At 37.1% G+C, this 72,089-nt stretch overlaps 1 protein-coding gene across 1 annotated transcript; it reads left to right on the forward strand.

The window, feature by feature from the left end:
- Positions 1 to 17,852: 17,852 nt before the first annotated feature.
- On the forward strand, positions 17,853 to 53,120 carry mecom.L (MDS1 and EVI1 complex locus L homeolog; the record flags this gene model as incomplete). The annotated part of the gene is given in 15 exon segments (NM_001095670.1): positions 17,853 to 17,989; positions 30,593 to 30,695; positions 31,076 to 31,292; positions 32,479 to 32,626; positions 33,260 to 33,416; positions 36,670 to 38,026; positions 38,345 to 38,432; positions 39,798 to 39,824; positions 44,879 to 45,045; positions 45,686 to 45,763; positions 47,480 to 47,649; positions 48,552 to 48,696; positions 50,608 to 50,829; positions 51,661 to 51,868; positions 52,190 to 53,120. Coding segments are annotated over 14 exon segments (3,168 nt in total). The 3' UTR covers positions 52,325 to 53,120.
- Between the last annotated feature and the right edge of the window lie 18,969 nt (positions 53,121 to 72,089).

A 72,089-nucleotide genomic window follows, 5' to 3' on the forward strand; every position in this document is an offset into this window, starting at 1 on the left:
ACTTCCTTATATATTACATTATACATTTCTAAAATCTATTGTAGATTGGAATGTTATGATTGTTGGTATTATTATTACATTATATAATGAAACTATACAATACATTCAAATTTCCTTTCTTAGTTGTTCTGATGTGAAATCAATCAGTATTGGTAATTATGGTATTTTTTTCTACAGATTATTATTATTGTTTTCATAGTGTCATCTCCCACAGCCAGCACTTTACATAGTTAAGGGATACGAAGGCATTACAGTTTACATATAGAAACAATGACATCTTACTGAATCAGATACACATTGCAGTATTTGCATAGTGCTAAGACTGTAAGGGAAGGTCCCTGTTCAAAAGAGATCGCAGTTAAACATATGAGGAAGTATAATCATTAAACTCATTTACATTTTTAAAATTACAAGAGAAAAAAGCACATTAAATTATTTAATATTGTTACTTAGACATGTATTATATATGTATATATTTAGACTGATATGGTAGGAATATTTATATACTTTGTAAAATATGACAGTCCTCCTACGGCAGCTAGAGAGTCAGCAGATGTTCAAAATTGATAGACTTGTAGTCACTCTCCAGCAGTTTTTACTTTGGTAGGCATTTATGTGGAGCCTCTTAATTAAACATGCCACAAATTGTCTCTTCTAGCCAGCATTGTAACCAGGCTTGAATCACAGCATTGCACACAGTGTGATCCCTTAATTGGCCTGTAATGAAAGCAATATGTATGCACCAGGGGGTTCATTTAACCATGTTTTTTTGTTATTGGATGCTTCACAGTTGGCCTAAATGTAGATGTTACCCCACTGAGGAAGTGCTTTCCCTGTATCCAAACAAGTATAAATGCATGTCTTCTTTCAAGGTGCATTTGCTCTATTTAGAATCCATGCGAATTGTACTGACCACAAAGTTTTGTATTTTGTTGTGTTGGTTTTGTTACTATATTGCCTATGAATAAGAGTAATGCCATTAATGTAGTAATTATAAGGAAAAAGAAATGCTGCACTGTATATGTAATGCATATTCCCAAACCTTCCTATTTATCCTAAACTATGCCAAAATTAATATGTAAACTCTTCTACATTTCATACAAGAAGGAACCAACTAGAATGTGCAGAATAGATGCACATGGCTAAGCAGGGAGGACCATTGAGACCCTTGTTTTTTCATGTCTGTACACTCCTCTGGAGCAACTATGAGCTCACCCTGGCTAAAACTACAGTAAAAGTTATAGCAACTTAGTACTGTAGGTACATCTTCAGCACTGCACAATAGTCTGGTGCCATCAGCATTTATAAACAACCAGTGCAAAAAACAATCAATGTACAAACAAGGATTACAGAATAAATAGTAGGAGAGAAAGCTCTTAAACGTCTAAATCCAGGTTGCAGTGGAATGATGGGTAAATCAGGAGAAGGGCATGGTTCCTGTATAAATAACAAACATGCAAGTAATCAGGAGCAACTATGTCAAGTAAAAGGTCAGGATTTACATATACATGTAATTTTATGTATCACTGACTAAGGATCATATACATATGCAGATGTATGACATAATCCATTCTGGTTTTGAAGTAAGGGAATTCATAATTGATTGCATTTGTAGGGACAGAGAAATGGAATGAGTGAGTGTAGTCAGAACTGATACCCTAGGTAAAATGCACCTGTAAATCAAGCAGCCATTAAGTGCTACATTATAAGTAATTAGTAATATATATATATGTGTGTGTGTGTGTGTGTATATATCAAGCAGCACATACATGATGAAACTTAACTACATCCCTTGAGCATGACAGCCAGTGTCTGGAAGTTCTGTGTGTGGGACTGTGTGCACAAGCGTGTGCATGAGTGTCTGAGTGTGTGTAATCAGTTAATTCTGATTCATGCCCTTTCACAGAACAACAATTTGTTTTCAGAAATGTCTGCCCCTTTACCAGACTGCCTGGGATGTGCTTCTGCTTGCTGTAGTCAGCATATGTCATCGCCTGTCAGTGTGTTATCTTCATTTGCCTTTTCATCATCCCTGATCTGCGGTGTTATTTCTCCACTCGCCAGATTTACAAGAGGACCACAGAATGATAAATGTTTTCTCTTTTCAAGATTCCACAACCATGCTACATCACATTACCATTTCTACATATATGTGCCTGACAGTTTTAGGCTTTTTTGTTTATTTTCAGAAATTTTAAGAGAATATTTTAAATTCTCAGTTGCACATGCAAAACACTTTGTATGACATCATCGGAATCTGTCCCAGCAAGACATGGTAAATCAAATAATCAACACATTACACAGAAAAAGTCACACCATGCTCACTCAAATTTAAAGTGATACTGACATACGTAGGTAAAGTTGCTAAATATATTCCTCTTGTAAAATAAACTCAAGATTGTGCAATTTGTTAGAAAAACTTGCGAGAAAACCTTCTGGATATGTTTCTCTCTCTATGGGCAATAATGTGATGGGCTTAGTTGCCATCAATTTCTTAATTCCCTCCTTCATCTCTGGATATTGAGATATTACCTGATATTGGTTATATACCCTGTGGTCTGTCTCTGCTTCAATAAATGTATTGAACAGCCACTGAGCACCCTAGCTTGTGACAAGTGTAGGCTAATGGGGTTGTTTTGGTGGAACAGCATCCCAGAGGTAAATATTATCCTATTCAGATGCTTTCCCTCTGTCACAAAGGTCCAGTTTATAGTGCAGGGTGAATATCTGTGTTGCAGCCCTAGGCCAACTGTATTGTGATGCCATAAGCCTTCTACTTCAATGATGATTCAATGGTGCCCACCCACTTTGATGATGCAATTTTGTACCCATTGGAAAGCATAGCAGTTGTGCTTTGAAGTTGGCATCATCACCATAAATTAAAATGTATGTTTTCCTTATTCAAAGCCATTCCTTCTTTGTATAATCACTATACAGAATGACTATGTCAGGATGTCAGAAAAGTAGTTCTGCAACTGAGTTGCAATTGGGTTGTATTTCTGATAGCTGGGTGTTGTTTGGAGGGAAGCTACTACAAACTGATTTTAATTCTCTGTGCCTTAGCAATACATCTCTTGCAGTGTGTATGAGCATAGTTTATGTTTCTTCAAATTTGTTCAAAAGAAAGAAACCTTAGACAGAACCTAAACATAAACCTTTTCGGCAGGTATGGATTTGCGGCGAAATAACGCACTTCGCCATCTGCAAATTATTTTGCAAAACTGCAACAGCTGCCAAAACAAAATTGATGTCGAAAAACAAAAAAATAGTCACAATAAAAAAATGGCCATTGACTATAATGCATTTGGAGTAAGAAAAAATTGTTGTGCATAAAAACAAATTTGCCCCCTATTGCCTTCAATATATTTTGCTAAATATTTTGCCATTCGCAAATTTTTTAGCAGTTTCGTGACTTTTTCAGTGAAGCAAAACAGATTCGCTCATCACTAATTGTATGGCATTTAATGTTTCTTAATTATCCTTAATACTGCACTTAGCAGTGCACGCTGCTCCGTGTGGTTTCCCAGCGCTGACTGTAAAGAAGAGCCATGCTGTCTGAAATACAAGCAATATATTTAATCCATATAACCAGTCACACATGACTAGCCAGGACATCTGCTGTTAGCAGAGATTCGTAGCTGCGGGTATAATAATGGGGTGATAATTCTGAAAAATACACAAAGTCGCCCCAAAAAGACACTGATATTTGTAGGAAATCAACCCTGCAGCAGTCTCTGGTGAGCCAGGCTGACCTCAGCAAATGAAAATAATCAAAAGTAATTAGAAGCGTGCTGGACTTCTCCTCAGAGATCTGCACAGGAGAATAAACATGCCTGCGCCCTTAGAACCATGGCAAAGACCCTATGTCTGAGATGTGAGAGGTGCCCTGACCTTGTCCACATAAAGATGTGATTTATGAAGTGCAGGGCACAGCAGCAGGCTTCTGTCTTCTCCAGAAGAACCAAATTACTGAGGTGGAGATTAACATGCTTTCAGCTGGGCTCGCTTCCAGACCAAGGGAAATTTTGTATTTACATTTTTGTTCTTGCATTTAATTTCCTTCTTTCTTTTTAACAGATTTTTGACTTTAAAAAAAAAAACTTGTTTCTATAAAGTGCAGTGATAAAAAAAAAAGTCTCACAATGAAATGAACAATATTAATCAGAATGAAGTCACTTGGTGACTCACAACATATTGCAGGCCTTGTTCTACCTCTAATAATGATGGCTTTATTCATACGCTGCATGCAGGCTGTTCTGGGCACTTTGATCCCGGTCCCCCAGAGCTTACATTCTAATTTTTGCTACCAGATGTATATATGTATATAACAAAATGAGCTTGCAAAGTAACTGACGTAAATGGTATCTTGCCATGTGACCATTTGTTGGACTCTTTATATTAAAGGGAAGTACCTCTGACAAATGTGCAAACAATTTCTCTTTTCATTTTAATATAGTTTTGCAAACCCACAAAAATATTTAATAGCAGTGGAAAATCGGTATATGTAATTAGGCTTCTTATTGAAAACGTTTATTTTTTGCACTATAAAAATGCCATATTTAAAGGGGTAGTTCACAAACTTTTAGTGTGATTTAGACTGATAGTCTGAGGCACTTTGCAATTGGTTTGAATTTTTTGAATTTTTCTGAATTATTTAGCTTTTTGTTAAGCAGCTCTCCAGTTTCAACGGTTCTAGTTTACCCTAGCAACAAGGCAGTGGTATGAATGACTGAATAATGATTAGAAAGAGAAGGAATAAAAAAATAAAACTGTAGCCATTTTTGGTCATGGGGAGTCTGTGAACCCCCAGCATTTTAAATTACAAGCTGGAAAGGAAAAAAGGAAATATAAATAATAAAAAATTAAAACCATTTGCAAAACTGCTAAGACTAGGCCATTCTATAACTTACTATAAAAGTACATGAACTGCTCTGGCCATATTAACTGCCTAATTAAATATATTACATTGCACAATGCTAATTTTTATTTTTGTATTTGCACACTTTTTTTCCAATTTGCAACTTTGAATTTCCCCATTAGTATGTTATAGACATAATTTCACTTTTTTCTAATAAGTATCTACCATTCTTCTACGTGCCATTCCAGCAACATCATGGCTGTTAGGGTCTCAGTCCCTAGCAACTATAAACCGTTTTTAATGGCAACCTTTAAATCACACATTTTCCTGTTGCCTCTTCCTTTTTATCTCCAAAGTCAAACCAATATTAGGCTGGTAAAATTTTGTAACAAAACAAATGTAAAAACTAAACAAAAAAAACCCCTAAAAGTCACTTTTAGGATATCAGAAACATTAGATATCTATTAGGTGAACTAAAACCATTTTCTGTAAATATTTCAGATCAGCTTACCCTTTGCTTGTTTTACAGACTATTGGCTATTACTCTCGCTCTTTTATAGATGTTCTGCTGTGTCCAGAGCCATTCTCCAGCATGTTGTACACTAGCAGCCCTTTTATACACAGCTTTATTCCAGACTCAGCTTCTTGAATTTCAAGTAGCCCATGTGTACTTTATTAAGGGTAAGGCTAAACAGGGATTATGAGAGGAAGGTTGAACTTAATAGACAGGTTCCTGTTTCAGCCTCTAAAACTTGCTAAATAATCAATATTGATGGCCACAATTACAAAATGCCAGTTTTCTACCTGTTTAGTTAATTAGCTTTGTTTCTCAAAAATGTTGTAGTGATGATAAGCATTTATTTCAGCATTTTTACATCAAGCAGTACATACAGTATTTGAAACCTATGCTCTTGTATAAACTGGCAGCTGTTTGATATTCTGCTGTGTTTAAGCTTTAACACAGGACACAAGAAGCAGCTTCCTGTTCTGATCATTAGGACTATGCATGTAATTTTCTATCTCTCTGTCAGATATACAGTAAGCATATTAGATACTATTTTGTTGGCTAGTGTTTCTTTAGTAACTTTGCAACCTAATGATTAGTTCAGAACCACATTTTATTAACAATTTATCACTATGGGAAGAAAACAGTATTCTTTGAGACTTAACCTAAACAGAATGGGGACCCATTTTTGTGTCCTGATTAATAAGTTAATACTCCCTTTAATAAGCAGTTTGAGGGGGACAAAGAAACATACATCATTCTTTGCCATATGCTAAGGCACAATTGAGAGCATGCAAACTAACTTTCTAGTCCTCCCAATTCTGTACTACTCTCCGTGAAATTTGCATTTTGCGATGTAATATTTTTTCAATATTGCATTGTGAGTTTAAACAACTTTAATTACATACCTCCCATTGAGTGAAAACAATATTGCATTTTGAAAGGTGATATGTTGTCCTTTAAAGACTGCATAGACATCCCTATGTATAATATAGAGTGTAAACCGCTACCATTTGCACTTTACATACAGGTATTGCCATACGGAAAGATTGCCTTATTTGTCTTTTAAACAGGGGGATTAAAAAGCCACAAATATCATCTCCAGTAACAATGCCACCCCCACTAACCTTGTTCAAGAGCAGGTAGACATAGGAGAGGTGTTGGCTTTCTACTACTTCAGGAGGTAAAGTGCTCCTGTCTGCCCCTATGCACAGAGTTTTAGGGTAGGGGCACACTTGGCAATTCGGTGAGATTTAGTCGCCGGAGCTTAAGCACACGCCATGATTCGTTTTCTGAAGTTGCCTCAGTTTAGCCAGCGCAAGAGTGAGGGAAGGCGTTCGGGGAGATTGTTCGCCACAAAGATGAGCCGATTAGTCGACAGGCGACTAAATCTCCCGAATCGCCCAGTGTGCCCCTACCCTTAGTAGTAAAGGTGGCGATAAATGCTACAATTATGATCTTTCCCATGACCATTGGTTGTACGAAAGATCTTTTGTCCACTCTACTAACAATAAGAGCTGAATTCTCAAATATGCAGGTAAAAACAAAAACAATTCTTTAGCTCTAGCTGACGATTCAGCATTAACGTTACGATGCTCAGACACCTTCAAAGGGATTCAGCCCTGCCCAATCAATGATACAATTGATATACAGATATGGGACCTGTTATCCAGAATGCTCGGGACCTCATTTTTAAAAATTTGGATTATTTGGATAAAATGGAGTCTATGGGAGACAGCCATTACATAATTCGGAGCTTTCTGGATATCAGGTTTCCGGATAAGGAATCCTATACCTGTACAAGGCTTTTTACCGATATCTGTCACCTTGTCTCCCACCACACATGCACAGATTATCGTACAAATATCTTTCGTACAATAAATATTGGTGCGTGTATGGATACCTTAAGTGTCTGAGTTGCTGTTTTGGCTAGAAAAGATTTCGCTCTGATCCAGACCTGGGAAGTTTCAACTTTGTTAGGATTCCATTTGCAAACTCTATCCCACACTTGGCTTGTAGGACTTTCTAAAAGTTAAAAGCTTAAAAGGGGCATCAATTTACAGCCTTGTGGGAATAGCTAGTGGATTGCATTACTAACTCCTCACCGACTTCACTAATATATTGACATATTTAAATAAACAAACCTGAATCCACTCCTTCTCTTCTCTTGAGTGCTCTGCAGAAGTCTGGAGAGATGCATTATCTACACATGTGTAGGACTTCAGGCACTTCCATGAGATTCTCTATTTCTTAAGGGGTTTGCATTCCTTTAGCCAGTAGATCTTGTTAACTAACTGAATCAAATGATAAAGCTTTTTATTGAAGAGAAGTGAAAAAGTAGGAATTCTAACAATCAGCACAATTTCCAGTTGACACACAATGTATGTAATGTGTATATTTGTACAATGTTATTTTGGCCCAAAGGTCAATAAAGAGATGGAAGGACTGACATTGTGTTATCGTTGCTCTCAGTACTCAGGATCATTCTTGTTACCAGAATTATTTGTTAGTAACAAGACTGGGTTTACAGTAGGTTACAGAGCATTTGCTATGAACTCCCAGCACCATAGAGGAGCAATAATGGTTAATACTAGGTAATTTTCGATTATTCAGCAATTATTACATATCTTAAGTATATAAATAAAAAATAACCTACCTATGGACTTTTGTTTGTTGTTTTTTTAACTAAAGCTTGCAGTATCCCACGGACAGCCAAGGGATTGAATCAATCACAACCTTGATGCCATTACCAGCATCACTAACACTACATATACGTAGCAAAATTCTGCTCACAGTCAGAAGAATTGTATGTTTTGTTCAGGCAAATCCCAATTCTGCAAACTGTCAATTCCAACTGCAGAAGATGACAGATTAGTGAGGGCTATGAGCCAAGTGGCAACTTTCACAATGGCAGCTTCCATGCCTATTAATAAATGCAAATATGCAGATAAATAACACTCTTTGTTCAGAATAACCTAAGGCCATTTCTTCTACAGAACACGTACAGGAGAATAATGTGAAAGTAACCCCTACATATTAATGGGGTGTATTTCCCTTTTAAGTCACCGTTGTAGTTGAGAGCAAGTGCCCTGTGCCTTGGGCAATAAAATAGATCCCAAAGGAAAGGATTCTTCCTGTGTCTGCAATATAAAATTAGTAGCATCAGGTCCAGACTGGCAATCTACAAATAATGGCACATGCCAGAGGGGCTGCTGTAAGATGCCATAGACCATTTTTGGGCCTGTGGGGTGCTTGATAAAGGTAATAATAATGATCTTTCATACATTGCATAGGTAGCATTCTTTGTAGGTCTGCAGGCATAGTTCCAAAGAAGCAGAGAGGGGCATACATGTATGGGTTCAAAAAGAGATTAGAATTGGGAGTTTGGAATTTTAAAGGGATTGATAGTTAAAAGATATATATATATATATATATATATATATATATATATATATATATATATATATATATATATATATATATATATATATATATATATATATATATATATCTTTTAACTATCAACCCCCCTCATATATATGAGGGGATTTCACAAACATCACTAAGGCTAAAGGCTTCATAGTCCCTTTGTATTCAACATTCTGCAAGCATCAATGTATTGATCTGAGTGCATATATATCCTTATCTACAGTGGAAATCAGCAGTTAACTGTGTGGCCTGGTATACAATGAAACATCATTTAGAACATGTCTCAACCCACCCACTAATAAGACTAGAAGACTAGAAAATATCACCTGTAGCTAGCAGGGTTCTGAGTATGCCTATTACATACCAAAAAGTAACACAATCTGCAATCAGTTAATCACTTCTGCATTTGTGGCCAACTGAAGATAAATTGCAGTATAGTTATATTTATCAGAACAAGCTGCATTGTGGTCGCACAATGACAGACTTTTCTGATATCTGACCAATCTTCAAGCAGGGTGCATGTGTGCAGAGTTGATTCAGCTAAATAGATCATTACCTGGGCCAGTGCAGTTCGACATACGCCACTGACACGATAGATTTGCTGTTTCAATTCATTGATCAGCCCACTTTTTAGTTTTAAACTGTTTACAAATTGTGTGAGCTAAACTGCCGGGTGCCAGAAATACTTTAGGCTGGGTGACCCAGGGAGTTCAGGTTATCTGATTGATAGATTGGATTTACGGCATGCGCAGGTATAGCACAGAGATCATGCACCCATAACAAGCCATCTACTCACAACTGAATCCTATATCTATAGTTTAGTATATGCTCATACCTGCATTATGGGTCTCCAACAGGTTCCTTTGGATTCCTGTCCCCAAACTCAGTTATCAACAGTGGCATAAAATGTAGTGGAGTCTGTTATCTGGAAACCCATTATCCAGAAAGCTAAAAATTATAGGAAGACCGTTTCCCATATTCTCAATTTTAATTAAATAATTAAAAAAATTTAAAATAATTTACTTTTTCTCTGTGATAATAAAATAGTATCTTGTACGTGTCCCAACTAAGATATAATTAATCCTTATTGGAGGCAAAACAAGGCTATTGGGTTTATTTAATGCTTAAATGATTTTCTAGTAGACTTAAGGTACGAAGATCCAAATTATCCAGAAAACCCCAGGTCACAAGCACTCTGGATAACAGGTCCCATACCAGTAGCTTGTAACAACCAGACAGTACTACGTATGTAGCTTCTTTTGAATTTGTCACAGTGACAAAAGAAAATGTCCCATTGCCATTAACAACTACTGTGGAATTATGCTCATTTTCTACTTGTGTTAGTAAATGAGGTCCATTGGGTTAGTTGATTTGATGTGTACTTTTAGGGAAAGTTGTAAACAAATCTGTTGAGGTTGTGGTGGCTGCTGCCACATGCAATAAATGAAGCCAGAGGTGCACAATCCAATATGTAATAATATATGAACAGAAGATCAGCACTCTCTGTAGTTTAGTGAAACTGTGTTGATTTATTTCACAAAATATCACATCTTATCCGACGTTTTGGTCCCACATGGGGATCTTTCTCAAAGCACTAAACTACAGAGAGTGCTGATCTTCTGTTTACATATATATATATATATATATATATATATATATATATATATATATAGCAATCTGTGGGTTCTGGCAAATGCCAGAGGGGCTGCTGTAAGATACCATAGAAAGTGACTATTAAGTGAGCTGGTGGGGGGCTATTTGGCCCTCTCTGTACTAGGAATGCCTGGGCCTATTTTAAATCCCAGTCCTGTATATATACAGGGGCGCTCCACCAATGAGGCGAGTTGAGGCACTCGCCTCAGGCAGCAGCGCCCCCCTGGTTGCCAGGGGCGGCAAAAATGACGCTCCTGGTAACTAAGAGCCAAATTTCCGGTTTTAAACCCGGAAATTTGGCTCTTCTAGTGCAGAGAGCATAATTGCGCTCTCTGCACTAGCGACGCGGAAAAAACAATGGCTGCCTCGGGCGGCAAATTGGGTAGGATCGCCCCTATATATATATATATATATATATATATATATATATATATATATATATATATATATATATATATATATATATATATATATATATATATATAGCAAATTTGAGTACACTGCACACGGATAACCGAAAAAAGCAATGCTTGTGTGCTGGTTACATGTGTCAATAGTCATAGGCAAAAGAGAAAAACCGCACCAACAGGTCTTTATACAAAAGTAGAAACCTTTAATTCAACGTTTCGGCTCGACCGCTGGAGCCGTCTTCAGGACAATTTTTTTGTTCCTGAAGACGGCTCCAGCGGTCGAGCCGAAACGTTGAATTAAAGGTTTTCTACTTTTGTATAAAGACCTGTTGGTGCGGTTTTTGGTAAAGACCAGTGCTGTCTTGCATTAGATTTAAGATAACAGTTCTTTATAGTGTCACAAGTGGTATGTAAATAAAAACAATGTGCTGTTTAAAATCCGATGCAAGAGGGTGCTGGTCCTTACCAAAAGTATGCATTTTTAATTGACTGCCACTTCGACAGATTGTCTAAGGGTCAGGGCACAAGCTCAGATTCGGGGAGATTAGTCGCCCAGTGACAAATCTCCTCTTCTTCGGGGTGACTAATCTCCCTGAACCAGGCCCGGACTGGCAATTTGTGGGTTCTGGCAAATGCCAGAGGGACTGCTATAAGGTGCCATAGAAAGTCAGTATTTAGTGGGCTGGTGGGGGCTGTTTGGGCCTCTGTGTGGGCTGATTGGGCCTCTATGTACCTGAAATGGCAGGGCCTATTTTAATTCTCAGTCCGGACCTGCCCTGAACTGCTCCCCGCCGGCTAGAATGTAAATTCCCGAGGGACGGCACTCGGAGCGCCTTGTTTTCCGAAGTCGCCCAAAGTTTCCTCATGAGTCAATTTACATTCTAGCCGGCGGAAGGCAGTTTGAGGAGATTAGTTGTCCCAAAGAAGAGGAGATTTGTCACTGGGCGACTAATCTCCCGAATCTGAGTGTGTGCCCTGACCCTTAAGGTGAGTGTGGGCACATTTCATTTAATATTTACTGTATATATAAATATACACTAAAAATCATGTTTGCTGTAGCCTTCCAGAAGTTGTTGAACCACAATTTTTTAAGACTCATGATCCATGAGCAATAGCCTGTGGCTCTCAGTGAGGGCTCAGGGATGTAGGTGGAGGAGCACAGGCTTGGTAGTCTTTCTTACATTAGTTCTAAGCTCTGTATAGTTAGGGTGTCCCTCTCCTTGTGAATAGTGGGTTATATTGATTTAAGGGCCTGTTTGTGCTCCATGTACACCCCATAAGGCCCCCTTCTTGGGTATATGTTGTATATTTTCTTATATTTATTTTGCTGTGAGGACAACATGGCTCATTGTCAGCAGCTGCAGTGCTTTTTACCCTGAGTGAAAAGGTAGAACCAAAGAGGGAAACGTGAGGGAGTGCTGTAAGTGGTGGTGGCAAAAGTGACCATTATTAGAGGCGAAGTGTCACATCCCTCGGTGGTCACATGATGTGACGGTGCTATTTGCGCGCACTTGTGTCACACACGTATACATCATCACCTACAATAGAAATATAGAGCGCACATTCCATCAGCCTCTCAGCTCTAAAACAAACTCTCCAGGAACCCGATACGTGTTTGCAGCAGTAGCTGTGTGAGAATTTGCTGTGGGGAGAGGGGCTTGTGATGGACAGTGACCCTTCATATTCCCAAGGGATGAAGTGAAATTATCACCGGGGCTGGGCCTCATTAACTGGCTCCAAGTTTCCTAAAAGCTCCTTCCTTTTCCTTTTCTCCTCCGGGCATAGGGCACAGGGATCCCTTTCGGTTCATTCGGGGCATCCAAATCCAGGGAGAAAATGATGGACAAGCAAAAGGGGGTGAGGAAGCGGGAGGCTTTAACCCGTTGCTGTGGGAAAGTTTTATGTGAGCAGCAATAGGGAAAGTAAATGACAATCCTCCCTGAATGACGCAGCACGGGAAGGGTTACTATAGACTGATCTATCATATTTTGCTTTAAAACATAATCAACGCACCGAAAAAAAAATCCCAAATTTTCTTTTTAATCCATGAAGCAGCGGCACCTACTGGCGGCACAGGGAATTCCTCTCCTCCTCCTCCCACAGCTGCGGCCCATTTGTACATGAGGCGGGAGAGAGAGAAAAGCTGCCGCTCTGTGGGGATGCCACTTTCTCCAGGGCCTCTCATACCAATGGGGCTTTTGTTTGGCCTATCGGAATCAGTGATCATGGAGTCGGCCATTCCTTGTCTTTACTCCACACAATGTCCCATAAAACAAAAACCCTCATCCTGACAGGAAAAACTCGGCGCAGCTCCGACTCACGAACGGCCCAGATTTATGGCTAAATGAAAGAAAAAAAACCTCTCAGCGGCGTGTAACAATGAGCGAGTGAGGGCAAGGCAGGAAACCAATGGCCAGCGAACCGGGACCTGTCCGAGGTTCTCAAGCAGCCATGTCTCTGGGAATCTCTGGGCAGTTTTAAGGTTATTTACAAAGGATTTTTCCTGTCCTACCGACTAGCACCGCCGGGCCGTTCCGCAGAACAATGGCCATTATCTAGAGCAGCGGTTCAATGTCACAGATAACAGTCTGCTGAGACCTATTCATCACCATTGCCTGTCATGCGCGCTGCCCCCTCCTCTTAAATAAATAGCACTCTATGCGCCGCAGCCCTACACTTTATTAAGAGGGGGAAAAATGAAAAGTATGCTGTGTTACCAACGTGATAATAAGCAAGGGTGTGCCAAGCATAATATCCCTGCATCAGATAAGCGAGCTGGATAATAACCGTTTGATCCCCCCCCCCCTACAAGGCAAAGTGGTACTTGCTCATTCAGTGGTATTTGCTCATTCAGTGGTACTGGCTCATTCATAAGAAGGGGGTGCCCCGAAACCTTCAACTTTCCATTCATTCCTCCACAACTGTCAAATGCAGGGTAGAAGGCTGTAGCTAATAAAAATAATAATAATATAATAATAATAATAATACAGTTTGGCTCTTCTATTCTGCATGCCAGTGCCCATTTGAGCAAGTGGAAAGGAATTAATCGGCTTCCCCGCAGATTATCTTTGTCCCGAGTGGCTGCGTGGGAATGTCGCGGGGTAGAAAGGATCAAAGTGCCTTAAAAGTTGTTGTTTTTTTTTATTAATTAAAACGATAACATAAAAGTAATATGCATGAAAGAAGTGAGGGGATTGTGTGGGGAAGTTTAGTGTGTGGGGAAGGTTAGTGTGTGGGGAAGGTTAGTGTGTGGGGAAGTTTGGGGCAGCAGCAGCAGGCGCAGGAGCAGCAAGTACAGGCAGAGTAAATGAGAAGTAAGGAGATGAGGTTTTCCAGAAAGAAAGACATCCACCCACCCCACATCTCCCTATTGGCTGCACATTGCATGGATGGAATGGACATGTTTAAGGGGATGGGGCATCTATAATCAGTCTGTCCTATAGGGCTCACCAACGACCTTTTAGTGACCTCGTCTACCAGAGGAGGCTGCTGTCACTTTAAAACTGTCCTGAGAGAGGAGCCCGTGTCCTTACAGAGAGGCAGAGAGAGGCGCACAGCCCTGAGCCCCGATCCTCCTCTTTCTGCATGGCCGATCTGATGCTCTTTAAAGAGACACTTCATGACACAAGGACCCGCACAGTTTGTTTTGAAGACTTGGGGAAGGGACGGTCCCGGGAGGACTTGAGCTCAAGTTAAACGTTGCAGGAAGGATTAATGATATAAACGGGAGAGCAGCCGGGATCCGAAGCCCATTATCCCGCCCCGGGTTACTGACACTGGGGAGAGAGATTCCCAAGGCACATCCAGACGTCTAAGCGGCCAATGTCCTGTCCTGGCACTGACTCATCCAAACAACCGGGATCAGCGCACACAGACTGACATACCGGGACAGCACGGGACAGCACGGGACAGCACGGGCTCTGAAAGCCTCACATACCTGCCCTGCAAGTCTGACATACCGGGACTGCCTGGGGGACACACTCAATGGTCAGCAGCCAAACTTCACAGGACAAACCCTGAGAGCTGCCAACCTGACATCTCTTCCTGGACCAGTCCCGTTAATTTGCAAAGTTGTCACCCCCAATATAAAGCAAAGGATTGGCAGCCTGACAGCCCCAACATTCGGGGGGTTTAGCACAGTGAGCCTGAAACCCCCGCAGTTACAGTAGAAACAATCCAGGTAAATTGCCGGTAAAGAGTGGGCTCTGCCGCCTGACTCAGACTAAGTAGGGCTCTGCACTTTGTCTCCAACACAGAAAGGGACAGAGGAGGCCGAATAGCCGGCCATAAATGGGACGATCTGAATTCTGAGGACAGAAAGGAATAGCCCACAGGCAGCCAAGGTCTGTCAGGGAGCAATACTAGTGGCCCCACTCGCCCTATCCCTCCCCGCGGAACCAAACAGCAGGGCATCTCCCTCCAGAGACAGCTGAGCGTTGAGGTGTCACCCAGCTGACTGATAAGAGCAGGCAACGAGAGGCAATCACTTTGCAGACACTTTCAGTTTCTCTGGGTGAGCTGTGCAGATACTGGGAACAACAGAGATCCGGAATCAGGACTGCTTCTCTCAACCGGAACCCCTGTCGGACTGAGTTTTTTTCCTGAAGTCGCTCTGCCCAGGTAAGTGCGCCCATTTACTTGGCAGCAGTGTGTGAGCTCAGCTCTTGGCTCCTGCGGGTTTGTGGTTACACTTGGACTTTCCCTGCTGCACATTTAACCCTCCCTCAGGCGCTGTTTGGGTGTCTGTGTGTGTCTCCCTGGCACTGCTTGGGTGTCTGTGTCTCCCTGGCACTGGGTGTCTGTGTGTGTCTCCCTGGGGTGCATGTGTAGCATATACCAGTGTGCCACTTGTTATTATACCATGGCGTGTTGGGGTGCTGTGCCAGGCCAGTCCAGTGGCCTTTGTGTGCCCACCTGCTCCAACTCATGACACAGGGTAAACAGAAATTGCCTGTACCTCCAGCCAATGGCAGCCTGAGCGCTTCCTTGCCAGAGCATGACTTGGGTGCCACGGGAGATCATTCCACAGGAGGGCGATCACATGGGGTGACTTTAATCAGCACCTATTCCCGTTGGTCTCTTTAGGGACGCTGGGCCCTTTTTATTTGCCTATTTATATCAGTCCTTTTTATATAGTTTGGTTATCTAATAATAAACAAAGTCACATCCACTCCGTTTAGTATATATATAACCTGTGTTTATAGGGAAACCATCTGCACAATTATCTCGTCCGACTAAATGGCATATCGCATGCGCCCTGCCCAAGGCTTGTCTCAGTCTTACCAACCTGAATATCAGGAATGTTATTTTATTATTCGTTACTAAAACAAGCAACCAGATGCCAATACCCAGAGACTAATGACAGCACTGAACTCGATTGTTATTTTTATTTGTTTGCGCCCTATCGCGTTGACTACTGAGTTGCGATTTTTTTTTCTCTGCGCAAAATACTCAAGACAATTCGTACAATATCGTGATTTTATATTTTTAAGAAAAACGAAGCGCAGCAAATGCGAGATCCTTCACATCCAGGTAGCCAGAAATAAACGAAAATCGGACGAACGAAACGCAAACGAATATATAATATTTATTGCTATTTTACTTGTAATGATGCCATGTTCCACAGTGGCCTTTCGGTTTAAATACAAGTAAAATGTATAAATTGAGTGAACGTTTTATATCGCAGAATTTAAAGCCTACGGGAATCACCTATGACTGTAGAGTTGGAATAAGAGAACGATTTTTGGGTGATAGAAGCACAGAATCGTTATAGTGGGAAATCTGACACTATTGTTACTTTTTCCCCCGAAATGGCAGAAATAATGGTGTGTATTTTCTGAAACAAATATCATTTGGAAACAACGTGACAAAGTTTTTTTTTCTTAGATACATTTAATAGTACATCTTTTTATAGTCTTTAAATTTTTTAAAAAAAAGATGAAATATTTTTCAAAAGGGGCTAAATCGTTAATCCTGTGTCTCTGGTTACTACAGCTCACAACATAGGGTTACTGGGAGTTATAGTTCAACTAGAAGGGACGGTCATAGGTCCACGGTGGTATTTACATATAATGGGATGTGCAGTCCATCTCTTGCCCTTGGTCAATTCGGCCCTGTCCCCTTTAACCTATTGGTTAGTTAGCTATTACTTACGGGTCAGTGCAAAAATTACGCTTTTCTTGCTGGCAGTTAGCACAGCGCGTTATGACACCGTCACCTGGCGGCCCTGGGCGCTGTATTGCGCTTGGACCGATTTATCTGTTAGTAAATTTTAATCAAAAACAAACTGATGAAGAAAAACACAATTGTCAATCATATTAAATCACAGACGAATCTGTTGCAATTTCCCCGTAGCGATGAAACATTGTGTATTGTGTCTGTTTATCGGTGTGCCACCCAGCTGGGCAATAAAGGGCACAGAAGTTAGGAGATAATAATAATGCGATTTAATTGCAGCAGATAAGGCAGCGGGTAGTAAATGTCGCGGATGATAAAAAAAAAAAAAAACAAGTGCGCAGGATTGTAAATATGAAATGTTAGCGCTGATCTCAGCAGGACTTTGTTAACCCTTCAGACCCCAGCCTAGGCCAAACAGCGGAGTATAGGCGCTTGGCATGCAAAGGAGCCTGGGATTTTGTTACTGGCAGTAGTTTATAGCGTGTTAAAGGGCTGCTGGAGTAAAGATTTACCGTGTATTTACAACGTTGGGCCCTCGTCTTACATTGGTGCGTCTGCTCAGCCCTTCCATTCCTACACACAATAAAATGCCAGCAGATGTCTGTCACATGCAGACCATAGGAATAAACTCACTATGGGATTAGATTTCACTCCTCAGCCTGCAAATGTTGCTGTTAACTTCACCCTCAGGTGCCTGGCAGCTCAACATAGTTGTTTGGGGCAAATAGGAAAATAGGAAAAAGTTGCTGTATCCTGGCATCGATGCAATTAGTAGTAATTACTGCTGCAGCCAAACTGAATGCAAATGTGCTTTCTCTGTAGGTCCTGGATGAGCATGGGAATGTGAAATTCTGCATCGATGCCAGCCAGCCAGATGTGGGCAATTGGCTCAAATTTATAAAGTTTGCTGGGTACTGCAATCAAGCCAATCTGGTCGCCTGCCAGCTAAATGACCAGGTAAGTCACATGGCTATAAACACAAACTTCAATCATCTATTGTGTGTGTATATATATATATATATATATATATATATATATATATATATATATATATATATATATATATATATATATATATATATATATATATATATATATATAATTTTTTTTATTATATTAATATTTATAAATAAATCTGCTTCCTAGATAAGTGCCATTGTTTTCCTTTGCACATAATATTAAAGAGCAGATTGTATTGGTTTACTTAACCCCTGCTAAAATTTAGAATTTGTATTTTATTGGGTTACTCTTTGCTTTGATTATAAACAAGCACAAATCCTGTGTATTTCCTTATATCACTATAAAGTCACCTATATAAAATCTACTAAATGGGTAGAGACATGGTTCTACAGCTTGCAATGTTGCAGTTAACAGTGCCAGTTTAAATGAAACCATTTCTTCTAGACCAAATAGTTTTCAACATAAATTGTATTTTTTCTTTTAAATTTTAGGCAAGACTTTCAACCTGTTATATAGCATGGAAAATATATAATTTGTTTTATATTCAGTGAGGAAATGTGCATATTTTACCTACTGAATGGAAACTGAGACTGGAAGTCTAGAGGTGCAGTTTCTGATGATGTGTAAATGTAACTGCAGAACAGTTTCACTGCTTTTCTAAAAACATTTTAAAAAAATCGATGAATATTGTAATAGACCCTTTTATTGCTACAAACTAAAATTGTATATTCTGCCTCATGTTACGGCTATTTGAGGCATATCATTATATGAGCATTTCTGACTTTGTTAATTCTTCTTCCTTTGAGACCACAAAATAATTTTATTGTTTTGTTGTATTCAAAATTTGTTTTATTAACAGTGAATATGTTAATGAATCCCCAAGGCTCCTGGCTTTGTTTAGAAGGGACAATGTCCTTACCATTTGGCCCTTCTATATCCTTCTCGAGGAATGGGGAGGTTAAGAGGGGTTGGCCTATGCAGCTATGAGAAAACTGTTCTTAAGGGAAGGATGAAAGGGTTCTCTTAAGAGATACTCCAGGTCTGTTTAATTCTCCCTTTTTGTGAACACTGAGAACTGCCAACTGAAGCAACAGCAGTCCTCTACTTAATAAACCCTTCCACTGCAGTGGGGCCAGATTTGCACTGTTGCACACATACAAACACTTGATCAGCAGTTATTGTTAACCCCCAAACTTGTTCACCTGTGGAACCCCAGGCCATTGTTGTTTTGTCCTATTGCTGTATTGGCAGGCAGTACATAGACTGGATGGACAGTGCTGAAGCTCAGGACAGACTGAGTTGTGAGCTTAGCTAACACATTAAATAGAACTCTGTCTCGAAAATGTTTTCGGAAGTAGAAAATCTGGACAGAGGAGAGGCATCTTAATTAACCTCTAACCCCAAATAACAGTAGTCTATTTTGTGGCACAGTATTAAGGGTTCAAAAATATTATACATGCTTATTCTCATTTGTGTTGTGCAACCGCCTACTGTTACTTCCCAACTGATATCTTAGTACATCAAGCCAAACAATCAGACAAGATGTAGCTAATGTTATTTTCCATTAAATACAACAAATTATATAAATGTTAATGATCAGTGTAATTTTTGGTTCACATGTTTTTCGCTGATTTTTAGCAGTGATTGGCACAGAACTGGTTTAGTCTGAATGTTATGTTCAGTTAAATTTTACCTGTGGGCAATACACAGAGGTTTTGATATTTAAATAGTTGTTGGTCTGACTTTAAGGAAATATATCTCTATATATAGCTAGGGATACTTTAACCTCTTACTTTTTAGGTGTCTTAAGATTCTAAATGATTCTAAATGAGCAAAAATAATTTGTCTCCTACCTTGAGTCCGTGCCAAATCAGCTTGTAAATTGTAACCACAATCTGGATAAATCTGTTCAAACACCAGCGCATTAAACTCTTTGCAGTTTATCCACTATGTTAATTGGTATTATTTTTTTGGAACTGGTCCCTTTTTTTCAAGGTATTTTTTATTCACATTTCTAGAACAAATTGTTTGAGTCAAAACTTCAATGCGGTTCCTATGAACTGATTCAATGGCCCTTATGGGCATTTTACGGGTTTAATTACATCGCCTTATGAATAGAACCACCAGTTTAGTTATCTAAGGTCCTGATTAGATGAATTTAAAGCACAGGGGTGCCATAAAATGCCTGATATGTTACCAATTAAATACACAAGACATAAAGTATATGTTGAGATATAGATATTGCCTTGCTGCAGGATTCTTTTCTTATTACCTAACACAGTCTCTATAATCTCAAAATGAATAATTTATATAAAGTTCAAGCCTCTTATCATGTGTAATTTTGTGCTACTGTTATATGATGCTGGAAATCTCATGAACTGCTAGAAGTAACTGGAATATTTGACATCAATATGTATTAGAACATATTCTAGTTAGTTACCATGTCTCTAACTAAATGTAACTAACTTTTATATACAGTTACCATTATCATTAATAAAAAGAAGGTTGTGCCATATTTCCGTCAGATTGTAAATGTGGAACCACCCATTGGCTTGCTCTGATTTGATCATATAACACTCACATCTTTAGTTATGTGACAAGTAAAATCTAAACCTCTTTCTGTCACTGGGTCCAGCAACTCATTATTTTGAATAGAGTTATTGTCCCTTCGGTGCTGTTATACAGAAACATTGTTTGTACTGATGTGTTAGCTACATAGAACACTCCGCATATTCGGGTACCTTAGTAACAATTTTTTTTCACTGGATTTCTAGAAATTATTTAGTCTCCTAGACTGGGGCTTAATTAAATTTGCAAATAGATTTTGACCTATCCAAATTCTGTTTGGGTGTAAATTACAGGGTTATCAATAACAACTTTAGTAAAGGATTCATGAAAAAATCTGTATTCAGTTGTGTGCAACATGATCTACAGTATATATTTTAAGCATCCCTTATGAAAGGGAGTTTTTGTAAACCTTAGTTAAAATTGGGGAACAGGAGGTGTTGAAACACCAAGTAGAATATGGTTGCCCCTAAACAGTTTGACCCCTTTTTAGCCAAATCCGATAATATGCATGCAATAGGATATCTAATGAATAATTGAATTATCATTGGGTGTTTAACAGCTTATGCCACTCCTCCCTTGTTAGCAAGTCACTTTCAACTGAGAAACATCCTGTGTGTTCTGTTACTGTGCTATTTCTGTTTTTAAAATGTAAAGCATAAATCTAATCATTATATATAGCAGGCAGCACATTATATGTAAAGCATGAGAATAACCATTATATATAGCAGGCACCATATTATATGTAAAACATGAATGTAACCATTATAAATAGCAGGCAGCACATTATATACAAAATATGAATGTAACAATTATATGTAACCGGTAGCATATTAAATGCAGGGCAAAGATTTAGGGGCAGATTTATCAATGGTCGAATTTCAAGGGTTAAAAAACCCTTGAATTCGACCCTCGAAGTTAAATCCTTCGAATTCGAATATCAAATTCGAAGGATTTACCGCAAATACTTCGATCGAACGATTGAATAAAAATCCTTCGATCAAGGATTTTTATTCGACCACAAAAAACTTAGAAAAGTGCTGGGGAAGGTCCACATAGGCTAACATTGAACCTCGGTAGGTTTAAAGTGGTGAAGTATGAAGTCAAAGTATTTTTTAAAGAGACAGTACTTCGACTATCGATTGGTCGAATAGTCGAACGATTTTTACTTCGAATCATTGGAATCATTCGATTCGATCGAATTAGATAGAATTTGACCAATTCGATGGTTGAAGTACACAAAATAATACTTCGAAATTCGAATTTTTTTTCAATTCGAATTATTCCCTCGAGTTTAGTAAATCTGCCCCTAAATCATTATAGCAGGTGGCATAATTCATGTAAAGCATAAATGTAGGGATTATATATAGCAGACAGCATATTACATGTAAAGCATAAATGTAGGAATTACATATAGCAGGCCACATATTACATGTAAAGCATAAATGTAGGAATTACATATAGCAGGCCGCATATTACATGTAAAGCGTAAATGTAGGGATTATGTATAGCAGGCAGCATATTACATGTAAAGCATAAATGTAGGAATTACATATAGCAGGCAGTCTATTACATGTTAAGCATTAATGTAGGAATTACATATAGCAGGCAGTATATTACATGTAAAGCATAAATGTAGGAATTACATATAGCAGGCAGCATATTACATGTAAAGCATTAATGTAGGAATTACATATAGCAGGCAGTATATTACATGTAAAGCATTAATGTAGGAATTACATATAGCAGGCAGTATATTACATGTAAAGCATTAATGTAGGAATTACATATAGCAGGCAGTATATTACATGTAAATCATAATGATAGGGATTATATATAGCAAATGGCATATTACATGTAAAGCATAATTCATAGGGATTATATACAGCAGGCAACATATTACATGTAAAGCATAATTGTAGGGATCTTATATAGCAGGCTGCATATTACATGTAAAACATTATTGTAGGGATTATATATAGCGGGCAGCATATTACATGTAAAGCATAATTGTAGGGATCACATATAGCAGGCAGCATATTGCAAATGAGTGCTATCTCTGTCCCAGCTGTAGATGGGTAAAACAGTTTTTTATGGTTTAAAATTTGTCTAATATTTAGGACATTTTTTTAGAACTGTTTGGGTAGCAATTTTGAGAACTGTTTGGACTACAGGTTTGAAACTGGAAACAGCAATGACGTGGCTGTAACCACAAGCAGCAGAGCCTTTCTGGTTGGTTTTGTGAGGCTCCATCTCTTCCAATTCAGGTTGCATCATGTCCGGTTTTCCCTGGGCAAGTACTTTGCTGCAATATGGTAGACTCAACCACAAAATAGAATTTCTTTTTTGTGAAGTTAAAATGAGTTAGTTAACTGTCTGTAGTGACGTTGGGTTATAATTTGTAGCCCTGTCTCTGATGCTTACATGAGATTACAGCCAGGAAACCATGACTGGTTATCTTTGACTCACCATTTGTTCATTGATATCTATTATTGTATAATAACTCATTTCATTTCTGAGCATTCCTATGGTTCTGCTAACCATATTATGGTGATAGAAACATTAAACCAGTAAAAAAACCTGATTTAATAGAAGGCAAAAAAGAAGAAGGCCGATGTGCTAATAAGTAATGATGTTACTGTATAAAGATAAAAGCATTCATATAAAATGTGGTTTAAATAAATGTTGTTTTTGAGAAACATCTGGGTGCAGATATTTTGTGGGAGTATCTAACACATCTCCATGGGCATGATTCTTTTAAAGGAGTCTTTATTAGGAGCTACATTTATAGCACTTAAAGACATAAACCTTTCAGTAGTGGTCAGCCCAGGCTCATACTGCACAGCAATACACTCTAAATGCCGTAGGAGGTGGAGAAGTCTGTCGGTAAATGTGATGTAGTTATGGAGGCTTAACAGTTGCCTAAATTCCCAACAGGACTAGGAGATCTTATCTACATAGAAAGTGATATTAAATGCAACATACATAATTAAAGAAAAATACTAGAATCTAGACTTATGGTTTTCATCAGGCTAGAGCAACAGATTTTATTTGTGTTTTTTTATTTTATCAATGTCTGTTTTTTTTCTAATTTTAGTTTTTAGTCAAAGGCATTAAACTGGGAGGGCATAGGAGGTTGATGAATTTTTCCATGTCAATTAATTAAGTATCTCTCCTGATACTACCTGAACATGGCTTCTGATGAAGTTGTAGTCACGAAACGCTATGAGCCATGCACTCCCCTGCTCTGCTCATTTGGATTTTTGTGTGCTTTTAAAGAATATTTAATAAAAGAAGATTTTTATACAATTGTTCGATACAAATCTTTCTATCCTAACCAGCACCAGACTCATGCGCCTTCATTTTGCAGTACTGGCTTTACCCACGTGACCAGAGTGGGCTGTTTGGATGTTTTGGATAGAGCTATCACCTAGCCCCACGAATGGACTTTGTTTGCATGCACTCTCAAAACTGTATTCATCTGACTGAGCTGGAATAGTCTTCTTTTGCAGTGGTCACTTAAAGCTGTTGTAAAACCAAATATACTATTTTTTACAGCAGAAGCAAAAGTTATTCCAAGCTACTTTCCAATATAGATTTCATTATAAATTTTGAATGAATTTTAAAGTTATAAAAAAAAAATGTTGCAGAAGCCAGGTAAGATTCTAATACCCACAATGCCTTGCATGTTTGTGATGAACAAACATGTAAAGAAGGCAAATCACAGAAAGTGTGCAAGACATTGTGGGGATTGTAGTCTTGGCTGGATTTCAGTGGTACATGTAGTCAGAACCAGCAGGGCAGGGAAAAGCAAAGGACAAACAGATGCTGCTTTCATTAGCAATTGCATTTACAAATCACTTAACTGTAAAACTGGTGACAATGTGTAATTATTAATTGGTGTCATATCATGTAGCTTAGCATTTTCATTATGCAAACTTTTATATCTGGGTTTACAACCCCTTTAATGATCCACTGTTGTGTTCTACTGCTAGAAGCAGCTTCTTCAAGGCTATCTATCTATCTATCTATCTATCTATCTATCTATCTATCTATCTATCTATCTATCTATCTATCTATCTATCTATCTATCTATCTATCTATCTGTCTTTCTAAAGGAGCAACCAGCATTTTGACTGAAGTTCCCCTTTATGTTTAAAAATACATGACAAATGTAGATAGCATATATCTTTAAAAGGTATTTAAACCCAAGTTTTTTTTTTGCCTGACAGACATGTACAATTTCATGTTTGCCTTGCCAAAGTTAATAATATAATAGAGGCTTTATAACAACTGCAGTTTGTCCCTCTCAGTCTGTTTTACTGTGCACTCCTAGCCTTGCGTATTTAATGGTTCATAAATAAACCCGTATTGCACTATACTTTTCAGTCAAGCATGCAAAAAATCAACATTTCTCTTCAAAGCAAAATGCTGGCGGCCATATGAAGAACTGTAAGTGCAACACGGAAAGGAGCATTTTCCCTCTATCAGTGCAGTTATTAGAGCTTCCTCCATATGGCAAAGGCCATTCATAATTCACACTTCTCTAATTTCTAGAATTGCCAAATGAAGCATATTAATCCAAATGAAATGACCCGTGTGCGACGAATTAGTGAAGATTTAGCACTCTGAACTTCAGGGCCTGCTTTAGCCATTCCATAGTGAATCGTTTGGCACTTCTGGAGTGGGGTGTAATTAATGATTTTCTTTCTCATTTCATATGTGGGCATGCATGCAATTATACCAGATGGGTCAAAGTGAAAATTATTTAGACAGTAAATTTCAGATAGTGTATTTTGGAAAGCAATCAAAATCAAAATACGAAATGTGAAGTTGTAGTTTCCTGCTGCCAGTCAGTGAGAGATTTGTCTGCTGGAGTTCCCATTGGCAGTGAGAAGGTTATTTTACCGACGCTGAATAATAAATTATGCTTTGCATAACCGGGCAGCGGTTGGCTGTATAAAATGCATTTATGTTAACATAATTTATGACCCATGAAGCTCAGCACTCATGTTCTGATGCTTTTTAAATACTTTTGCTCTTTGGTTGGTGGCCTCCTTGCTGGGCAAACGCAGAACAGAAGTTCATTTGTGTCTGGCAGTGTCTTACTTACTTTAAATGGAAATGTCAATTAAAAGCACACTTAAATCTTTAAGAGAGAATTCTCCTTTCTGAATAAGCTTGTTGCGATGTTCACAGCTAAGTTTGCAAAATTTACAGACATTGTCAGGGATATCTGAATCATGGTTTCTAGTATTTGGGAGGTACAAAACCCATAGTTCTGAAGTTTGACATTACTCTTATACAAGAAGTCATTGTTCAGATTTTAACATGATTGTAGGGGTCAGGAATAATACAGGAATTTCCAGACAGGTAAATTAAGAGTCTTAGGGTGGCCTGTGTTATATTCCTATGTTGAGTTTGGAGCTGAACCCTTATTTCCTTGGGTAAGTGTATCTTTGCCCATAGAGCTTAACTTTGACAGAACGTCCCCATGAGAAGCCATGTTGGACTGGGACACCAGGGTCCCACCCAAAAACCATAGACCAGGGGCCCACCAAAAACACTTTCTCTTTTCTTTACATACTATAATCTATTATTCCATCTAATTAGCCTCTTTGTTCTCATAGAAATAGAGAATGGCCATGAAATAGCAGCACTGACACCTGGGCCCACCTAGAGTTTTCCTGGTATCCTGGTGGGCCAGCCCTACACTTATGAGCAGGACTACAAATAGTTTAGTTAATGGTTCTGTGTAAGGACAGACATAACATAGTGGACTAATTTTCCCAAGTCAAAGATACCATTTCACAAAATGAATACATACAGGTAGGTGGATCCACTGTGGTTAGACCTTTTGTAACAGCCTTATAGCATCATGTGCAGCCCTTATGTCTGGAAATCTGAAAACTCCTATATTTTCACCCCTCATTCTGCTACATGTGCTGTGCTGCTAGGTATCCTGTATTGGAATGCAGCTTGCGCTTAGTAACATGCCTACCATAATAGTGCTTTTTGAGTGTCAAGTCATTTTTTTAAGTGAGCTAAAATTTCCTTTTGGGTTTCAACCACTCCCAACCACAAACCCACATTATTGCATACTCTGTATCCATTTCAGCACAATGCACCCCAGACACTCTTGGTCCTATTTTCAGAGGTCAAATGACAATGCTCAGGATTTATTGAAATGCTTAGTTTAAAAACGAGTCATTTAGAAAGTACAGTTCATCTTGTTCCTAAATTGAGAACATGATCATATACATACAAACATCCTTTGAACTGCATTGTCCCTTAAAGTAGTCTTAGGCAAACCTAAAAATAATCAAAGTAAACTGGAGTATGTATGTATGTATATACAGACTCTAGTGCACTTTGATTATTTTTAGGTTTGTCTAAGACTACTTTAAGCAGTGCATTTAGACTTTGTAGAAAACTCAGCAATGTAGAAAACTCAGAAAACGACTACGGTATGTCCCTCACATTCATCGGCTCATAGCTGGTGTGTTGATTTCTGATAAAAATAATAACCACGGAATATTATAAAGAGTATTTCATGGCATCCCTCCACCACCAGAGCAAGAAATCCAATCCAAATAGGCCCAAATAAGGTTAATATCAAATACATGCATGTTCAATCTCAGAGCTTTTAATTTCTTATTATTTTACATTTTTCATTAGAAAACTATTTCAAAATGCCTTATATTTTTTTTTCTTACAAAAAATATTTTTTTATACCATTGGAATCTGCATAAACCGTGTAGCCTGTTAACTGTGGTTGTATTAGCTTAGCTCTAGTCTATAAGGAAAAAAATCATTCTCTATGTTTATTAAATATGCCCTTGTGTTCATGCATTTTTTAAGCTAGTAGTTCTGTATATTGTACATAAGGTAAAAGCCTTCTGTTTATTGAAATAACCGCCATCAAAGTTTTCAGCCTGAGACGAAAGTATTTCTTTAATAGCCGTGTAAAAGTACTTGAGACAGTCATGTTTACAATCACAGTAAAAAAGGGAGTATTTCATAATGTAACTGTCTTGGGGAGTATTGTCTTCTCAACCTGTCGGTTTCCGAGAAGTCAATGCAAAGTTCTAATATGTCACAATTCAAATGTCAACATGCTGCTGGAAAGGAAGCCAATAAGCTGAACCTGTGAAAGCTGCCAAAAGAGGTGATGTTAAGTGTTGAGAGAAGTTCATTGTTCCTAAAGGGAAGTAAGCTTCCACGGTGACCATTCTACGGTAACATTCACTTCTTTTGAGCTGAAATTCATACGCTTGTTTATTTAATGTCGCGCATATCCTTGAATGCAGAGCTGATTGTCTCTAATGTATGTATAATGCACCAAGCATCTGTACTTGCCTTGGTATTTACATTAAAGCCCATAGAGAGACATTTATTATACTGTACATATCCTTACATGTTGCTGTAGATAAGGAAAAGGGAAATGCTATTAGTTTATCGCAACATTATGTGCAATTAGTAAAGATGCAGAACAACTTATACAATAATTACAGCAGGGGATAAAAATAAACTGCCAATATTTCTTCAGCCACATAAAATGAACCAATAGAATTTTTTACTTATATAGGTATGGGACCTGTTACCCAGAATGCTCAAGACCTGGGGTTTTCTGGATAACAAGTCTTTCTGTAATTTGTATCTTCTTACCTTAAGTCTTCTAGAAAATCATATAGACATTAAATCAACTCAATAGGCTGGTATTCCTTCCAATAAGGATTAATTATATATATAATTTGGATCAAGTGCAAGGTTCTGTTTTATTATTACAGAGAAAAAGGAAATTATTAAAAAAAATGTGAATACTTTGAATAACTGGAGTCTATGGCAGATGGCCTTCCAAACAATTCAGATATGGGAGAAGGCCTTTCCATAATTTGGAGCTTTCTGGATAATGGGTTTTCAAATAATGGATCCTATACCTGTACTGCGAAAATTGTGTAAATAGATAGGCTGTGCAAAATAAAAAAATGTTTCTAATATAGTTAGTTAGCTAAAAATGTAATGTATAAAGGCTGGAGTGACTGGATGTCTAACATAATAGCCAGAACACTACTTCCTGCTTTTCAGCTCTATAAGTTATAGTTAGTCAGTGACTTGAAGGGGGGCCACATGGTACATTTCTGTTCAGTGAGTTTGCAATTGATCCTTAGCATTCAGCTCAGATTCAAAAGCAACAGATATGACCCATGTGACCCCCCTCAAGTCTTTGATTGGTTACTGCCTGGTAACCAGGGTAACCAGTCAGTGTAAACCAAGAGAGCTGAAAAGCAGGAAGTAGTGTTCTGGCTATTATGTTAGACATCCAGTCACTCCAGCCTTTATACATTACATTTTTGGCTAACTAACTATATTAGAAACATTTTTTATTTTGCACAACCTATCTATTTACCCAGTTTTTATTTTTACACTGAACAATTCCTTTAAGATCCTGTGACCTTTATATATTACGTTTATATGTGTCTTATTTGCAGCCTTTTTATATAGTCTATGCATTGTTTGTACATTGTTTGGCTCTACAGTATAGGAGACTATATTTGCCTCTTGATGCAAGTGTTGCTGCATGTGGGGCAGATTTTGGACCTGAATTAGATGCAATATGTTCATTAGAGACTGTTCGTATGAGATGCTGCAACAGACTTTAAAGTGTATGCATTTTATGGCCTATTAATTAAACTGTGCAAAATGATTTGTAAAAGTGTGTAAAATAAATGGCGCATTTATAAAACTGTGTATTAATCCTTACACATTATGTTAAACTGTCACAATCCCTGAAATATCCATGACAAAAACAGGCTGTGGTATATGTAACTATATATAATCTGTTATGCCACTTAATTACTGTTTTTCATGCTGTTACTTTACACCACCTCTGATTTTTTTGTAATTCAAGAGGGAAAATTTCATGTGGCAGGAATATTCCAATTTATAAACCAGGGTAAAAAGTGAAACGAAGAAATGCAGTTTTTTTTACACAGTGTGAAATGTAGGTTCTCAATACAGCCAACTAGTTTTCAAGAATTTAGACTTAAGTATAGAATAAATTGATCTCATATGAGACGTCAATTTTTTTAAGCTATAAAGGAAAGAATGTACAGTATCTGTCTCATGTAGAGGAATTCATGTAAGATATAATTGGCTTTTAGAGCCACCTACAGGAATTGTTAGAAATAGCACTCAGCTGTAGAGAATGCTAAAAAAAAAAGTGCATGTACATTTTGTGCGTTGTCAATAAGGTGTAGGTTATTTTAATATGAAGATTTATGGGTGGAGCTATGCAAATTACTTGTTTTCTAATATCTTGGGATATCTGTCTGCAAGTTTGGTTGTATGAGCTATTAAGCCTCATCTGTGCTATCAAACACAGGCTCTGGATGCTTAGTTTACCAAAGGGGGATTAAAAAGGAATATGCATACCTCTGTCTTTAATTTCTCAAAGGAAAAACATTGAAATTATAAGTCAAAATTCACAAAATTTCACAGAGTTAATTTTCTCTGTTAAAGTAGTCTACAAATTTCATTTTATTCAATCTTTTTGCAATTGGGAGAAACTAAAACTAAAATTAATAAAACCTTTGCAAAAAAAAATTATTAAGCAGGTTTATATTAATGAGTTTCCCTTTCAGCAAGGATTAAAGTCACACGTTTTTGGACATGCTATATGTTTTAAGATGGCTTCTCTCCATTAACAGAACATGGCACATAAATCAGTATAAGCAAAATCATTTTGGGAAACAGGGAAATGTAGCAGTTTTGCAGGGAAGAACTTAAAAGACAGAAAAGATGGAGAATTGCACCCATATTTTGCACACCTTCAGCTTGCAGCACCGCTCAGTTACTTACCTAAGAGTTGCAGTTAATTGTAGTCATTGTATAAAGTGATGCAGTCAAATCTGTTTGCAGTGACGTTTATTGATATTAAAGATAAATGCAAATGTTTGTAATTGGAACAGTGTTTGAGTGGGTTGCTATGGCTTTTGGTGTGGCAGAATTCAAAACAATGTGCTTGTTTTACAGATATATTACAGAGCTGTAGCTGACATTGATCCAGGAGAAGAACTCCTTTTGTTCATGAAGAGTGAAGATTATTCCTATGCAAGAATGGCTCCAGATATCCATGGTAAGCAACTTTGTAATCCTGTTAAGGTCCTGAAGAAGTTGAGGCTCCTGTCCCTCAAAAAGCCTAAGCTAGTACTATTAGCTAGTACCACTATCCCTTGATCACCGTAAATCCTGTCTAGTAAATAGACTGCAAATTTTGTGAGTTTTAGTTTTATAACAGGCAGAGGAAGGTGTAAACAGAATGTAATAAGTCTTTCTCAAATATGCTGTAAACTTAGCTGTAAATGTGTATGATTATTGCTTTTGACATGGATCTCCAACTGTGGCCCCATATACTGCTGAGCTGCTGGATTGGACACCCATGGTATGTACAGCCTGAACTGTATGTCCTTACTAAGTAAATGCATTTTGTTTTTTTGGTTGTGATGTTTCTTGTAGAGGAGCGCCAGTATCGTTGTGAAGAGTGTGATCAACTGTTTGAGTCCAAAACAGAGCTGAGCGATCACCAGAAATACCCCTGTGTTACACCCCACTCAGCCTTTTCATTAGTGGAGAACAGCTTTCCTCCAAGCCTAAATGATGACAGTGACCTCACAGAGATGCAGCATACCCACGAGTGCAAAGAATGTGACCAAGTTTTTCCAGACATGCAAAGGTTAGAATGGTTGCTTTGGTTATGGAATTGTTGCACATATGAGTGCGAGGGTAGGGTAAGTAGAGAGAAGAGAGAAAAGTAATTCCATTTATTGCAGGGAACTGAAAGACAACAGGAATATTTTCTTAATCCTGCACATGAGAACTGGTGCATCATGTAAAAGTTTCTAAACTAAGTAAACAAATATACTTCTATACAAGTAATTCAGTATACAGGTAATATAACGTTATGCTGTACTAATACTGTTCTGGAAATACATATAACAAAAAGCAACAATATAAATATAATAGCGTGGTTACAGTAGACTTTATATCAGGCAAAATAAAGGATCTGTAATCAGCATAAACTACTGTGCAACATGTGCACTGGTACTGCAGGTGTAACTGTCTTGTCTGCTTTAGTTCACTGCAGGCTGTATGTGCTGTAGACAGTATAAAACTACTTTGCAGTGGCATAGAAACAGTTTTCAGTCAGTTTGTAAAACATTAGACTAAGGATTACTACCTGAAAGACAACAGGAACATTTTCTTAATCCTGCACATGGGAACTGGTGCATCATGTTCCTATTTTGGCTGTGCACATAAGTTCCCTCTGCAGTAGCAGAGCAGGAAGTGTTCCTGGCAAATATGGTCTTACTTTGTACCTCCTACAGAATACTCCTTCTGTCTCCTTCTCACATATATTCATTTAACCTAGAAAAATATATCATCATTCTGATTGACTGGGCTTTGTCTCATACTTGCATTGTTTCAGCAAAGGCATAAATCTAGTCCTAAGAATCTTTGCTACTCTATTGGACAGAATAAAAATGAAAGCTCTCTCTTGGGAAAAAGAGAGTACCATCCTATACCCATTTTCTAATGTTTTTGTCATAGTCTTATATAATAAGAAAACAATCATATAGAAAGAGCAGTAGTTGGGAATTCAGCTTTCCAAGAAGCACCAGTCTGTTACACTGGTCTAAACATTAAAACTTTATCGGCTTATTCTGCAAGTCTTTGTTCAACTTGTAGCATTAAATTAGGACCCACAGGAATGTCCCTGTCCAAGAATGGTATGCTGCCTTCCATACAGTCCTATACGATTGGACCCTTTACTGTTGAATTAGTCAGTTTAGTACAATTAGAAATTGATATTGCATGAAAATGGGAACATTTAACTGTTCTTTTAAAATAATTCTTTCTAGCCTGGAGAAGCATTTGCTGTCCCATACAGAGGAGAGAGAGTACAAATGTGATCAGTGTCCTAAGGCCTTTAACTGGAAGTCCAACCTAATTCGCCATCAGATGTCACATGATACAGGGAAGCACTATGAATGTGAAAACTGTTCCAAGGTAATGTGAATTTGTGTTTGGTTATTTCATAGAACTGTGACATTGTTATCTCTCAAAAACGAAAAGGACCGCTTCAATTCACCACCACTTAGCTGTTCCTCTGTAGTGCCGGGTGCTCAGTCCGCAGTGTCCCCACTGCCAACAGTAATATACGAACAGGAGGACGGCACTCCGGTAAAAAGCAGGTTTTTATTGTAAAGGACTGCAAGGATACATAAACCTTACGCGTTTCGGGAACACCTTCCCTTAATCATTGTTATCTTATTAGAAACAGTGAAAGTGACATTTATTGGAAAAGGTATAAACAGTTTGGAGGGGCAGTTTTGAAATGCACTTTAACGTTCGCCATCACCTGCCCATTTCTGAATTGCATCGTAGCTGACAATTCATTTGGTGTGCCGATCGATAGGCTTAATTGAGATTTTTCTTCACGGGTAGATGGACAAATTGTGCTGAAACATTTAGATGGCCCATGACTGAGCAATCAGATCAAATAAGAAAGGTGTGGGAGCCATAGCTAAGGTCTTTTACTGTTATTTTATCACAAAATATCTCAAAATATTGAGCAAAGAGGATTAAACCAACTGATACCCTGCTTATAAATATATTGACTAATGTTTTCTAATTTCCTAGCAGGTTTTCACAGATCCTAGCAACCTCCAAAGGCACATAAGGTCTCAGCATGTTGGAGCCCGTGCGCATGCTTGTTCTGACTGCGGCAAAACCTTTGCTACATCATCGGGTCTCAAGCAACACAAGCACATCCACAGCAGTGTCAAGCCCTTTGTATGTAAGTCATCTTGTGTCAAGAAACCTGTGTGCTGGTATCTCTTCGCTTGTGAGGAATGTAATATTTCTTTTTTGTTTCATGGTGGAATTCAGTACAAGAAATAACAAAGAGTAAAGAGAGGATGAGATTCTTCCAGGGAACATCCTGTAGGAACTGCCTTTGGGCCTTGACAAAATAAAAAGTTGAAAAAGTGATTTCATTCCTTAGATAGTTGAGAAGGGAAGTTCTGGCTGCCAAATGCAACAGGCGGTAATGTGTGTTGCCTTGTTTATATATATCTTAGCAAGCTGTCACTTGCCTTTTGGTTAAGGAATACCAGTGCTAATATTCTGGGTTTTTGGCTGCAGTGCCCAGTACAGCCAAACTGGTGTGTGGTTTCAGCAAAGAAAACAGAAGCAGCATTTGGAGTGTTGGTCCCCCAGCTCTTTCACAAACATATTTTCATGCAATTATCACTTAAGAAAGAATAATGAAAGAGGTACTGGTCACACTGTGTACACAAATCTTGCCTGTATATTTATTTATTCAGTACTGGATTTAATCGTAAGTGCTATGCACTAATAAATTATCAACAAGGTAAGGATGGCAGTAACATAGACCACCACGTTCTTTAATGCTGTCTACATTTTAACTCTTCAAAATGCACTACTGTTCATCCCCTGTATACTTTAAATAACAGGGGGCCTGTAAATACTTTACAGAAATAAATCATTCCCCAAAATATGCAGTAATTAATAATAATAATAATGCACTGTGCTGTTAACACTGTAGTGGTACAACTCTAGTTGTACCTGTTTATCTAGTCCTGTTGCTGATGATTTATTTCTTAATATAGTGCTGTCTAAAATTCCAGATGAGAATTGATTGCAATTATGCCCATTTCAATGATAGTTTTATTGGTAGAATGTAGTAAAAGTTGATAACATGCTAGAATAATAGGGTACACAATTCCCCTTAACTGATTAATTCGTCCTACTTCTATATTCTGTCTAGTTACCCACTTACTGTATTCTTCACCTCCCTGTAGCCAGTTGCAATATGCTGCTGGAGCAAATGTGCACCTGTTTTAAGTGCATAATATTTTGATAAATTCCAGCTCATAGTAGACATAGTCTGGATGGAGTCAACATTACAGTGTTTTATAAAATAAAGTTAAATGTGACACATGCTTCTTTAATTCCTTGTATTTATTCCTTTTGAGATCATAAATCCATCCCAGTGGTTAAAAAAGGCAACTTGGATTTGGACATGGGTGTAACACGGGGAAAAGAATTTCTAAAGAAAAAATTATATTCAATTCTGCATTCCAAAGTCTTCCCAGATAGAGTCGATGATAAGGCTAATTAACAGACATGACACCTATTTAACATTTTCATTTTACTGCCATATATTCTCTCCAAAGAATGTAGAAGCCTTTACAGAAGGAGCTGCTCCTTGTCAAATAATTCCTTTTAACATAGTGCAGTAGGAAGATAATATCCAAACAATTTCATAGTAACAGACTCTCAATTACAAAACGGAGGGATTTAGAAATGACGCAGTGTTTTTCATGTAGAGGTGCTATCTGTTTTACAGCAGAAGCCCACACACAGGCTGTAGCACAAAACTCTGTTTATGGCAACTGTCTCTTATTACATTCTTCTCCTTCAAACTTGAGTGAAGGCTCACCAACACAAAGGTAATTACTCATAGCCTTTGCAAAACCGTCAGGCTCTCCAAATAGAAACCACATGCTGTAATTGGCCAGTATATTCAGTGCCCTGCTTAATGTGTTTAATAAGCAGAAAATATGCAATCCTGACTGCTGTCTTATTCCTGAGTTCCCAGAAATTACACTGGAGGCACAACGAATATTAATAAGCCAGTGCACCCAGATCCTTTGGGTTTTGAGGGATGTTAAGTGGTCAAGGAAGAGTCTAACGCAATCTTTCCTGCTTAAACATGCTATAAAAGAAGCCTGCACTGTATTGTTGCCTGGTATGGAAGCTATTAGTCTGTTTTAGTTAAAGCTTGATATAAGTTAAGGGTGTTCATCCAGAAAACTATTCAGCTCTGTCAGACCTACACTTAAGAAACATTAAAGCAGCAACTCTCTTTTTTTCAGTGCATGGGGATTAACAACATGGGATGTTTAGGACTCTTGCGGTTGCAAATAGCCCTGAAATAGTTTTATCCATTAATATAGTTTAATTTGTCTTTTTCTATTGCCTTTTTTTAGTAGCATACAGAACATACCACTAAGAAGTAAACTTTTTATACCCAGACTTGTTGAAACCCAAAAGCATCTGTTTGTGTGTGGCTTGGCTGAAGTGGGAGCTCTCTAGACATCTCTATTGACATCCCACCTGGTGCATATTGATTACTGTCAACAGTCTGTGTGTGTGCAGTGTAACTTAGTGTATTGTATTGCGGCTATGCTGTTTGTTTCTTTGTTTGTTTGGATGAAAAACACTATACATATTATATGCAGATACTATTAGTGCTGGTTATGAAGGTTATGTTTATTTTTAATGTAGCTTGATGCCAGATCAAACATTCAAGAGGTGAGAGCAAGTGTTCTGGATTCTCAAGGACAAGGGGCTTCACAAGTGCAGGAAGGTTAGCAATAGGACTGATGAGAGTGGAAGTCAGGGGACGTGATTACAGTTCATGGGAACCAACAATGCAGGATGAGATACATTCAATTTGGTTTCCTTCACAAGCTTAAAATAGAGCTATTGTAAATTTGTACAGCCTGTCTTAATCCTTTGCAAGATGATTGTTGAAAATGCCTTGGAATTCTAAGTGTTTATTGTTGTGTGGCTTTGATGTGTGAATGATGAGGACATTTCAATGTCTAATGCACCCCTGTTGACAGGTACATGGAATGTAACTTTTTATGAGAGTAGCATATTGCTTGCACTTTACTTTTTGTATATTATAATATTATTATGGACTTATTGTGCTTTTTTCCAGTACAGAATTGTAGCTGGCTAGTCATTTTCCAAACACTATGCTAACATTAACCTTGTGAGTTAGTAAAATGGCTCAGAAATAAAGAAAGGTTGGGTGCAGGGGCCAATGGATGGCAGTTAAATTGGTAATAATGAATCAAAACTTTTCTTCTTACCACAGTTATGGAATTATAGGTATACTTCTATCTATCTATATATATATATCTATATATATATATATATATATATATATATATATATATATATATATATATATATATATATATATTCATATATATTTTTTTTTTGTTTATTCACAGGTGAAGTCTGCCATAAGTCATATACTCAGTTCTCCAATCTCTGTCGACACAAGCGCATGCATGCAGATTGCAGGACTCAGATCAAATGCAAAGACTGTGGGCAAATGTTCAGCACCACATCATCACTTAATAAGCACAGGAGGTTTTGTGAGGGGAAAAATCATTTTGCTGCAGGAGGACTGTTTGGGCAAGGCATTTCTCTTCCTGGAACCCCAGCCATGGACAAAGCTTCTATGATTAGTATGAACCACGCAAATGCTGGCCTTGCGGACTATTTTGGTGCTAGTCGGCATACTGCTGGTCTCACATTCCCAACAGCTCCTGGATTTCCTTTCAGTTTTCCTGGTCTGTTTCCATCAAGTCTTTACCACCGACCCCCTTTTATACCTCCTGCTTCACCGGTGAAAGGGCTTCCAGGTGTTGAACAGAGCAGCAAGAGCCAGAGTCCCCATGTGAACCAGCCTCAGGTATTACCAGCTACACAGGACATTTTAAAAGCACTAAGTAAGCACCCATCTGTAGATGAAAATAAGGCTCTGGAGTTCATAACAGAGAGTAATCTGAACCAGAGACCACATGAAAAGATAAGCGACCACTCAGAGAGTAGTGACCTTGATGATGTCAGTACTCCGAGTGGGAGTGACTTGGAGACAACCTCTGGTTCTGACCTTGAAAGTGACATTGAAAGTGATAAAGACAAACTGAAAGAAAATGGTAAACTATATAAAGACAAAATGAGCCCTTTACAGAGCCTAGCTGCACTAAATAGTAAAAGGGAATACAATAATCATTCTGTTTTTTCACCATGCTTAGAGGAACAGACTGCTGTGACAGGGGCAGTGAATGACTCTATTAAAGCTATTGCTTCCATTGCTGAGAAGTACTTTGGTTCAACAGGACTGGTAGGGTTGCCAGATAAAAAAGGCACTACATTACCTTACCCATCTATGTTCCCCCTTCCATTTTTCCCAGCATTCTCTCAGTCAATGTATACATTCCCTGACAGAGATGTAAGACCAGTACCTTTAAAAATAGAACCAGAATCTCCAAAAGAAACTAAGAAAGTGCAAAAGGGGAAAACAGAATCACCCTTTGATCTTACTACCAAACGTAAAGAGGAAAAAGCTAGCCCAAATGTGCCCTCAAAATCTGGTGCTCCTACATCTTCAAACCACGATCAGCCTTTGGACTTAAGCATGGGCAGCAGAAGCCGGGCCGCTACCACAAAACAGACAGAACCCAGAAAAAATCATATCTTTAATGAGAAAAAAGACATGGACCCAGAACTACCAAAAACATCTGAGCACTGCTTACAACATGCAAGACCTGCACCGTTCTTTATGGATCCTATTTATAGGTAAGCCTTGAAGCTGCTAAGATTGACTTTACTATAAATTGTAACCCCACATGCAATGCCTACTTCAGATCTATAATCCAAAAACACATAACCAGTAATATGGCAATGCCTTTACCCATAGTTTCCATTTAAGCAAATCATTCTTGTTTTTTTATTGATTTGTTTTTCCTCTGAAATAGTAAGAACATGTTGTGTTAATTAAACCGGTGTTTTGTACTGAACAACATTTGTGCTGTGGGGCTTAGTGTTTTAATTTTAACATTGTTAAATCTACTCCAAGAACCATCTTTGATAACCTGGTAGTAGTTCTAATTTCAGGGTAGAAAAGAGAAAACCAATGGATCCTCTGGAAATTCTAAAGGAAAAATATTTGAGGCCATCCCCAGGGTTTTTATTTCATCCACAGGTATGTACAGAATGGACAATGAAAAAGTAGCTTGGCTTGATCTAGTTGCTTGATTTCATTAAGGATACTTTTTTCCATATTTATATAAGAAAAGTATGCTTTTTTAAAAACAACCTTGACATTATAAAAGAATCATGAATCGTTCTTTAATCTGAGAACCAAATCTATGTATCTGGATGCATACTTGTATTCTCTGTATGACATCATAAGTTAATATAATCATGCTTTATGGTTCAATACACATATTTGGCATTATGGACGACAGTTTTTGACCCAAGCTGTGCTTACGTGTGTTTCAGGGCATCATTTAAAGCTGCCTTTATGCTCAGGACAAACTTTTATCCATGTTGAGTGCCAAATGAATAGCGAATATAGGTGCTCATGGGTGAGGTTATTTTAAAAGGCCAGTGATGGGAAATAAGCAGAGAAGTTGCAGCTGATTAACATAAGTCCTGCTTGTCCTTGCTAGCAGTATGGTTTTATACCAACCTGAAAGATATATTTTCACAAGAACTAGAAAGGCTGAAGGTTGGACATTGCTCTGTTATACCGTTGAATACGTTTTTAATTGTGAGTTTCCTGAATCAGCAAGGACCCACCGACAAATGATGCCTAGGGATGAAGCTGACATAGCCAATTAGCTCATGAATAAAACCAGGGCTGACTTACAGCTTTGCTTCAATTAGTATAATGACATCTGCAGAACAGATCATTTTTCTAAACAATGATGCTTTCTTCCACAAAAGGGTAAATGCATCAACCTGTTTATTTTGCCAGAAGAAATGTATTACCTTAATAGTCTGACACGATTGCAAGGACAGCTTAAATAGGGGATTTGGTCTACATCCAACATTGCACTCATTTGAAATGAGGGGATATCATGGAAATGTTACGTCAGGAAACTCACAGTCCTCAGTCCCATCTTTTAAATATTCCATAGATTATGAAGTTACTGTCATATCAAACCAAGATTTGCATGGAGTGTAGGAAAAATAAGTTGTACTGAAGTCAGCATAATATATGGATGTCTGCATTACACTGACCTGCCAATAGGGATGGTGGCAAAGTAAACAAATCTCATGGGTATCTACTGAAAATGCCTCACGATATAGAGATAGAAAGGCAATTATGCTTAAGTCGTTGTCTATTAATGGATTCCCTATATGTATTACTAGCTTTGCATTTAACCATGCTGAGCAATCAGACTGGTTAGGGTGAGATGGGGTAGCCAACTATCTAACAAGGTCAAAGCTGGATAAAGTTGGAAGATATAGCTGTCTAACCAGATATTCTGGTGGTGCATTTCAATTGTGTGAAAATATTAGTATAATAAAATGTGTAATATCATATATTATTTTCTTCCAGTTCCCCATGCCAGACCAGCGAACTTGGGTAAGATTATTTAAAAAAATATATAAATATATTATTACATGCCGTATGTTCATGTCAGTTATTTCATAATTATAGTTGCCCAATCATATTAAAAACATTTATTTTTTAGGGTTATTTATCAAAGTCCAAATTTATCTCATTGGCCTTTTCAAGGGAAAACACAATTCTTTTATGGAAAAAAAAAAATCTCGAATTTTTCAGAATTTATTAAACCCTGAGGGTGTTAAAAATACGAATAAAAAACTACTCCATCTCAGACCTGCCGAGTTCATGTAGACTTCAATGGGAGATGTCCTGAAGATATCCTGATCTTCAATGGGTTTCGTGCAATAACCCCAACAATTTGTGGTTTTTGGGCAATAATGTGAGTTTTCGGGTATCAAATCTGAAAAATTCATACCATTCGATTTTTTCACGATTTTATCAAGTTTTTTCCCTCACAGTAAATTTTCGGGAAAATGTATTGATAAAAAAGGGGGAAAAAATTTAGTAGTAAAAAAAAGTATATGTTAAATACCATGATTCTTTTAAAACCAGCCTCACTGTGAAGTCTGTTGTTTAGCTGATCAGAATTAATCCAGAGTTTGACCTTGTTCCCATTGAAACATTCTAGAAATAGCCAATTCTTCTAAAGCTAAGACTGTAAGTCCCACATTGCCTTGCATTTCCTTTCTCCCTTTCCACCAATTCCTATTGGGAATTGGAGATTGGAGGAGAGAGGACTTTATACATTGTTTCAGTGGTACAGGAGGACAAGCAGTTCAGTGTAGGGACATATTTTTTTTTAAATCATTGAAAATGTTGTATATTGCATATAATGTTACACAGGGTTGCATTTTATATCATTATGCAATTTTTTTCTTTTTGAGTTGCCCCTTTACTAGTAATTAAAGTAATTCCTCCCAACTCCAAACCAGAGAACTGTAGGGTTTCAAGCAATTGGGTTAGATTCAACTACCATATGTATTGCTATAACTAGCCAGATCCTTTGCCCCAAACTCATTTCTAACATAGCAATAACAGAAAAGGAAATGCTCCATGTGAAATCATACCACAATATCTGAAGAATATATTTTAAGTAAAAGAAAATATTTTCTTTTTTCGCTTTTGTTTGTTTTCTGTCACTGAGGTTTACTCACTTATTTCTACTGAAGATATTTTAGGCAATGGTTTAATAATAAAATTGTGGGCATTTTTGTTCTAATCGCAACATCATAAGAGCAATTAATCATTGTTAACAAATAGATGACCTTTCTCCTGAACTGCACAGTTTCCAAAACATATCATTTCCATTTTCAGTCATAAATTATTCTCAACAAACGAAAATTATATATATAAAAGAATACAAAACTACACAGACATTTAGATTTCTCCTTAACATTATAGTCCCAACTTAAAGTTTGTCACTGCACTCTCAGTATACAGATGATTAACTGGGTGCCTCTCTTAGATGGATCGGTCAGTGTTTCATATTTACGCTGAGCCCTTTATCAATCCATCACCATTTTTTTGCATTTTGAAGAAAATATTTTGTTTCTATAATAAAATCTCAGGTTTAGTATTTAGTAGCGTTACGAAATAGTAATAGTGCCAATGCATGAAAATAAGCTTAGGATAATTCTTAATTCACACTGGCATGCTCTTGTGCATGATTTCAGGCAAGAATGAAGTGAAAATTTCCAATGCTAGTGGCGGTACAGGGTAGGTGGGGAAACATGCAGTTGGCAAACCTCCTGTGTCCCATGTGCCAATGTTCGAAGTGAATATAGAATGTATGCATTGCTGATTGAAGTTAGTTACATTTTGTAGATTATTTATGACAGAGCCAAATAGAATAACACATATACGGGGGAATGTAATAAAAATCGCTAACGGAAAAACTATTCGCAATGCGAAAGGTTATGCCATTGCGCGAACAAATTTTGCTTTGTGCGAATTTAATATAGCTTTTGCGAGCCCGGAAACTGTTTAGCGACCACTTCCGACAGTGAAAGACCGTTTGCGAATTTTATAGTTTAATCACAGTCAATGTAATAAAACTTCTTACTGAAAAAGTCGTTATGTTTGCTCCAAAAGATTACGACACCTTCAAGCACTTCTTAAGAGTGCACAATTAAAATTCGCAATGCAATAACAGTTTAAGGAACAATATTACATTGCGAGATGTGGATTTTTAGTCTTATTGGTGCGAATTGTTTTGCTCTTTGCGACTTTTATTACATTCCCCTGTAAAAATCTTATTTACAAACAGCTAGGCATAAGTGCTATAGAGCGATAAGGCATGCAAACCGGTCGTCCTTATCCCTTATCTTACCTATCTCTTGGAATAAAAACACAAGGATCTTTATCTTGACTAAAAATACACTGACAGTATAAAATACAACTGACTGTACATGTATGGGATCCATTATCTGGAAACCCATTATCCAGAAAGCTCCAAATTACAGAAAGGCCATCTCCTTTTTATCCAAATAATCCAATTTTATCCAAATAACCCAATTTTTTTTTTAAATGATTTCCTTTTTCTCTGTAATAATAAAACAGTACCTTGTACTTGATCCCAACTAAGATATAATTACTCTTTATTGGAAGCAAAATCGGCCTATTGGGTTTATTTAATGTATACATGATTTCCTAGTAGACTTAATTTATGAAGATCCAAATTACAGAATTACTGTATCTATTATGCATTATTCGGAAACCCCCTGGTCCTGAGTATTCTGGATAACAGGTCTCATACCTCTATAATAAACAATAAAAAGCAAGGCCCCTAATATTAATTACCCATTTACCATATTTAAATAAACTATGAATTCAGTTTGTAATATATAGGCACAGTCTTTTTGAGGACAGTATTGCCCTGACAAAGGCTACATAATGTATTTATGAAATTTTACATCTGATATTAGTGATTGAATAGAAATTCCTCTGCGAACATGGCTCCCAGCCATGAATAGGTATTACAGTAATAGGGCTTTATGTGCCATTTTACATGTAAATAGGCTATGATTATAAAAATCTCTCACAGCAGAAAAATGTCAAGTGATTTAATAGCTACTGACCAGAATATTAAATGGATATAAATAAAAGATATTTATTATCTTTACCTAGGTACTTATTATTCCTCACTATAATTGGTGCTATCGTAACCTTTGCACATTTCTGGTACTGCTAATCAGCCGTTATGCCAAAGGTCATTTTTCATTCATGAATCAAATTCCCTATATAGTTACCCAGATATCGATATGATTTCTTACTAGGAACAGTCCAACTAAATTAAAAGCTGCTGAACTGAGATTGCACTTGATAAAAAATTGATTTTTAATAAATAAAAAATTGAGGCAAAAAAATGCTAATTCCACAGTCGCATGGGTGGATAATGACATTGCTCTGCAGGGACGGAATTACCTGCTATGAGATCAGCAGTAACATTACAAAGCTGTCTGCCCTGTGATCAGTATGTGTCAAGATCCTTCATGTTGACAAATGTGCTGTCCACAAGCATCTGTAGAGAATGTTTTAGCAGCTGAATGATTATGAATCAAACCCGTGTGAGCCTGCAGCCCTGAATACATCCCAAGCCTTTCCTATTTGGAGCAAGTGAATGCATCTCGACTTGCCGATGAGATTTTTTTTTAGCTTCTGTATGTTTGAAAGACACACAGCAAATTGGCAATGTTATCCTGTACACTGCAATTTGTAGCTACTATTACAAACTCTGAGCAGGGAACATGAGGGCAAGGCTGTAGGTTCGAGAAAAACCAAGCACTCAACCAGAAGGGAATAGTCAATTACATAGACAGTGTGAGTGCTTATTATAACGCAAGTGTCTGCAGGGCCAATGATACAAAATATGGAGGAACCAGGCAATACAGGAAAGAAGGGCTCCCAAGTTGATAAATGGCTTTATAAAATGACACCCACTCTTATCAGCTCTTTGGAGGCTGGTAGGACAGGTATTAAAAGAATGAAATGTGAATCAAGAACAGCTTGCAATAAAGGGGTCTCTTCTGAGGCCTTCGAATTGGGCAAATGCATGTGTTGTCCTAATATTATCCATTGATGTCGAACTTTAGCTTTGAGACTACTTTTTAAGGACTTGTTTTGCAACTAAATATTGAAACAACAAATGTTGGTCAGATTTTTTTGGATTGCTTGCATTTCATTTAACAAAAGGCAAATTTGCCTCAGTGCAGTAAACCATAGAAAGTTACCGTGAATTTGAATTGGCCAGTCTACTGCCAATTAAAGAATAACATTTAACTTGCTATTGGTTGCTGCACTGGGATAAATGTTATTTTAATTCTAACAACTCCACTATGCATTGTCAATGGGACTCAACATTCATGGTAAGGTCCAAGTAAGATTGTATGAATCCCATTAATGCATTTGGGATACATTGTTTATTCAACAGACCACCTGCAAGGAGAGAAATGAGCACAAGACAGCTGCAACGTAGCAGTAAAAGATGATATATAACTTACTGAGAATAAACTGACATAAAATGTAAATGTAATTACATAGAAGCAAATACAATCAAGTGCCTTATTATCTTTACAAACTGTTTAAATGAGTCCAGTTATTGATGAGGTTTTGTAGCACTGAGGAATGAACAAAGACCTCCATGGTTAAGACTAATAGGCAGTGCTAACATTAAAGAATTCCAACTGGGTAATTTTGGGTGGTATGTATTCTGCTGATTTAGGTGCATATTTGAAGTTTTAGAGAACTAGAAACTGTAATATTTGTATCCGACAACTTTTTTTTTTGGAACATAATCTCTGTAGATAGCCGCAAACTGAATATCAGTACCCTATGTGATCAGTTCATGCAACTTGCCATTTTACCAACTTTGAGACACAACTTTATAGAGGTGGCACACACACTTTCTAGCCTGCCACACAATCCCACAGGGCCTCATTGGCTGCTCAATGAACACAACTTCTCCTCTGATTTACTACTTTTCTTGTAAATAAGGGCAGGATGATGTAGTAAATGTAATGCTTTGTTGTAGGCTTCTGTAACAATAATTAACATGTTTTCCTTTCTTTTAGATGTCAGCAATAGAAAACATGGCAGAAAAACTGGAGAGTTTCAATGCCCTCAAACCAGAAGCCAACAACCTTATACAGTCTGTTCCTTCTATGTTCAATTTTCGAGCTTCATCAAGTGCCCTACCTGAGAATCTTCTTCGGAAGGGAAAAGAGCGCTATACTTGCAGGTATTTGATGTTTGAATGACAATATGATCATTTATTTATTTAGTACCAACACGTTACTATCCCATTTAGATTAATTTATTCTTTTTTAGAGCTTTTCAAAGGCATAGAATAACCATACGATACATAAAGACATTTGAGGACTTGAGCCAATTGTAGTCTAATTGGTTCTTAATATCATATTTCTTGTGACTTCTCACAAGCTGGAGTTTGGGGGGGGGGTGGGATCCTATCAAACTGCTACTTGCTTCTTTACAACTTAAGTAATTTGAGAGGAATTCCTCTAGCTGCTCACCTTCCATAGGAAACAATCATTGAGGAGCATCAAGGAATGTATCCCATTAATACAATGCTGAAATGCTACACTCGCAGAAATAAAACCCTCTGAGTTTCTGAGATTCTACACATTTACATTGTGTATTACTTACAACTGCAAAAGTGATTGCAAATTATTGTTATACTGTACACGTATAAATAGGACTTGAAAATAAATTCAAAAAATGGTAGACCTCTTTTGAAGGATCTGTTGGGTCAGTGTTAAAATGTAATCAAAAAGCAAATAATTCATTAGGCATAACGACTGACATAAGTTTGCAAGAAAAGTGAAAAATAATATTGAAAGTATTAATATGTGTTGTTATAGGTACTGTGGAAAGATTTTTCCTAGATCTGCAAACCTTACTCGGCATCTACGGACTCACACTGGAGAGCAGCCTTATCGGTATGGAGAATTGCATTTCCTAGAAATTTTTAAATCCTAAAGCAATCTGTGTGAGAGTTCATTGTCATAAAAATTGTACAATTGTAATCTCTAATTGTGACCAGATGAGTAGCTAATTCTTTCGCCATTTGGCTGTGCAAGCGTGCTCTCTATAGAGAGTGTGCTTATTTGTTTAGAAACTGGGACATCAAGGGTCTGAGCACTGGGTTGCAAGCCTAATAGCCTTGTTTAACAATAAAATGAGTATAGCTGGTGTTTTAGCTTTTTCTTGATGGTCAGAAGAAAATTATACAGTAGATCTAAGTAAAGTTTATTTATGGTTCCACAAAGTAAAGTAAGGGAGGGTGAAGCATACAGTGCATCTAGGTTACAGTATTTCTTTACATATTTGCCTTTTATAATTAGTAATGGGAGATTTCATATTGTTTTTGTCTCCCAATCATTTGAAGAAATAATGATCTGTGATCTCTATGTCTATAAATTTAAAGTTCCAATGAGCAAAGCAAGATAATATATATATATAAGTGTGAGTAATATATGTCATATAACATGATCTAAAAAAACAGAAATAAAAAAGGCAGGTTATAAAATGTGAATTTTTAAATTATAATAAGATGATTTCAGATTTGAAAAATATTAAAGCATATTTAGAATGTTTAAAAGCATATAGTATTCTTTCATGATTAATTCCATAAATCATTATTGACTGCATCAGTAGAGATTAACCTGTAGTGAACCATGAAATAAATAGGCTGACTGTATGAATGATACATCCTAGCCTACTGTATTAGGGTCATGTTCTCAAATACCAAAGCAAACGGTAAAGGCAAATATTTCTTGTATAAAATGTTGTGCTGAACAAATATTATGGTAGCTGCCACCCTTATTTCTAAGGGCATGTGTTAGCAATTATACTTCATTAAATACATTGTTATTAGTGTCTCATGTGTTCCGGCTTGAAATAGAGTAGAGAAAGGGATTTTCTTCAACCAGCTGAAGAACAGTACAGACATATCCATATATTTTGCTTCCGTTAAGGTCTCGAAAGGTAGGCTTCTTTGTCTGTGAGCAGCACAATGTCCCCATTCATCTTGATTCTTACTTGTAGGGAGAACAAGTTGTTAAATTAGTTCTGTGCGGTAAATATATTTATTGGGATGATATTTTATAGATGAGTTGGCATCAGGAAACTGGGTGGGAAATTGTTCGGGAAAGAAATGCTACAAGATTGCTATACATTTTGGATTTTTTTTAGGTCTGTGGAGTAGTTGGTTGAACAGATGTTATTCATTCTACCTCTAAAATACAAACCACCTTTGGCAGTGTATGTTCAAGGCCATAACTCAGAGAATATGGCTGGCTCATTTTCCAACAAGAAAGTTTGCCATTAAAACAGAATTTATCCAGGATATGCTGCCAGGTTATCATACATTATTGATGTTTATTTATAACAAACATACAAAGAAGCCTAGTTATCAGTAGCACATGGGTTGTCCAACCCAAGTTGAATACTTGATTGCAATAACCAGTGTTTGAATGCTTGCATTATGCATAAAACATAGTTTATAATTGTCTACTATAAGTTCCACATATCTTGCAATAACACCTGATAATGGTTTCCAGCAGAAATGTACATCTTGTGAAAACCACATAGCTGGGAGAGGGCTACTGAATTGACTACAGTCTCTAAACTAAATTGCATTTTTTGATTCCCAGATGCAAATACTGTGATCGTTCGTTCAGTATATCTTCGAACTTGCAAAGGCACGTCCGCAATATCCACAACAAGGAGAAGCCGTTTAAATGCCACCTGTGTGACAGATGTTTTGGTCAACAAACCAACTTGGACAGACATTTAAAAAAGCACGAGAATGGAAACTTATCTGGTAAGCCGAAGTTAAACTATTCTAATGATGATATTTTATAGTTGAACTTGAAAAGGGGTTTTATGTTGAAAAACAGTTTTTTTGTGGAATATTTGCATAGCTTTGTGTATCGATATATTTCAAAATCAATTCTGTAGTCTAAATTATAATTATCAGTCGGACAAAAGTGATTTGTCCTGCAAATATATTTAATTGCTACATACTGGAGTTCATACAGTTTGAGTTTAATTACAAAGAGGGTTGTTATGTTCTAAATTTTGTTAAAAAGATAACCTATTCTTAAGAGACTTGACTTATAATAAAGCAATTGGGACAGACATGGTACGATTAGAAAACGAAGATCGAATTCTTTCCTTTCAAGTAATAACTCACTGATTTGTGGCAAAATAATTAGCCCAGAACCCCTATTTCATGAATGTGAAATAAACCCTTCCTTGGGCCTCCCTTGACAATAGAAATTACTTATATTGCAGTTAATGTCTTCTTCCACATTTTTCTACTGGTATGTTCTGTGACTTATATACATACAGGGGACTTATATACATAAAGTGAATAGCAGTCTTAAAGCAATTTTCTACAGGTGTGTCGGAAAGATTTCTCCCAGGATAAAACACACTTGGATAAAAAGCACTATTCTCAGTTTATGTCCAGCTTTAGGATTGAGTTGTTTCTGCATTTATTGTAATGATTTGGCTGGCTGAGTAAGGGGCCTCTTTTCAGACAATAGAAAGCTTAGGGGACACATGCATTTCATCTTTCTTTAATTTTGACCCTGGACACCTTTTTTTGCTAATGGTCCATTTACCAAACCTGTGTGTGTGGTTAGAAAGCATCAGCCTCTGCTCATCTATGCACATGCATTTTATAGAAATATGAAAACACTCATATTCTTCTTTTTCTAGGTACTGCAGCATCTTCTCCCCATTCGGAAATAGAAGGCACAGGCCCAATCTTAGATGAAAAAGAAGATTCTTACTTTAATGAAATACGGAATTTTATAGGGAACAGCAGCCACAATAAGCAGTCCCCTTTAAATTCAGATGAAAGGTACAGTAAGATAATAATGTTATATACTGTTATATTTCCAACAAAATATGCTGTCATGTTTTGTTCTGAAATTCCTCTTCTACTTTAAGAACCGGCTATTTGTTATTCGGTCTATTAATATAATAATATTTCACTTAACAAAAGAGACCCTATGGGGTTATGTAATATCAAGAGCAAAATTTGCTATACATTTTATGACTTATAACAACCAATCAGCAGGAAGCATATACTGGTCACCTGTTTAAAAGTAAGCATCTTATTGGCTGCTATGGGTTACGGCACCTGAGCAAAATTGTGCTTAGATTTAAGCTGTGTACATACATATTAATAGATTTATATTTTATTTTATTACATTTATATTTATTAGACCTGATGGGCCATGATCAGACACACCACCAATACGCTAATTTCCAAGAATATTCCATTTTGACATAGGTCCAACCAAGTTGAAATCAAATCAGAGTATTCTTGGCATTAAGTTGCTAAGTTCTGATGTGACATATTGGCAAAGGGCAAATGTTGACAGGCTTGACAATATTTTCCCTTGTGTACCCAACTTGAGAAAGGATAGGCCTGGCTTTTAAAAAAACTTTCTATGGAAAATGGCCTCCAGCAAGTTGTCATGAAATAAGATTTTGGTTTTGACAATAGACAGCCAATTGAATAATTACCTCTATTTTATTAAAAAGTCATGAGAAAAAAATTTCTTAAGCAATGGACCATCCACAGACCTTTAGTAACAGATTTCTTATGTATAATGCTCTACAAAGATGCTATAGTGCGATAAAGAGAATCACAAATGCCTGATTGGAGGGAGGTGATTATGCTTCTCCATATATTTCGTAAGTTCATGTTTTATTTTCCTTTGTGACTAAATTTCAACATCTGGCCACAACATGTCCCTAAACAGGAAGTCAATAAAGAGACTAGGTCACCGGGTCATAGGACGTTTCCTTTCTAAAAATCTGCATTCTGACTGCACTTGATGGATATTTTATCCATAGCAAATTACTGAACTTGGAAGCATAATTAACAAATCTGTTTACTTAATCATAAAGCTTTCCTTTTTTGGGTCTACTCCATGTAATGTTAATTTTTGACAAAGTGAATGCCATGCAACTAGCGTTCTTCTTTGGCAGAGCTGTCATGTTTTCAAATGTTTTTAGTTTGCACTGGTGGTCCAAATATATTATAATAAAATATAGAACTAGTAACTCTGTGATTTGAGCTCATTAGTAATTATACTGTTTTCCCTCCTACTAGACCATGTTGGATTCATTGCTTGTTCAGCTTTTCTGCTTTAAATAAATCATTTCCTGACTTTTTTTACTTTGCCCCTTTTTAATGGTGTTGACTTTCTATGTTTCCTGATGGGGAGGGTCCAACAGGGAGGAGATATACCGTAAGCATAAATGGGCCCAAAATAGTCAACTCTTAATCTTCCAAGGAAGGCCATTGTCTGGGAAGTGTGATACATGATTTGGGAGAATTACTGAATCATTCCTAATGGAGTTACACATTATTTAGCCCATGGATTATTTCCTGAGATGAAAAAGCAGTTTGAAAGCCCTTTTGTTCCTTAGTTTGCTGCACTACAGCTCAATTAAAAAATAATGCAAACAAAACATTAGTTGCAAATTGATAAATTGTACGTAGGCACTATGAGGCTGGTATAATTGCTATTGAGAAAATCGAATGCAGTCAGTTCTGAGACCCATTGTATATCATGCATCAGCCTTGCACCATAGAATGATCAAGGGTTAGCACTTTTAACACCTTTATTGCCAAGATTACAGTTGCTACAAAACCTCCCATTTAAGGGTTGTGCCACCCTCATTATTAGTACGAGTTTCAGAATAAAGGGTATTTTATATGTAATCTCGAATTATGTTTATATTTGGTTCTCTTTAGAATAAATGGCAGCCACGACAAAATTATGCTCGCTGGTCAGAATTCAGACATACTGGATGATGATGAAGATGAAGCAATCCTTGATGAAGATGATGAAGAAAGTGACATTGCTGTTAAAGTGATGAAGGAACCCAATACAAGTGTCATGCTGGAAAAATGCTCTGTGGATGAATGCGAAGAAGGAGGTAAATCTGAAGTCAACAGCAAAGTTTCGCCCAGCAGGTCAGTCCCTAATTTTGCATATGCATATGTAAATATTAGTTAGTAGGTGAATAACCTGAGAGCCTAAGATGTGTTTTTGGTCAAATAGCCATTGATAGCTTCCAGCCTGTTACTGTTAAGCTGTGGTTGATCCTGAACTGTCAGCACACTGCATATTCAAGTTTAGCAATAGCTAAAAGGTAATATAGGTGAATAGCGATTGATAAGTACTGTAATGTACAGTTTAGGATGTTTACTACTTAATAAGTATTTATAGAATGCCAAAGCTCTGTGCAATAGGAGTACAAATCAAATAATCAGATAATGTGCAAATATAGAAGATAAAAGAGCATTACTCATAAGAGCTAAGAGTCATGAAAAGCAATAATGATGAATAAATATAGATGGTATTACATGTAAGGTCTCACTAACACAATAACATTGACAAGATAAAAACAATAAAATTTGTGATTTATTGATTGTATTATCAGTTAATTATCAGTTAATTAAAAGCTTACTAGTGTTTCTTATCACTTGATAATAGTACATCCGCGAAATTGCAGTGGAAATTATAAACATTCTATAAAATGATTTTGACACCGGTGACAATTCTGACGATTAATAGGCGCCCATTTACTTTAATGCGCGCCAGCATTTTCGCCGGAATTGTCGTGCCATTTTGGCAGAAACACGGAAATTCGCCATGAATTCGCACCTGCCGAATAAATTCGCCCATCACTATTTTCAAGTGATAAGACGCACTAGGAAGGTTTTAATTAACTGATAATACCGGTTTCACGTTTCGCTAATTTCGATTTATTGATGTATTGATGTATATTGATTTTTTTTTAGGTATGATGATGAAGATGACGACGATGATGAAGAAGAAGATTTCAAGAAAAGTCTCTCTGCATTGGACCACATCAGGCACTTCACAGACAGTCTGAAGATGCGGAAAATGGATGATGGGCAGTTTAATGATGCTGAGCTATCGGCTTTCACTGCTTCCCACCTGACAGATGACCTAAAGCATCCATTGTACAGAAAATCAAAATCACAGGTATTTAGTGCATTATAAAATGAAAGTGAGCGTCATTGTACCCAGTGGACTCCCTAGCACACACAGAGGGATAACACATTGTCCTGGTCAGAATGAGCTCAATCCAACTCAAGACCCCAGTATGAAAGCTAGATGGCCGAACGGTTATCCATGTCTTAAAAATTTAATCAAATTCAATGGGTACATTTGTAAGGGGAACTTAATTTTGGATTTATTTCTGGTTGTATACAAATTAAAAAAAATTTGAAAGTATTCTGAAATGAAACAGTTTTTTCTAGAATGAGTCACCTAATGGCACTACTTTGTTCTGTTTGTTTGCAGGCATATGCAATGATGCTGTCTCTGTCTGATCAGGAATCCCTCCACCCAACTACTCATACTTCCTCCAGCATGTGGCACAACTTAGCCAGAGCAGCTGCCGAATCCACTGCACTCCACTCCGTGAGCCACGTATGACATTTATCACATGCCACAGAATAGGACAAAGTCCAGCAAGTAGCATGTCTCTTTCTTAAATGACTATTTAACAGAAAAAGAAAAGAAAGACTGCTGAGCAGGATGCCTTATTACCCTGCAGGGTCACATTGAAAAGGCTTGTGACCGTAAATGGAACTATTTATTCTCATTGTATTGTTTTGTTTTGCACAGCAAAGGCAGCTGCTGATTTCTGGAGCAACAAAGAGCAAAAAAGAAAAAAAAAAACTATTGACTTTGGTGGACAAGCAGTACAATTGTGTTGAACTGACACATAAAGCACTCAAATAAGAAAAAAAATAGAATGATTTTTTTTTTGTACACAGTGATTTACCAGTTGCTTCAATGTAGACAATTTCTATAACACAGCTTTGTGTATCGAAACACTTTGAAGACAGACGTAGTTATTTACACATGTACATTATCACTAAATGTAGAGATAAAAAACAGGGAATCATTTGTTCTTTCCTTAATGATGTCTTACTTGCTTTGTGAAGCCCAGAAGGAATTATATGTATATTGTGAATCTTGCAATGTCCAGTGCTCAACAAGAGGTGAAGTCATTAAAGGGCCATTTGAATCACTGATACCACTAATATGTCTTACAGTTCAATGTTTGCCAAATCAGTGTGTTGATGTTATAATTTTAGACAATCATGTCAGTGTTTTGACTTTTCATTTTTTGGGGGTCTGTTCCTGTAATTTTTTTGGTTCTCTTGTATTTATTTCTTTTTTGTTAAATTTATTATAGCACTATTTCATCACATGTATTTGTAATACGCACTCAGAAATTGCCCAGGTTGTCGGCAAATAATCTGTGTCTGTATGTGCTGTTTATTGTATTTCCCATTTCTTAACATTCCTTTTCTGTGACCATAGCTTTCGAAAGTCACATTTTGCAACTTTGATGCAACTTCTGTCCTCTGGCACAACAGTCTGCTTGAATGTGCCACATCGTGTAGTCAAATCAGTAAAAACAAAGCACCATACCTGCCAGCATTCCTAATAATAACATCTGGACTTTATTGCCAACCCCCTGATCCATTTCAGGCCAGAGCAATGCTCAGTGCTCCACCCTATAACCCCATCCCTTCTTGGAAAAACAACCTCTGTTTTTTCACTGTGTAAACTGGGGACAGTTGGCAGGTTATAAACACCTCATAAAAGTACAGATTTTTCTTCTTTTGTAATATAATCATTTGTTCTCCTGTACAAATTGCTATTATTTCTTTCATGAAGGCATGATTCTTCTAATTAAATCTGTATCCAATACTTTATGCTGTTCATCTGCAAGCTCGTGTGATGTTATGTTTATTTGTAAAATGATGCGTTCCAAATCTGTTTATAAGATGCAAGTGTAGTCACTTATTTTTTAACTTCCATTGAGGGACCAAATCATTTTTTTTTTTTGGTAATCTCATTTCTAAATAATTGGCAACATGAGGTACTTTGATTGCTTTGTATAACTGTAATTGTTATGCATTTAAATACATTATTTTGGGAGGAGCAAGTACATGAAAATAAAGAACTACAATGTTGAAGGACAAAATTTATTTGTGTTTACAATGGTATATATGTATTAAAAACATTAATGGACATGGGCAGGACTGAACAAGCTGGTGGAGTGTAAATGGTATAAATATAAATACAACATATGACTGGTCTGAGATTCTATTGTCAATGGGGGGTATTAAAAAGAGGGTTACATTTAAAGGTAAACTCACAAGAGTAGATGGAGGACTCAAGTGCCCTGCCCTAACCCTTGAGCTGTGGATGCAGATATATGCCCAAATAGATGTGGCACTCAGATATCTCCATACTGGAAATAGTAAAAAAAAATAGTCTGTTAATTAGGAGTGCAAAAATGCATAGCCTGACGCAACCTAACCTAACCTCAGCACATGGCCGAACATGGTCTTAAGCAGGTAAGAGACAGCACAAAAGTGTGGATCTGGGTCTGATTTGCCTGCCCACATGCTAAGCCATCAGGCTAATCCAATAAGTGCCCGGAGTCTCTTCAGATGAAGTGTGCATTAAAGTGAGAATAGAGTCCTCGTCCAACAAGATTTTTGTTTTATTGATATTTAGCCAATTTAGCATCAACTATACAGTTAGCATTTATCCAACTGCAACTTAAAAATACTCTTATCTATAGAGCAGTGATCCTCAACCAGCGGCTCGCAAAGAACATGTTACTCACCAACCCCTTGGATGTTGCTCCCAGTGGCTTAAAGCAGGTTTCCTTTTTTTCAATTTATGGCTTGGAGGCAAGTTTTGGTCACATAAAAACACAGTTAATGACCAAACAGAGCCTCCTGTAGGCTGCCAGTCCACATAGGGTCTACCAAATAGCCAATCATATGCTTTATTTGACATCCCCAGGAACTTTTTGCATGCTTGATTTCATCTCCAACTCTTTTTATATTTGAATGTGGCTCATGGGTAAAAAAGGTTGAAGATCCCTGCCATAGAGTAACATTTCATCATGTGCCTACTATATTCTGTGTTTTTATAACAGGTATCCACTTAAGGTCTTCTGATTCCTTGGCCATTGAATTGCATTTAAGGGTCACCATCTGAGATATAGCAACATTTAATACTTGCTTCAGGTGATATATTTCATAAATTAAATAATCCGTGGCCTTTTAAGAGATAGAATTACTGCTACAAAATAGAAGTCAGTTTCCTGATTTACCACACAACATACAGGCATCTAATACTTTAGTTTACAAATTACATTTTTGCTATAATCTTATGCACAAAGTGTTCTGTCACATTGTTTTCAGACAAAAACTAAAACTTTTATGCCATAGAATGGTGCAAATACTGGCACAATGTTTAATCTTCAAGGGGTACATTACAAGCACACATTCAAACGCTGCAAAGTTCACTGACTAATTCATAGAATTATATCTGTATCATTGGTGCTGTCAGCTTTTGGCAGCATCCTAGGTAGTTAGCAAGTTAGCTTGCTGTACCTCCTTATAAAATGAAACCCCATAATTATCATTATGTCCTTTGAGATAACATTGCACTAGTTTATTTACAATGTAATATTTAAGAACAAATTAAAATCCCAGCTCTTTCTCCAGCAGGATAACCCATTAACCAGTGCTCCTGTAAAACATGCATTCTTGGCTGGTTGCTTAAAGGTAGCTTCTGAGACCATTTGTTCTTTGTGAGTTATTTCTAAAAGTCAATATAATAATGGACATTATTTACCCTCAAATGTAACCCTTTTAGTGTAGCCCACTGTAGAATCTACTGTATAAAATGTTGACCATGCCCCAATATACCCAGGCACACCCCATATCTCCCCATTAAATAGGAACCATTGGGAGATATGCACGTATTCATTCCCCTAACCTTTCCCTCTGGACCTGATCCTATCTCAATGTGCTTTACTTATAGTGAAAGCATGGCCTTCTACGCCAATCACTAAAGATAGTGAAGATTGGCTTATAGATCTACAGATGGACTTTTGTTAGCTGCTAAAAAAATTGTGAACAGCATTCCCAAATGAGAAAAATACATAAAAAGACTAAAACTGGTTTTATGGTCAATAACTACACAAACCATAGAGCTTGTTTATTATGGCAGTGTGCAAATCTTCTGTTCCTCATTTAAACTTTTCCAGTAAGTTACCAAAAGAAGTGCTGTAATGAACGAAGCTTAATCACTTGGCAGATGGTGTACAGAGCTCTGCACAAGAATTTTGAGTGAGAAGAACCTTTCCTCATTTGTACATGAAACAGACGGAGTCCTAGGAAGGAACCCCAGAATCACTACTAAAATTTAATTCTTTGTGGAATATTTGTTAGGCTAAAATGGAGAATAGGTGCAATACTGGTTTCCTTTCCAGGATTCCCTCTGCTTTAAAGAGTTCTTTAGGTTGCTCCTTTCCCTGTTCCTTTGTCATTTTTGAATTTACCCATTTACTAGAGGTTCAAGGTTTGCACTTTTCACCCTGCCCTGTGCTTAGTTCTCATATATGAGATCTTTGCTCTGCAGACTGAAATCCAAAGATCTGCTTGCCCCCCATGGATACAGGGCTGTCTTCCTTCAGCAGTGATGTATTCATAAGGTGTTAACATAGGCTGTAGGCATCCCCTATCCTGCCCCATACACTTATAATTTGTGCGTCATTCCAACATGCAATTTAGGGATATTTAGGCAAAAAAAAAAAAAAATATTGTTCCTTTATATAAATGACATTTCAAATACATCTTGATTCTGTTGTGTTTCTGCAATACAAAGCTGATGACCAAGGGGCACATTTACTAAGATCGAGTGAAGGATTCGAAGTAAAAAAACTTTGAATTTTGAAGTATTTTTTTGGTTACTTTGACCATCGAATAGGCTACTACGACCTTCGACTATGACTTTCGATTCGAACGATTTGATCTAAAAATCGTTCCATTATTCAACCATTCAATAGTCGAAGTACTGTCTCTTTAAAAAAAACTTCGACTACATGCTTCAGTTGTTTAAACCTACCGAGGTACAATGTTAGCCTATGGAGACCTTCCTCATCAGTTTTCTAAGGTTTTTTTTGATCGAAGAAAAATCCTTCGATCGACCAATTAAAATCCTTCGAATCCTTCGTAGTATTTGTGATATTCGATATTTGATATTCGAATTTGAAGGATTTTACTTAGAGGGTCGAATTCAAGGGTTTATTAACCCTTGATATCCGACCCTTAGCCCCCAAGTGTTGCCGATGCACAAAACATGCAAGGCTTGAAATTATAGACATAAAAATGTACGTAATATTTCCAGTGGATCTGAAATGTAAGGTTTGTACCTTCATATTACTGCATTTAGAAGAAAACATCTAACCCTGTTCAGTGCCTTTCCAGTTGTTGGGGTTGCTTATTTGTACTCAAGAACTGCCACCCTATAGTAAATGCTGCTTTTGCATAGACCAGCCACCTCTATTTCAAAGTTTTAATCCAGACTTAGCATTTTTAACCACCCAACAAAAATTAAAATGTAAAGGTTGAAAAGAATAAGATATTTTCACAGAAAAGAAAGTTCTTTGGGATTTTCTAAATATACATAATAGTCAGGGGGTAACTACATAGGAAGCAGGGGGCCCAGGAGTATAAAGGGCCCCAGTAAAGCCCTAAATAATGAGCATTTTCGATATATCTTGGTAGAATAGGTCAACTTACTAGTGTTTTGGGTCCCTCAACATAATTTGCTATGCAACCCAGTCATATCTAGTTATGCCACTGATAATAGTACATTACTACTGTATATCTAATAATTAGGGAAATACTATTTTAGCTGAAACTGATGTGACTAAGGCAAGGCTGATGGAGCTTAAAGCAAGTTAAGAGATTCATGAACCTGTTTTGTGTTATTTGCTTGTCATTAACTGTCTCCTCACCTAATAGTTATGTAGTTACAGAGTTAGTATAAGCTGAAAAGACAACAGTCAATCAAGTTCGACCCCTTCAATTAACTCCCATCGCAAGATATCATCCAAGCAGCCAAGCTTTGATGCATGTTTATTAAAGGGATACTGTCATCAGAAAAATAAACATTTTTCAAAATGAATCAGTTAATAGTGCTGCCCCAGCAGAATTCTGCACTGAAATCCATTTCTCAAAAGAGCAAACAGATTTTTTTATGTTTAATTTTGAAATCTGACATGGGGCTAGACATATTATCAATTTCCCAGCTGCCCCAAGTCATGTGACTTGTGCGCTGATAAACTTCAATCACTTTTTACTGCTGTAGTGCAAGTTGGAGTGATATCACCCCCCTTCCTTTCCCCCCCAGCAGCCAAACAACAGAACAATGGGAAGGTAACCAGATAACAGCTCCCTAACACAAGATAACAGCTGCCTGGTAGATCTAAGAACAACACTCAATAGTAAAAACCCATATCCCACTGAGACACATTCAGTTACATTGAGAAGGAAAAACAGCAGCCTGCCAGAAAGCATTTCTCTCCTAAAGTGCAGGCACAAGTCACATGGCTGGGGGCAGCTGGGAAATTGACAAAATGTCTAGCCCCATGTCAGATTTCAAAATTGAATATTCAAAAATCTGTTTGCTCTTTTGAGAAATGGATTTCAGTGCAGAATTCTGCTGGAATAGCACTATTAACTGATGCGTTTTGAAAAAAACATCTTTTCCGATGACAGGATCCCTTTATACAGCAGCCTATGCCGCTGAACACAGGGAAATGGCTGATCCGATGGGTCTCAGTGGCTCAATGCAGTAACCAATAGCAATCAATAATATACTTGCTTTTGATATTCTACCATTAGCAGACTGATCAAAGATAATTGCTGATTGGTTGGCAGTGGGGCACTTGTGCCTGGTGTTTGAGCATCAGACCCACTAATGAGTTGTGGTGAATCCACAAATCGACTTTGACTTTTATCAAACTCACTTTATATATTGGTATGGTGCAGGTATGGTGTGCCATTCCTGTGTTTACATTTCAACTACCCCTGTAGATCACTGGACAAACAGGATTATCACTGACTTTAACTGGCTGTACACCATTTTACATGATACCACAGGAATGTGGAAGGGCCTTTGGTTCTTGCAATATTATAGATAACAGATACACACAAGCAGAGCAGGGTGCTTCCTTTGAGCCTCTCAGAGGGCTGTGCCACTTTAATAAATTAATTCCAGATTGTTGCAGTCCTACATGGATCCCAGAAATTTTCCAGCATCCCCAAGTGAATTACTGCTGCCTTCTTCTAGTCTAACAGTTGGTCTTCACGCCGATTACACTTGCTCCCTTTTAGCTATGGTGATGCAGGGTGGCTGGTTAGTGTCGTCATGGGTACTTATGATCTTTATTCTGATTCTTCTAGCTTTTCACCCCTTGGGAGACACTCTGGGGTCATTCTCTGGCTAGATCCCAGACAGCCACTAGTTTGTCTAGTATGTCTTGCTCTGAGGCTTCCTGCTTGCAGGAACTCCTGTGTTCCATCAGTAGTTATTTGGTTTTTCCGGGCAATTCAAAATAAACCGTATGCTATCATTCATGACATATTCAGCTGTGCTGGTTGCAGTGCTGTGGAAAATTATTGCATCAAGATAGGAAAGTGGCTGTGTCTCCACCTCCAAACTATTTTTGTTAGTAAGTATAAGTAGATGGTATGCATTTTTATTTGTTTATTCTAGCTTATTTAAGTCAAATACATACAGATATGTCAAAAGTTGTGCATACAATCATCATAACATATGTACAGTCATTATAAGTATGAACAATGAAATACCAACTAGTATGGTTCATTAGCAAGCTTGTTAAACGTAATTCCCTTTTTTACTTTTACAGGGGTTTGGGAGTATTTATACCTGGGGGAATACTTATAACTCAAGAAGACTGATCTATGTTGCTGATTTGTCTTTCTAGATAATCTGGGTGGTATGCATTTTTTTATTGGACTTAGGTTAAGAGATGGTGTACACTTTTTTGAATAATTGTAAAAGCCCGCTTTTAGTATTTGAACCAACACCAGCTATTATTTATCATCAATATATAGGTTTTTGAAGATGTTTCTTAGCTGAAAGTCTTATATTTATAGGGTAGCTACCCTATTATAAGTTAAATCAATTTCATTTAGGTCACTCAATTTCTGCCTATTCTATTTATGTCTGGGAGCTGCTATATGCTGCTGAGAATGCCCCACAAAGAGAAATAGGAACTGTAACATTTACGTGTGACCAGTTTAGGTTTTACTGCTGTTACCAATAGGTTTCAAGTTTACCTCTACATGGGCAGTAATCACTCCTATATCTAAAAGCAAAGAAATAATCATTGGTGCACCGAATACTTTATTCCCTCATACTTTACTATTTAAAAATATTTTGAATATAAACCCTATTTATAACTATGGTAACATTCCCCTTTAAAGTCACAAATAATCTATATACCACATGAAACAGCGTGGTAGAGCTAACTTTGAATTCGCCCGGGCATTGTCATTTCAGTTTAGCTATAATGTGTAGTTATTTTCTGTCAACCAACACTCTTAAATTTTTTAAGAAGTGAAAATTGCAACAAATTCTCAAACCAGTTTTATTCATACCCAACCAAATCCACACTGGCACCTAATCCACGGCTTTTTTATGGACAGCTGGCACAGTATTACATTGCTAAAGTGGGATGTTTAAGTAAAATTCCTGTGCAAATCATTTGGGGTGCATCAAATGAATCCTTGTAAAAACAGTCCTCAACGCTCTTTCTTTTTTTTTCTTATTTCTCTGGGAGTATAGCACTTAATTAAAAGCTGGCAAGCAATAAGCCAGGTAGCTTTTATAGTATGAAAAATAGAAAGGGTCTGCAATCATAGACTGCCTGCAGGGCAAACAGCTTTCAAGCCCCTTTCTTTTGGGGCCGTACTTCAATGAGACAGTGCAGGGCCAGGCTTATTACAATATTACTGCTCAACAAATTTGATAAATGAGCTTCTGTGCTCTGTATCGGTCAAAACTAGGTCTTTTTAAAAGTCCCCACAAAATAAATAAATCAATTCCCCAATGGAAAATTACCTTAGTTTAGCAATTGTGGAGCAACTTTTCACACAGTAATAAGCTGAATACGTTACATATATAAAAAAAAAAAAAATCCACGTTGCAAGTTTCCAAACAAATAAAAAGTCAAGCTGTTTAAAAACCTGCATGTACGTTCTTCACATATTTAGCAAAGAAGCTTTTAAAGGGAGGAAAGGAGTGAGAGAACAAGAACCCCTTTATCTGGCCAAAAAACATGACAGTCTTTATGAGGGGCTGTTTGCCTTAATGATCCTATTATGGTGCATACCTCGACCCAATTAGTGTCTAACTGGAAGGGGGGCTGACAAGTATCTACTTATGGATATTTCTGAAAAAAAGGTATACATTTAGCCATTATAATTTTATTTGGCTGCATGTTGCAGCACAATACATTTTTTTTTTCTTTGTGTAATTTCCATGATTTTGGAAAGAAATAAACCACAGGTATGAATATACTGCCCTATAGTTATATCACCAGCTGAATATTTCAGTCTGTTTTAAAACACTTTAACGATCATCTTACTTTTTTTTATGTTTGCGTTTTATGATTCCGTTTTCTTTGGCGGATATTTGCACCTTTTGGAAGGGTGTAAAAGAGAAATGTGTTCTGCAGCTAAGCTGGGTTTAGGGTTAAACTTGTAGAATAAAAATTGAAAAACCACAAAGCTAATGGGATTTTATAAAATGTTCCCTTAGTGATTACTCTGGCTTTATTGTGGATATAGGATCAATGGGCAACATTTATTGTAAGAAAAACCCAAGCCGCCTTTAAGTGGAGTGTTAAAACCTAATGTATTAAGTAGAAGGCCGAAGTGTGCAATAGCCGCCTTATGGTATCTGTTATTAAAGTAACATGCAGCCCCTTTGTGAACAGATTCAGTGGAGTTTTGCACTCTGTCCCCATAAATGCCATTGACGTAAGCAATGAAACCTGATTGTCTGAACCATTGTTAGTATCAAGTACCCTGCTGCACCAACTTGTTGGTAATGTATGGGTGAGGGCAGATGGAGCGGACAGATACATCATCAAACATTTAGTAGATGGGATGAGAAGTGTTGTTACCTACTGGGTGGTGTAAGTGGCTGTCAGTGGCATAACTAGATATTACTGGGCCCACAGCAAATTATTTTCAGGCCCCCAAAATATTTAGACGTTGACCTGTTTTACCAATATTTATTGAAACTGTATATGAATTAGGGTCTCATGGGGCCCCTATACCTCCTGGGTCCCTCTGCAGTCGCATGGTCTGCTTCCTCTGTATTTACACCCCTAGTGGAAGATAAGTGTATAGCTAGTGATGGGGTTCTTTCTTTTTTCATAGCTGGGGCAGACACCTGCCCAGTTGAATGAAAAAGCTGGCTTTTGTGTTACAGATTGGCTATTTGCTCTTCTGCACACCCACATTACGAAGGAAGAATTAGGAAAAGAATTGCTCCGTGGTGCTCACTGAGAAACCGGGGCCAGTGCTCCTATTAGCAGAAAACTGCACCTGAAGGTAAGTAAAGTATACCTGACTTTTGGCACCCTTAGTGATTCTTTCTTTCTCCTTTAAAGGACCACTATACCCTCAAATATTTTAACAGAGTTGTTCTTAGTCAAGGTATACCTGTATATGCTATGCCATTTATACATACACATACTATACTTTCAGTTAAACAAATGTCCAGTGCTAAAATGTGATCTTCACAATCAAATGTCCAACATCCAATTAGTGAATTGCAGCTTCCTGAATCATCCCGTCTGTGCAGGAGTCCCGAATCTGATATAGAAGTAGTAGAATTACAAGGAAGCACACATTAGTAGTAAGTTGATAAATTATGTACAGGTATATACAAAAAGATGTGTCAAAATGACCAATAAAATACACTTAAAGTGACTTGTACACTTATGTAATCTCGACTTTACTGCACACCCAGTGAGTCAGCCTATTTACCAGATATAGACCATTATTAAGCCAAATGAAAAGGAATAAAAATGCATATGGTCCTGCAGCAGATCTTCACATGCCCCAGCAGTGAAAAAATGTTCCAATGCTCCACAGGTTGGACATCACACATAGAAGCCAGTATATATTGTAGCAAATTTATAAAATAATGAATGAATAAAGCACTTAAATAGGCTACTTACAAATGATCCATTAAAGGTATAGCATGTAGAAAAACAGATGACTACAGTTCAGTCCAACGAGTTTCAAATGGTTAGCTGCCATGCTTCCTGATTCCTCAAGGATTCATCTTTACTTTCTAACTGCATATAGCAAACATGTTATCTTGATGGATGGTCAGACAAACTTCTTTGCCTACCTTGCTGAGCCAGCATGAAACAGATGGATGGTGAACCATATTTTAATGTAAAAAAAGTTGGTGAGCAACATAAGGATGCAAAAAGTTCCTGGGTGGTGCCAAATAAGGGATGTGATTGGCTATTTGGTAGCAGGGCCGGATTTACATAGCGGGCGCCCCTAGGCCCACTGCCATTTGTCCCCCCTGTCCCCTACCCTTTATTCATGCAAATTTTCATGGAGATTGTATCTCCTGCGCATCCCCAGTGTTTTTGAACCAATGTGGGTGTGGTTGGGCAGCATGCCGCCCCCTAAAATCCTGCCACCCTAGGCCCGGGCCTAGGTGGCCTTCCCACAAATCCGGGCCTGTTTGGTAGCCCCTATGTGGTCCAACAGCCTACAGGAGGATCTGTTTGGCAGTACACCTGGTTTTTCTGCAACCATAACTTGCCTCCAAACCAGGAATTCAAAAATAAGCATCTGCTATGAGGCCACTGTAAAATCTAAGGGGTTGGGGAGCAATATGTTGTTCATTAGCCACAGCTTGGGGATCACTCTAGGATGTACCCAAGGGACTTTCTGTACAGTGTAGTCCAGGAATACCATGTGTGGTACTGTGTATTCTACTGCATGGTGTAAGGAAGTGTTTAAGAAAATGTTTGGTCTACTGTGGAGGGAAAGTAGGGGGTTGTGCATTCATCTGCAGGAATAATGGGAAATTCTAAAATAATCTGAGGTATTAGGTTGGCAGAATCTATGTAATTGACCGCAAAAGGCACTGGGAAATTTGAAGCCCTCCAGGTTGCTGGAAGTCTTCATTTTGAATGAAATTACAGATGCCTGATGTGCTTGTTTTCCCCAGTGAGAAAAACCATAAAGACCATTTAATTTCTTCAGAATACTTAACTGGTCATTTAGTGACCAACCATAAAAAATGACTTTTTTAACTTCTGCTTTTTATATCACTGATAAAGGTAATTCTGTTTGGCTATACCATCATACTGTACATGCTTTAATTGCATTGTAGATTTTTTAAAATTATTTCGACCTGATTTGCATGAAGTCACACCTAGATTAAGCAATATTCGCACCTTGATTAACCCAAAGCAAGATGCAAATCATCTGTATCTCCAGTAATAAAGTAGATCTACTGTACACAGACAGGAAATAAAGGGAGGAGTCATGTCTGCAGAGAGTTCACATATCTACATTATGTTTTTGGCCACTTTTTCCATGGAGTTTACTTTGTCTTTAAACTCAGTATTTAGATATTCTTTAAAAAAAAATCATGCTAATCTTTATTTGACAATGGCTAGTCTCACTGGGGTTATCAGTTAAGTCATGAATTGCTGTGGCTCCAATTGCAGCAGTGGGAAAACACATTTCTATATAATACCAGAAGAAAAAGTGGAAGTCAACGATTGATATCAACACAATCATAGGAAAAGTATCTAGAGGCGCTGGTAGCATGATTTCATTTTATAACATCTTACAAAGTGAAGGCTGAACATTTGGCTCCAGTATCAGCATGACATAGCAATTGCATTGTTTCAGCTTCTCTGCACAAATATATCTATAGATCCCATAAAAGTGTTTTGTTTATAACTTATCCTGTTGTTGGTCATTTTTGACATTATGTAGGTTGATTTTTTTTGACTTATGGCAAGTCCCTTATTATGTTTTGTGTTCCATGGTGATTGCTAAATGTTTTCTGACATCAGTAAGGCACTGGTGCAACGAAACAGCTGTGTAAACCGATGCTAAAGATATATTAAATAGGCACAGTTTAGAAAATATATTCTATTTCATTTCAACAGTGCACATAAAGAATGTGTTTCTACTTCTCATAGACTTTGTAGGGATAGTTTGCTCTCTCCACCCCACTCTTTTATGATGGACTTGACCTTGCCTGTCCCTTTCATGCAAGAGCAATTGCAGTGTTTCTCCCTAACTCAAATAATAAAGCTGGAAAGGTTCGCTGGTATAACCAGGTCACCACTCAAGACCATCCTTGCTCAATTCGGCTTGCCTTAATGAGAAGGATACAACTGAAATAGATTTTTGATTGAGTCCTGTTTAAATATGAGTGAGGGAGGTGGTCATTTTTTACCAATAGGGAAAATATACCCTTTTGACAGGTTCATTCAGTTGGGCTTATGTAGAAAAGGTGCATAAACACTGTCTGAAATAAACATATTCTTCTAAACTAAAAGAAAACCAGGATAGTCTGTATGCTCACTGCAACCATTCCCCGCCCCTTTAGGCTTACAGTATAATGCAACCTCTCCCTCGCCCTTAAACGAAGTATGAAGTGATGGATTCTGGGTATTGAAGTCCCACTGCTTTCCAGAAAATCTGCAAACTACTTATTATGGAAAGCAAAGGAACTTCAGGTCCCAGTATCCACCACTTTTCAGGATGCACATGGTTGCATTACACTGTGAGCCTAAAGTGGGTGGGCATTGGCCCCTGGGAGCACACAGACTAATCACTGCATTGTTTTAAATGAATGTGTTATTGGAAAGTTGCTTACAAAAGGCATTCTAAGCTGTACAAACAAAATAATAGCAAATACTAGTAAAATATATTACAACAATAAAAAAATATATTTTTTTAATTGGAAAAAGTGCTGTGAGCTGATATTTAAAGTGACTATAAAGCTGCTTCTGGCAGTTTAACATTCCCTGGTTGCACTTTTTAAAACTGGACTGAGGCAATTAAACCGCCTTTTAAAGTTTTCCTGGTGCTATCAGACAGGGACCACCATGAACCACATTTCAAGTTTAAATGACAGTAAAAAATATCTCAAGGAGAATACAGTGGTTAAATATTCTGGGTGAAAGATATCTGGATCTAATAATAAAATTACATTTATATACCCCCCTTTGTTTTATAATTTATAATTTTAGTTGATATAAACTGAGTTATTAGGGGTAGTCCAACTTTATGTAAACTTACAGTACATTTTATATTGGGCTATTCTTATTATTCTTATACAGTAGTTTTTTAATTATTGGTTTCCCTACTCTGCTTCTATATACACAGTAGCTTGCGATTTAAATGCTTTTTGGTTGTTAAGCAAACTGTTGGTGTGTGAGGCTATAATTCTGTATCTCTTATCTTTTCGTTCAGATTCATCTTCCAGGTGTCATTCAAACAACTCGGCGGTTGCTAGGATAAGTGAGGCCCCAGTAATCAGATAACTTCTGAAATGACCTGATGGACAACACTTTAAAAGAACTGAAAAAATAAGTAGAAAAACTGCATATTGTTTTAGAATTCCACTACATGTAGTCTACATCTTACTAAAAATACACCTGCCTCTTTAAATTCAGTGTGTTCAGAACTATCTGGCTCAAACGATTCAGTAATTCCTTTCTGTATGTACATAGTATATGTTCTAGGTGCAATCCTGAAGTAACACTACGTACAAGTCAAATCTCAATACATAATGTAGAGAAAAGGCACGGATGAATTTCCAGAGAGATGTGTCCTTAGCTGCACTCGCCAGCACTCGCAAGCAATGGCAGACATGTTTGTTATTAATACTTTCACATTCCCCTGCAATTATCTTACCAGTGTAGAGCAAGATAAACAACTGCCATCAGAAATCTGTGAGACACCTTGAAATCTACATGTCCATTAGTTGCACAGACAGCGTCAGCAACTTTTATAGCCCAAAACAGTGCATTGTGCAGTTTCGCTGGTTTCCTAAACTGTATGAAAGCTCTTTGGTTTTGACATGAAACTACAGAGCCAGAGTTGATGATTTTGCAATGCTCTAAGTTTTGCTAACCTGAATATAGTTTACTACAGTATAGAGCTCCATTCCAGATATAAACTACTGTGGTAACTTAGAACTCACCAACATAATATGACACCAACATAAGGGGGAAAATACCAGCCCTCCTATAATTATTTTTCCCCTATTAGTGACATTGGCAGCAGGCATCATTTTTCCAAATTGGCTGGTAAAACCCAGACCAGGTGTCGATCCAACTGCCAGGACAATTATGCTTCCATATTTGTGTATTGAAACCCTTTCACCATCAAGGAGTTCCCAGTAAAAAAATTGTATCAATGCAATTGGGTAGATTGAAGATGATTCACAGATAGGCACAAAACTGGCAGCTAATATCTGCCTGTGTAGATCCAGTTTAACTGAAAACGAAACATCCATAGTATGGGTATAGTCTGTAAAAGAAAGCATTACTTTTTATAATCTATATACAGTATACAGTGGCCCATATTGTACTTCTATGATGCTAAGGAAAATGACCTTTTTGCTATACCCTAAAATTGATCCTGCTTTCGCTGTCATCATGCAAAACTCCAAAAACTTATTTAACTCCCAAATAAAGGCTAAGATAAAACTAGTCAAATAAGTAATGGAAAGCCCTAAAATCATTGTCATAGAAACAAACAAGCCTTTTGTCCTTTGTTAGGCTTTTGCCAGGTTTTATAGTGGGCAGGTTATTACTATTATTCACTGTATTTTCCTTTCTAAACTTAGTAAGAAGATAATTTAGCTAAGAAAGCATTATTTGTGCACAGCCTTTAAGCAACTCAGGCGTATAGGCAATAAAATATGACATATGTATGATGGTGACTATTATATTGACTTGTATTTAGCCAACACAGGGAACATTTTAACCAGGCCATTTATCTATAGCAGCCAATCAGTAATTAGCTTTTTTTGCCTGCTGGAATAGTAAAACTCAAAATACTCTCAAATAGCTACTGAGTTCTTGCTATAAAAAGTATGGTGGTGACTAGATGAGTACAGTTGGGAAAATGTATTTTATACAATTAGGGGCAGATTTATCAAGGGTCGAAGTGAATTTGAGGGAATTTTCAAAGTAAAAAAATTCAAAATTCAAAGTAATTTTTTGGATACTTCAACCATCGAATAGAATACTATGACTTCGAATTTACTTCGAATTTGATTCGAAGTAAAATAGTTTGAATATTCGAATATTCGATAATCGAAGTACTGTCTCTTACTTCGACTTCAATAGTTCGCCAAATTAAACCTGCCAAAGTGCTATGTTAGCCTATGGGGACCTTCTAATGCATTTTTTAAAGTTTTTGGAAGTCGAAGTAAAATCCTTCGATCGATCGCTAAAATCGTTCAAATCATTCGATTCGAACGATTTAATCGTTCAATCGTTCGATTTTACTTCGACCGCAGGAACCCCAAATTCAATAAAAAAATTTGATGGCCGTATTTTTAACTTCGAAATCCAACCCTTGATAAATCTGCCCATTAAAGTACTCCATTATATTGAAAGGCCCAATGGTCTAAAAAAAGGTTACATTTGCATGCATGAGGGCCAGTTTTATTCAAGGTTATTTTTCTCTCCTCCACAATTTAATCAAATGGGGCACCCCAATGTAGTGTGCTACCAGTGTTGCGTAAAGATGCCCATCAACACAGAAAATCTAATTTATTTACTTAAGTGAGACCACCAATCATAGATAACTTTAAAAATGCCAATTGTTATGAACAATAATCTATTTAAATTATGCAGCAATCAATGATGACTACACATAAGCTAAACACAGATATATCTATAACTTCTATCACACACTAGAAGAGATCCTAACGATGGTGTACGTCTATTAAGGAACATGGTTTATTTTATCCTTTATTAAACTTGTTTTTAATATAAGTAAATATTTTGGTTTAGTCCTTTAATATCATACCTGTTATATCTGAGATAATGTTATACTGTCACATCTATATCATGGCTATAGCCTATAACATCCATTTTTTTTTTAAATTCCTCCCATGTGTCCATCTTTCTAATGCACATCTATAAGGAGAACTATAAAAACACTGTTGTGCAGGATTGCCAATTTTAGGCACCTTATCATGAACTTTAATTCTACTCTGAATAGAATGTTATAATGTTACTCAGTGTACCGGCCAAGAATGCACTCAGATGGGTTGCAAATGCAAACTATTTCATACACAAGCACGTTTATGGATTTTTGAGGTTTTGAAAGGTCCAAATGAAAAGGTCGGTTGGGAGTATGACTGCATCCCAGCAGTGATTGACAAGTTCAATAGGTTTCAGAATGCAATACCCTGCGGTGTACAAATGGTACCCATGTATGGGCCAAAATGTTAAAATCACATCAGATGGCATGCCCATCCCTTTTGCTCAATCAAATGTTTGTTGGATGGAATATCACAGCAGATCATGTTAAAGCTTAAAAAAATACTTTATCAGGTTTTCAAAGGCTCATCACAAACAAATATAAAAAGTTCCACTTAATTGCGCTGACATTTTCCCTTTAAACAAACATGTTTACCATTTTCGTAAGTGGAAAAACACCAACATCTACAGGAACTGACGACCGTTACCGCAGGATTTGTGCCGGTGAAAAGAAGCGAACGTATTCAGATCTGACTTATGGTTTTTCCAGGGCTGTTAAAGTGCCAGCCAGTTCACAGATAAACCTAACATTTTTGCATAGAAAGGAAAATAGTTTCAACATACACGCTACCATTAAAATCATCTACACAAGTTCATTTTTATTTGGGTTCTGGCAACATGGCATGAAATATAAATGGGATACTTTTATTATGTACAGATAATCTCCTTGTTTATTATTGAAGTGTTTAATGAGCAGTCATTAAAGGAGATTCAGAAAGGCTTTAGCTACAACTACTAGATTGTCAGGCAAGACCACAGAATGTTTCTTTGTGGTGGGAATTTATAATAGTATCTCAATTTCAGTTTACTTTTAACTTAAACACTTTGTAGAGTGATTATTTTTCTTCGGCATTGTAAAACATTCATTCTCTGTGTTTATCCTGATGAAAAGCTCAAACTTGCTCCTGACAGTTAATGTAAACACGATACATCAAGGAGAACAAGAAGCACTGAGAGGGAGCTTTTAAAACCTGTCCCACTTAGCACCATATACAAGATTCTCAATCATCCTAAATGTTCAGGCAGAGTGTTTCTCATAATTTCAGATCAATTTATTAGCTCTCCCAATTCACTTCAAAGCACTAGCTTTAAAGGGGTAGTGAAACCTTCTCAAAATATATCGTTTTCAAATACTACACACCAAAAAGCTCAACTATTTCAATTGTTTTCTATTTTTTTATTTTTTACTTGTAAATTATTATTATTCTTGTAAATTGTATGTTTTAAAATGTATTAGTCTTGTCTTGCTCCCTTTCTCAGTAGCTGTTCTATTTAAATTATTTACTATTTATTACTATATATGACTATTTCATCATGTTGCCCCCTTATCGTTCCCCATTAGCCTTCAGTAAGCTAGGTTGGTGACTTTTAAGTTGTTACAATCTGATACATTAGTTGCTCTGATTTTTTAATCTTTATTTAAGTTGGTTATAAAGCGATTTTACAATTTGATATATTAGTTACTGTCAAAACTACAAGTCAGGGAGTATGCTGAGTAGGGGCAGCAGCTGTTGTGGCAGAGAAATGCCAAAATTGTGACATTTAAGAGTATTCAACCTGGATTGTTGAGCTACTACTCAGAAACTTGGGATCAAAAATATGATATATTTAAAAAAAATTAAAATTTGAAAAAATAAAAATTAAAAGGCAGTTTAAAAAAAAGTCTTTATTGGTTGTGTAGTACAGGTATGGGACCTGTTATCCAGAATCATTTAAACATTAATGAAACCCAAAAGGATTGTTCTTCCTCCAATATTGATTCATGCAGCTTAAATACCATCAAGTACAAGGTACTGTTTTATGAAAAAATTAATTATTTGATTTAAATGGAGTCTATAGGAGATGGTCTTCCCATAATTGGAGCTTTCTGGATAACAGATGCCATATATATGTACTTGAAGACATCAAGTTTTTTGAAGGTGAACCAAAACTTTAAACAGTTTCACATACAGTGAAAAAGTTTACAATAACAATAATAATAGTACATTAAATTGCTACTGGAAAGAAAACTTGGGGGTTCAGGCAATATGTGAGCGGGATCTCTCTTGCATTTTCTGTGTATTGCCCAAACTCGAGAAGATTAAAATCTCTTTCTACCATTTCCCTGCTTTATTTTGATGGAACCCATCATTATGAATCAGCCCCTAAATTTCAAACACAAATTGTGTTGTCAATAAAAAAGATATAAATTCAACTCTCTGCAGGGGTGAATTAATCTCCCAAAATCCTCTTCAAAGAAATACAGTAGTAATACTTCAGTTGTTTAAGCAAATATATATGGGGGGTTATTTATCAAAGTCCAAATTTATCTCAATATCTTCTGCTACAAACTCCGATCAAACCCGCTCAGGTTTTTTTACGCTTATTTATTATTACATTTTCCTGAAAATTTGCTTTGCGGGAAAAAATCAGATTTTCACGATTTTTGGGATTTTTCCATCTGATTTTCAAGATTTTTTCGGATTTTATTTAATCAAAAACTCATCGCATTGATTTCTCCCACTGACTTATTTGCAACCTCGACGTGTCTGAGATGCCAGTTTTTCAGATTCTGACTTTTCCATCCTCGGGGTTTAATAAAGTCTGGAAAATTCGTAATTTATTTAAAAGTCAGATTTTATAAAAAAAGAATTACGAATGATTTTTGCATTCGGAGTTTAGCAAATAACGCCCATAGTGTAGTATTTTAATAATATTCACACATCTTATGTGTCAAAAAAGTGGAAATATTTTTGCACATAAAGAAGGAACAAATATAACAAGGGTCATCAATAACTGTATTCTAAACCATCCCCAGAAAGATTTTTGATTTTGCAATTCGTATATATGGATAATCACAGACCCATAAAGTGTTTCAGCATAAAATAATTCCCCTGCAATCTGGAAATAATATGGATCCCTTCAGAAAACACTGAAAAATAGAGGAACAACCAATTATGTAAAAAAATCTTTTTATTAAATATTAAACTTGTATTGTACTTATAAAACATTCAA

This window comes from Xenopus laevis, chromosome 5L, assembly GCF_017654675.1.
Source record: "Xenopus laevis strain J_2021 chromosome 5L, Xenopus_laevis_v10.1, whole genome shotgun sequence".
NCBI classification, from domain to species: domain Eukaryota; kingdom Metazoa; phylum Chordata; class Amphibia; order Anura; family Pipidae; genus Xenopus; species Xenopus laevis.